The sequence below is a fragment of the Corvus hawaiiensis genome, chromosome 2 (assembly GCF_020740725.1).
Source record: "Corvus hawaiiensis isolate bCorHaw1 chromosome 2, bCorHaw1.pri.cur, whole genome shotgun sequence".
Lineage (NCBI taxonomy): Eukaryota > Metazoa > Chordata > Aves > Passeriformes > Corvidae > Corvus > Corvus hawaiiensis.
In genome coordinates this window covers 36,624,304-36,685,251 of record NC_063214.1, presented here as the reverse complement: position 1 = coordinate 36,685,251, position 60,948 = coordinate 36,624,304, and the positions used below count along the sequence as shown (strand labels likewise).

Here is a 60,948-nt window from a genome sequence, read left to right as displayed (position 1 = left end):
ACACCCTGTGTGGGTCAAAGAAAAGGCTTGTAAGGCAGAAATCCCCCCAACAGCCCCCTTGCTCTAGCAACACCACCTCCTATATCAGTTCTGCTGCATCGTGCAGGGAAGAGTGCGGATCCAGGCAGTATAAACGAATGGGTTTAGCTGATGAGTTTGCCACCACATGCAATGGAGGGGAGGGAACATATGGCTGAGGCAAGACAGAAAGTGACAGTGGAATGGCAGCTGCATTGCACTGGAATAGAGTGAAATCATACTCTAAGTGGGAAGAAATAAACATTAATACCCAGGACTTTCCTCTTTGTAGAGAGATAACAAGTTTACATGAACTGGTGTGACCAGAGGAATGGTTCCAGCACTGAAAGCTGCCTGTCACCACAGAGACAGGCAGATCCTGGGGAACAGAGTTCTTGGGAAAAGAAGGCGCATGAAAAAAGTGATGAGGTGATAGGACACAGGAGCTGTTCCAGCAGCTGCTGGTGTGGACTGCCGTCCTCTTAAGCACTGCTGGCAAATCTGCCTGCACCCTGTTACGAGGTTTCACAGTTACTTTGGAATTTTTCCAGTACAACTACTGGAAAATGAAACTGAAATATGAGCTGAGAGAAAAACGCATTTATTTAAATACAGATTAACCACAGGTGCTGGACCATTTTCCCCAGCAAACAATTCCTGCACCATGCAGCTAAAGAAAGCCTGAATTACAATGCATAACTGTCTCTAAGGCATTTCTCAGTCATCACATTTTGCTGCAGCGAATCATTGCACTGAAGTTTTAGCACTGTGAGTAGCTTCTGAAGATGATGTCAACACAGTCATCATGACTGTCTGTATTTCAGTGGAAAACACTTGGGCTAAGCCTTGTGCATGGCTATTTCAATAGAAAAATATTTAAGGGAAAGTGTATTGCCATGGTGAACTACATAGAAAAACTAGGGTGTGGCATGGGAAAAAAGGCAAAACTTACATACAGAGGCAAAGGCAAAAGCTGCATTTTGGAAAATTTTATTCATTTATCCGTATATTTTTTGCATTAGCTGCTCCTTTGGTGAGTGATGCTGCCACAGAACAGACAATGTAGCACAAGGCCTGAGTCTGTACTATCTTCCCTACAGACTGGCTGTGTAGCAGGATGGTTTCTCTAAGAGTATTCCCTGGTGTTAAGGAGACACCCAGGCCAAGAACTGCCTACCAAAGGGGCACCAAGTGGTAATGGAAGCTGGGGATTCCCTGGATGCTCCTGACTTGTATCTTTCCCAAGTTGAATGCAAATCTTTATGGGGATCATCCTTGTAGTGTTTTTGGGAAGACGGGGAGAAAATCCTAGGGAAATAGCTGCGCATACTTCTGCTCACTGTACAGATGGCAAGTGAAATACAGTTTAGCTGAGTGTTAGTTTCTTATTGTGGGCTTTCAGATTCTTTGATGTTATGGTGATTTACTGCTTTAATACTCACACTTCTACGGATTAGTTCTGGGATGGCCAATAGGATGGACAGCAGCCCTTAGCATTTAGGACATTTTTAACTGTTGCTGTTACAGGCTACACCAGCAGCTGAATTCCTGTTGATGGCAGAGGTTGCATCACAGAATCTTTATTGTACTTTGTCACTGACCCAGTGTGTGGGGCTGCAGATCCCCCCATTTATTCTATAAACTGGTCTCTAAAGTCCCTTTGCAAGCATGCTTCATGTACTGTAATGTGCCTGTCTGGTTCAGTGAGAGCTCCTCCACATACAGAACAAGCTATTCTGGAAGAAAGGTCACTTTAAACTAGACTAAAGGCTCTGTTCACATGAGCTGTGGGTCCATGAGGATTTATTTGGTGACAATACTGGCTTAAGTAATTCTGGCTTTTTTCCTGCCACCTCCCTCTCTTCCCACCACTTGTTCTTGTGCCACTCCCTGCACTGTGACAACAGAGCTGTTTGTGTACTACTTTGTGAACAAACAAGGGAAAGAGAAAAGAGGTGTGCTCCTTGCTTTCTTCTGCCAATTCACTTGACCTGTGTGATTCTTTAAACAGCGATGTAAATCATTCCTTGGCAGAGAATAGAAGGGCAGGTGGAAGCAGGAGAAATTAGGTGGATGGGGTAGGATGGGACTGTTTGAGCCATGCTGCTGCTGATCATGAAGCCACAGACTAAGATGATACTTTACTGACACAAAACTGGAAGTTGCCCCTCTGTCATCATGGTAGCAGAACTGTTACAGCAGCATAGTGAATCCTACATCTTGGGTCAAACCCTTTCTACATTGAAGATAAACCATAAACTGACGTGGCATACAGGGAGATGTCAGGACATTGCTGAGCTGCAGCTCACCTCTACCATCAGGATGAGATCTTATTTCTCTGCCATCTTTCACTGCTAGCTTCAGCTTCCTTTCTGGTGGTCATCAGAGAATTTGCATTTGTCTGGTTTTGCCGATTAGCTAAAGACAAAGGATCAAGTTACTTCGTGCTTGATCAATTTTCTTCTGGGTTAGTGAGCTGAACTGGCTCATTGAGAGCGTTTTGAAAAGCAAAGCCCATGGAAGAGAAGTGCTGGAAAACCAGAATTAGGAACATGAAGAAGGTTTGGAAAGGGGGGTGGGTGAGATATCCTTCCTTCAGTATCACTGAGCTGTCAGATCAACTCAGCTGTCTCGTCTTCTGATTCAGATACATCTTCCATTTTTATGCAGGTTGTTAGCTCTAGCAGATGGATAACGTATGTAAGTTTTATCCATATAATCTTGAACTTCTGCAGCAAGATTTAAATGTGTGAGCTGTTCCTTGTTTTCAGAGTATGAGTCAGCCGAAGGTTTGACCCATTAATCTTTCAAAAGTGAGAGGGGCGGCAAAGACTGCAGCCTTTTCTGGCTGTTGCACTCCCATTACACAAAAGGGATGCTACGGTTTTCTGTGTGGATGCTTTTCCAGTTTGTTTCTAATGTTGCTGTTTTCATAAGGCAAAAGCTGTGTTAGCTGTCAGACTTAAAAACTCAACTGGTGTTCTGAAAATCCAGCCATGTTTTCGGACTCTTAATAAAAATACCAGTGGAACGGCCTGTGTAATTGGGGATGGACTGACAGGGCTATTGGCTATACACGGAGCAGAACAGAATCCACCTCAGTTGCCATGGCTCTGTTTTCCCATCGAGCTAATAGAATTTAAAGAATTACTTTTTTCCAGTTAATTCAGTAGTTCTGATCTACAGACACATAGAAAACAGTTAGTAACAATAATAGGAAGCACTTTTTATAGAGCAGATCCTCTATCAGGTAATTTAGCTGTGGGGCTATCTCTGCACATAGGTAAAATAAGTGCTTCCTAAGGCAGCATAGGGTCGGGGCAGCACAAAGGCCAGGGCCCCTCTGTTAATGCAGGAGCTCTAAAGAGCCAGACTCAGATGCTTCACTGAGTAACAGGAGAGGTTGGAAGAAAACACGTATTGCCTGGGCAAAATACCTCTCCATGCTCCCTGTATCAGTGGAAACAAGAAACTTGTTAACCAGGCCTCTACTCCTTGATGTCTTCCCACTAGCTCACTATTCCATATATCCTCCTTTCCCAGCACAGCACAGCCCCTTCGTCTTTAAGATGGCAAAATTAAGGGCTACCCACACAGTCAGAAACCCTGAGCTAATTCTAAGACTCTTTAGAACACCACTATCTCTTACATTCTTTCTTACATATCCTCTGCTGCCTACTCTTGGAGACAAAAGTTCGGAGCTACCTGGAGCAGCAGATTGCCAAAATCACCACTAGAAGAAGACAGAAGGTATGCGGACTACCTGAAGCATATCAAGGAAGAAAGATGCCAGGGGAGATGTCTTGCTGCACCTGCCACAAACAAAAGCAAGCTGGTCAAAGATGTAGCTGCAGCAAACACAAGACTGTAGAGTTGAAAATCTTGAGAGAAATGAGCAAGACAAGTAGTAGAATCACAACACTGGACTTCAGGAGAGCAGGTTTTGGCCTACTTGGGAATCTTACTGGCAGGATCCAATTAGTATGGGGCTCAGGACAGCTGCTTGATCTTCAAGGAGAAGCTCCTCTAAGAAAAAGAAGAGTCTGTTCCAATGTGCAGAAAACCAAGCAAGTGTGGCAGGAGACCAGCATGGATATATAAGGGACTCCCAGCTGAACTCTAACACAAAAAGGAAGTGTGTGGAAAACGGAAGCACAGATGGACTGCCCAAGAGGAACACAGAGATATTGCTTCAGCATGTAGGGCTGGTGGTAGGAAAGCCAAAGCTCATCTGGGAGATGAAACCAGACAGGGAGGGGAAGGTTACCAGGAAAGGCTTCTGTAGGTACAGTGGCAGCAAAAGGAAGGCTGAGGAACATATAGGTCTGCTGCTCCATGGAGCAGGGGGCAGACCCAGTCACAAAGGACACGGAAAAGGCAAAGGACACTAATTGAAGCATGCAAATTTCTGACTAATTACAACTTAAAAGAAAGATTACCATGAGGGTAGTTAAACACTGAACACAGAAGACCACAGTGGCTGCAAAATAGCTTGCATTGAAGGTATTTGTAACTGGACTCAATGAGGCCTTGAGGAACTGGCTTTAACTGGCCCTTTGAACAGGGGTTAGAGATGATGAGCTTTGGAGATTCCTTTCAACCTCCACAATCCCATGATTCTGTGAAGAAGCTTGCCTGGAAGAGAATGAATGAAAGGCGTGAGACCGGTTTACTTTCTACCCATATATATAAAAAGTATTTCAATGTCCCTGAATGATCCAGAAATATTGTGGTATGTATTAAAAAAAAACCAAACCAAACCAAGCCAGACCATCTCTTAAGACCCTATGTCTTTGAGGCGTTCCAGAAATTTTTTGACAGTTATTATTGCAATCCTATGAGAACACATATTTGGCAAAATCTTTGCCAAAATTAAATCCAGTCTCCCAGGTACCCACCATGTGCTTTTAAAATACCATTAAATCACTACTTAAAACTGACTGCAGATTTTTAAAAAATACTTTATTGTTCTCCTGTTTTCCTCTATACACTATATCAAGGGCCCTATTACTTCTTAGTTAATATGCATATGGTATTTATATAGCAGTATTATACTAATTAAACAAATAATGAACCATATTTTTTCATAATACCCCTCTGGGATGTAAGAAGCGCTTCTCCTGTAACACTGTTGAGAAACTGAGGCAAAGAAAAGCATGGAGGCTTTCCAAAGAGCATCTCAGAAGAGCACAAATTGAAGCAAATTCTCCAAACTTTCAAGCTTGTGTTTAACCACACAACTAATTCTTTAAATAGAAGCTTGATGAAATGTACTATGACATTTGGAAACTGGGTTCCCCTGGTACACCAGCCTTTCATATCTTCTAAGAAAGCAAAAAAAAAAGCAAGTGGTTTAGACTAAAAAGTGTCTCGAGAGGGAAGCAGAGCTATCACCTGGAGAAGGAGGTTCCCCAGCATCTGGAAAATAGGAGAAGGCATAGACCTGCCAGGACACAGCAGTCTGTGAGGGACACGAACTGATTGAAACTGATTGATTCTGGAGTGGGTGAGGAACCTTTCTGCACGCTGGCCATGAAGCACAGGCTAGCTGAGGCTTCCACTTCCCTTGTGAGCTGGTGAAACGTGGTGCAGTTGAACGTGCAGCTCAGCTGGACGTCTGGAGCATGTCAGCTGACAGCTGCAGGACGAAGGGGAGCTGTCTTCTCCCCAGTAGCTAAGGGGCACTCACAGGGAGAAGTTAAAAACTCTCTCTGCTGAAAACTTTGTGGCTGCCCTTCTTTTAACAAATCTGCAGCACAGTTGTGATTTAGTCTTTATTACATCAGTCTAAAAAACATCCTGTCATATTTTAGAAACAAGCCTGTATATTTTCCCACAAACATTTCTATCAAAACCTCGATCTTACAGCACAGACCTAGGCAGGTAGTTCACCTGTAAACTACCACCTTTTGCTATATGTTGTGTAATGCTTCATTGGAGCCTACAGTTCTGCAGAAGAGAAACTGTTTATTGCTAAAAACACTGTAATACACGCACCATTTGAAGTATATCTCTTCCTCTTTATCTCTGAAGTTCATGCGAGATTAAATTTTATATACTAGGCACGGTTCACTTCTGTCACTTCCCTCAAAGCTTTTTTGAGACTGGAATGTCTCCCGCAGGGAGAAAAGACTCGTTTCTGCCTCTTCAAGAGTAGCAGATAAGATGCTGTGCCTGTGGGCACATTACTTTTCCTCTTTGTTAGAAGCTTTTTTTTTTTTTTTTTTTTCTCTTCATAATAATTATGACTCAGGGACCTGTGGTTTGTGAATAAGTAAATAAATAAAAAACTGGCAACTGCAGTTATTTAATTTATAGCTGCAGAAGTAGCTTGCCAGGGAGTACAGGAGTAGGAAGCAGAGAAGAGCCTGTTTTTCTTACCCGGAAACTTTATTTCCAGACTGAAGGACTTTCGAGGAGTAAGAGAACTCAAAAAGGCCCCAACAGACCCTTTGGGCACAAGAAAAGACGGACAGAGGGGTCAGTCAGTCCTCCGTGGCGAAAGGGGCTGTTTGTTTCTCCATCACACGCGTGCTCGGGCTACAGGCAGCGCTAGGCAAGTGCCACCACGCTGCCGTGCTGTGAGCACGCGGGCTAGTTCTCGGCAGAGCCCTCCAAGGCGAGAGGGGCTCCCGCCGCCCGCTCAGCCCCCGAGGCGGCGGGAAGGGCGTTTTTCCAGCGGCGGGAAAGGCGCTTTTCCAGCGGCGGGAAGGGCGCTCCTCCGCCGGCGCAGCGGCTCCGGCCGGGGCAGCGGGGCCGCTTTACGGCACAGCCGTTCCAACCTCCTCGTCCGCGCTTTGCGGCTGCGTGGCGGTGGGTGGGGGGCGGGGAAGATGTCTGAGCGGGGAGAAGCCCCGGCGGCGGCGGCGGCACCGGCGGGAGAGATGCCGGCGAAGAAGCAGAAGCTGAGCAGCGACGAGAACAGTAATCCCGGGGATCTGTCCGGAGACGAGAACGTGAGGCCGGGCGAGGGGGAGGCGGCAGGAGGGGTGGGGGGAGGTGGTGTGGCGGGAGCGCGCGCGCGGCGGGCACGGGGCCTCGCGCCGGGGGCGGGCGGGAGCGCTGAGGGGAGGGGGGGCCGCCGCCGCCCGTCCCAGGCGGGCCCCGCCGTGGGGGAACATCGCCGTATTCCGGACGGGAGAAGGGGTGAGGGGGGAGAGGGAGAAGGGGTCTCAGCCCACCCGTCTCGGCTCGGTGGCCGCCCCTCGGGGCCGCTGGAGGGAGGCCCCGGTAGGAGAGACCGAGGAGGGTCTGGGGGAGAGACGCTCGCTCTGCCTCCACGTGGGTGAAGGTGGATTTGAGGCCCAGACTGTGAGCGGGCTCTGTCTCGAGCTCTGCTTCAAAACGTCAGACTTCTCTCTTTTTTTTTTTTTTCTCCTGCAATCCAGCAGAATTTTCCATCTTTCTTGCAGTTTTGCATCGTGTGTCTTCACTGTCACGTTGTAGAGTAACATGCAGCACAAGTTTATGTGTGCAGCCTCTTGGCGAATGAGAAGTAGGAGATGGTGCTCGTAAGCTACCGTCAGCAGAAGGCAGCAGGGATGGCGTCTGTAATCTCTTAAGTTAGTTGAAATTCTAGTGTTCGGAGTAAAGGTAATGTGATTGATGTAGAATAACTTTATACCTGAAAGGTAAACTTAATCTAAGGTATCGAGCAGTCACTTTATGTAGTTACTGGTGTGGAGGGGGTTATTTGTGTGTGCGTTTTATAGGGCGTGGAGGTTTTTTTCTGCACTTATCCAGCTAGTGAGGGATGTGGACTACATCCTCTGCAACTTTTGGAAGTGGTGTTTGTGAGGTGACAGGCAGGTTTGAGATGTTCCACACCACTGCTCTTGTTTTTTTTCATAGCTCAGCAGCGTTTGTGGATCGAAGTGTAATTTGGTGACAGACATTCAGGCTTGCTTTGCTGTCAGCTGTGTTCTACCAGTAACCGTGGAACAGGTTGCCCAGAAAAGTTGTGGATGCCCCATCCTTGGAGGTGTTTTAAGGCTGAATGTGGCTCCTAGGTAATCTGGTCTAGTGAGAGGTGTCCCTGTCCATGGCAGTGGGTTAGACTAGATGATCTTTAAAGTCCATTCCAACCCAAACCACTCTATGATTATATGATTCCCTGATGTGGGTTGCCTCAGCAGTGAAGGGATTCCTTTTTCAAGAGTTTGTTACTGGACTCCACTACTTCTGCAAGATGGGGGATTCTGTTTAAAATTGACATAATAGTGTTGATTTGGAGAAGGGGTGTGTTTTGCTCTACAGGTGTCCCATGTGCAGGTTTGTTGGTTATGTGGTAGTTGCAGATACCTGGTGTAGTAGCACCACACTAGCTGCCTGGTGTTCTCTCGCTGACAATATGTGGCTAGTCCAGAGAAAACTTCAGTCTTGTCAAGTATTAAAATTCTGGCAAGTGCTGTTGGGAGGTGAGAATTGGGCAAACTCTGACATTTTTTAGGGTAAAGGAGAAAAAACAGGAAAACGTAAAAATTGTTAAACTTGGTTATGCATATTAGTGGAGGATTGGCTCTTTTAGGGGTACAAAGTGAAGGAAATGACTCCAGATTTGGGCAGTACACTTATGGGTTTGTGTGGTATCTCTCCTCCTTTTTCTCCTCTGAATGTCCTGTTTTTCAGAGTTGTTGGGCAGACAAAGACTAGTACACCTCTACAGGCTTCTGATAACACAGACATGAAACTGGGACAAAGAATAAATGCTTGGTGGGAATTGGTGTATTAATGTTTATAGTTGACCTCATTCCATATTCCTCGTGGACTTCCTAGTGCAGCTTGAATCTCCTCCAGTGACAGGCTGTTGTCTGCCTCTGTCTGCCTTAGTTCAGCTCTAGAAATTGCTTGGCCTGGGATGAGTTGTTTTCCCCCCACTACTCTGATGGAAAGTGAACAGACTGTCTTGCCAGAAAGAATGGGAAAAGTTGATTTTTAGCAAGCTGAACATACTCACATGGAAGCACAGGGTTGGCAGGTACAATGCAGGTAAAGGTGAAGTGCTCTCTGACGGGTGATGCAGGGACATGTCCTTTTAAACAGTGCACTGCAGTAAGACCACACATGAAGTTGTAGTTTCTGCTGATTGTCCAAAGCTGATTTAAAATCTCTGCATGGCTGGAAAAGGGGTGTTTTGGGTATCTCTTTTCTTCAGTTTTCCCCATTCTTATCTTATGCTAATGGTTGGAGGGCCAATTGGATTAGTTAGCTGATCAGAATTTAGCTTTTAGTGGAAAAAAGTAGGTATCTGTGGGAAAGAGCAGGAGAGAGAGGTGAGACTTTGTCTTCTGATGTCGATGCTGACCCACTGCGGAGCTGTGCTGTGACTGGTGCTGCTGAGGGTGTACAGAAGCCTCAGAATGGCTTGGTTCTTGGTAAGGTCAAGCCTCATGTTTTTACACAAACAACTCTTCTTCGGTACTTCAGAAGTACTCACTTCATCTGGATCAGAGATGTTCTCTAAGGGAAGCAGCTACTTTATCTCTAGACATTTTGTTAAGAGCAGCGACCAGTATTCTGAAGAAGCATCACTGGGTCACAGTTCGTATCTCTCCCTCTTGGAGTAATCCTTGTGTGATTCATGTTCTGTTTCTAGAGAGGAATACTATTATGTTGGCATTAGATTTAAATACATGAATCTAAATAACAGCAAGTCCTGGGAGATCTCTTCTTATGGATGAGAAGAAAAAGTGAAAAGGCCAAGTGCTGCAAGATTAGTTGAATTTATACAGCAGTTAATGATGTCTTTGTGACATTCTATATGATTTTGAATGTTTTCAGGATGATGCCGTTAGTATTGAAAGCGGTACTAACACCGAACGCCCTGATACACCGACAAACACTCCTAATGCACCAGGAAGAAAAAGCTGGGGGAAAGGAAAATGGAAGTCAAAGAAGTGCAAATATTCCTTCAAATGTGTAAATAGCCTAAAGGTAGGTATGTGTGGGCTTCAGGGAATGCTGGGCACCACTTGCTGGCAGCAGTGTTAGTGTTGGCCGTGAGACAGTGTCAACCTAGATACTTTTAAATATCTTTAAACAATTATGTTCCCTGCTAATTTGAAGCAAGTACCTTTCTTACTTGGAATACCCAAAGTTTTGAAGAAAAGGGGTAAAGAGAAATAGGAAACAGTCGGTAGTGCTGCAATTAAACCCCATTTTTGTACAGTTTGCGAAGTTATGCTATAATTATGTATTTCATTGAAGTTCTGGATGCTAGTGATAAATATAAGAAGTTAGATGAACAAATTGAACTAAACCAAAATCTGTGACAACTTCATGCAAAGCACAGAACCTGCACAGGTTTTTCTACATGTTGAAAAAAAACCCCAAGCAAATCAACCCAACAATATTAGAGTAGCTTTTACCTAACACACACCAGATCAGGTATTTTCTGTCCTCTGGCAGTATCATAACTACTGTGTGGTGCAATTTGGTTAATTTATTGTGAGTGTTGGGATCATGTGTTAGCACCTGATTTAGATAGTATGTATCTTCCCATATAACACCTGATGGTTTTAAGAGATGTGGATTCATGGTCTTTACTCCCTCTTCTGCTGTTTTTGCATGGGGCTGTTTTCTTCTGCACTAGTGACGGACTATGGTGGACTGAATGAGTTTTCTCATTCATGACTATTTTAGGCTGCCAGGATGTTCTTCTTTTCTCATTCCTCAGCCTCGTGTGGGATGTTTATGTAGCAAAAGCTGTAAATAAGCCCTAGGATTTGATTTTTAGAAGATTTCTAAATAAAAAATGATTGTGTCTGGAGCAAGATGGGAGTTTCGTTACAGTCTGTATTTATTTGGCACGAGGATCTGTGCGGCTCAGTAGTGGATATTTTCTGCAGACTTGCTCTAAGAATGTTTTGTCATTCCCCCATGCTTTACTGTGGAGCTGTGCTGATGTGGCTCTTTCTGAGCTTTGTCTTCAGGCTGCCTTACTGAAACACTGGGGTACTGAGTGCGAGGGCGTAAAAAAGGTTTGCAGCATGGAAACCTAAATGAGCGTTGCCACTGGAGAAACTGTGATATAAAGTTACACTGACAAAAGTATCTGGGAAACAAATTGATCTTACTGTGTTCTTGAAATATAAAAATTACCTCCAGTCCTTTGAGGGTGTAGGAGGAAGGGAAGTTGTTTCATTTCACCAAGGTAGGCAGCAGTTCCTGTGATTCGCATGAATCGCCCCCGCGGATGGTGCTATTTGCGGCTTCAAGTCATACTTCAGACACAGACACGGCCCTTTGGGCACCCAAACTTCTAACAAGTTCTGAGCTTTGTTACTCATACTTGTTTTCTGTCTGCAGACAAAAAGGGTTAGTACTTTCCAAGTGTCTTCTGGGAAGACAAAACATTCCCTCACCTCAGTGTCAATCCAGACCCCACTGTAGAGTGACCCAAAAGACCAAACTATGAAACTAAGCAATCCCTGATTTCCGTGGATTTGAATCAGGGCCTGTGAACAGATTCCTGTGCAAGTGGAATCAAGCTGTGAGGGAGTAAATGTAGCCTTTCAATTACGTGGGGTATTTTTATTTGCTTTTTTCCCCCCATTTCTTTTTGATCTGAAATTAATGCTAATAATATGAGATGTGCATGTTAAGACAAAGACTAGGTAGCAGCCAAATTTGGTTTTCTACTTCATGGTTGAGGAAGCCTCTCCTTTGCCTTTTCCTGTTCTTCCATACTAATTTTGCAGATACTCTGAAGAAAACTCTAATGATTGAGTGTTGTCTGTGGGTTTAGAAAGACGCTTGTGACTCTTTGAGTACCACATCATATATCCCCTAGTTTATGTTTTTAAACTATGCTGTAAGGTGCTGATAATTGAAGTTAATCAAGGGTCAACATGATGTAAAAATATAGAAATGAATATTCTTTAGGGGTGTATAAGTTGTGTGTTTTTCCACTTTTGTACTCTTGGTTTTCCCCTCTTGTTTTGCTTTTTACTTCTTTCCTTGGGGAAACAAAGAAATATGGCCATTACTGTCTGCTTTGAGTGTTAAACCGTTATGACTCAGCCTGAAAAACTCAGTGCTTGCTAAATATGCTTTTCAAACACTACTTTGGAAGTTATTTTGGGTGAAATTTAAGCATCAGGAGAGAAAATACAACTCGGAAAACAACAGGAAATAAAAAGCTGCCTTTTTTCTTTTTGGAGTACTAAGTCACTGTAAGATGTACTGAAAAATCTTTGCTTTCTGTGGGATGAATGGAAATAGGGTTTATAAATGAGCGTATACAGCTAACACATCCTCATATATCCATATATGTTTTGCTTAAAGATCTTTTGTCAGAAAACCATGTATATTTTGCTTTGTTGTGCTCCCTTTAAAGCAATGCAATTATTTTCTCTACCCTTTGCTTCTGCTTACGGTGTGTGTTAAAAGTTGTAAGCAGCCTGGTGTTATCTCAGCTTCTGCTTGCTGTCCCCTGACCTGGGAACCAGTATCCAATGCCACACAGGATTCTAGCTTCTTGATGTGTAATGGAGACTAAATGTAACTAAACCCACTGCCCATAATGGCTTACTTCCCCTTCTGGGTATTGGAAATGCATGTGTGGGCAGTTGGTTCACCACTGGCAGTGTGGGTGACGTATATTAAAAGGCATTCATGCAGGTGATTATTTTTTGTGTTGGCATAGTACTTGTGTCTAAAAACAGGTCTAGTATTACTTTTTGATTGAACCTGGGTTGGTGTTGAGTGAATAAGGCTGGAACTCACCATTGATTGTTTTATTTATTTGCTTTTGTAGCAATAGGTCTGTTTTCTCCTCTGCCTTCTTTCTCTAGTGCATGAAGAACCTGAGTACTTTGGGTTTCATGCCCTTTATTCATACCAGGGACAAGATGGCATTTCACAATTTTACTTTTGGACGGGTATCTGGGTCACTTCTGTCTGTACAAACCAGTGTCAGATTTGTGTCACATACTTGGCATCTGAGCATAACCATTGTACATGGCACTTAGAAAGATGATGTTTTGGAAAACCTCCTTCATTGTTTAGCGCTTGGGACAAGAATTAGAAGAGACAGGTATTTTCAGAATAGCTATGTGCTGTTCCTGATCAGTGAGGATGTTGGGAATTTAAATAGGAGTAGACCTTCTGCAGATACACTGGTATCTTCCTGCAAGAGCCTCTGCCTGGCTGCTTCATCCATCAAACACCAGCAAAACTGCAATATGTATGGTCAGGCTCTTGGAGATTGTAGCACCTGGTGTGAGAAATGTAGTGTGGGTGAAGTAAGTGGACTAAACACATCTGTCTTGCAGAGTAATTTTTTCCAGGGAAATAGGTTTTCATTGAAAAAGCCTGCAAAATACTTTAGGTATGTACTCAAATATAAAAATATAGAAAGAGTATAGCACTCTGTTATATACCTCTACTTATTAACTTGGTCTGGGTCCTACCTAGAAAATCAGAAACTTACTGCAACTTATGCTGAAAAAATATCCTGTCTTGAGGGCAAAAAACATACTGCTTTTCACTTTTTGTATTTTGTTAAATTTATCAGAAACAGGGCATATGACAGAAAACAAGGTTATTCCAGAAAAACAAATGCAAAACCTGCTAATATGCATCTGTAATAAAGCAGTAGGAATCCATGCATTTTACCTGTGTTACTTCATGTGATATGTTAGAAGTTCTCACTATTCACCAGCATGAACTCCTTCAAGCAGAATTTTGAAACCTAGTAATTATCAGTGGAAGAACTTTATTAAGCATTCTGAATTTGATCTCTCAGCCATTCTCTTCAAACAAGACTTAAATACGCTCAAAAATCAAGGCTACCAAGTAAAATTAATAAATTTATTGCTACAAAGTAAAATTAATGAATGTATTGCACACAAAAATCATGGCCTTGTGTATGCAATTTTATGGCTTACAGTTTTCCTCATTCTTCATTTCTAGTTCAACTGTATTGCTTTACAGATACTGAATACCTGCTTTTTCCTTCTGTCCTGGGATTACTAATAACCTTGCTACTTTACTCTTTCCTAATAGCCCGTGCCCCTCATCCCATAAAGCCATTAGTTTGTTCTTTTGTATGGGTAATACTTTGAGTTGAACTTTGAACAATTCTTTTTAATCTGTGCTGAGCTTTGAAAGTTGTTACCTCTCTTAAGAATTGCAGGAGGGCCTTCATCTCTGAAAGATTTTCTGCTTTCTATTTCTAGCTCTTCTAGATGTTTTTGTTAATAACAGATAATGCCTTTCTCAGTAAATAATACTATTTAAAATTTTTCCAGACTTCCTTTACTTTTCTTTTTCTGAGTAGTGTTAGACTCCCTACTTGCACCCCCATCTCAAATTTATTCTTTGGTTTTGGATAGGCCAGAGCTGCCAGGGCTGGTGCTTCTCGGGTTGTCTCTGAAGCGCTGCCATTTGAAGGCTGCTTAACAGCCATCATGAGACACTTCCTTCCTGCCTGCACTGTCCCAGACAGTCCCCTGTGGGGAGGCACTTCAATGAGCATTATTCTTGCTGAAAACATCCTGTCAGGACAGGCCAAAATACTGTTATCAATTATTAGCAAGCACCACCATATTCATCACAATTCATAAACATATCTGCTTTTTTTTTTTTCTCTCAAACTGATGTAAGTTGTGTAAAAATAATACTTGGCATTTCTCTGGTAACTGTTTGTAAAGGCCATCTGAAAACACTTTGTAGACATGAACTTTGTAGCAGTATTGTGACATGCCGGGGAGAGTTGCTTGTGTCTTTGACAAAGTTACAAGACCTAACTGTAATGTAATAGTTAAATGTGGCCCTTCTCCATCCTTTTACCAATATAATTCTTCTCTCTCCTGGTAATTCTTCCCTGGGAAGTTGCAAATCCTTGTGTATAAGTAATTAAGATAGAAAATGCTTATAGGTGTGACCTTAGATGCAGAAGTTACCTTGTTGAAAATTGCAAAACAAAATAGTAGAGCTGCAGCTATAACTTGGGAGTTCTGCCAGCTTCTGGCCGTAACTGAGAGAACAGTTCTTCCCCTTTACTTTTTAAAAGCTTGGTGGAAAAAGAAAGGGGAGGGGTGTGTTTGTCAGAATATTCCTTTAACCTCCATTTACGACAGCTAAGTTAAAATGTGATGTTACAAAACTATTGATTGTTAACTGTTCACTGTCTAAAATTATACTGGCTGTGAATCCATTAGTTTGAGGAGGGAAACTTGTTAATTGAACTGTTGAATTTCACAGCAATAATATGCCTGTGGGTTTTGTTGGGTTTTTTATCTCTAATCTTACTTTACCCCTATAGGAGGACCATGGCCAGCCTCTGTTTGGCGTCCAGTTTAACTGGCACAGTAAAGAAGGTGATCCTCTTGTTTTTGCCACTGTAGGCAGCAACAGAGTGAGTAATCTGCTTTTCAGCATACGCCCTTCTGTGTGGTTCTGCATGCATTCCTGTTTTCAAGCAATCCCTTTACCTGTGTTTGGTATGGGCACACAATACTTAATATAAACAGATGTATTTCTAAGATGTGTAGCATCTGTTATGTGGGAGAGTTGTGTCCTTTGGATTGTTCTACGAAGTCATATATTAGCTATTTGATAATTAACCTGTGTAGTAAAGAAAAAAGTCCTTCAGTAATATGCATATGGGATAAGGAAGAGAGGTGCATAAATGTACCTTCTCAATAAAATTGCTCTTCATAAATGTTATTATTTTCTAAAGGTCATGTACTCATACATACTCATATATACGGGGTGAGAACTGTCTGCAGTGATACCAGCCAGCTTAGTAGCTAAATTGATGGCCTGTGTGGAGTCAATTTATAGACTTCCTCTGAATAAGGATCAATGTCATTTCAGTCTTGAAAATAACTCCTGAAGTGTGTTCTGTGCAACTGTCGTGAATAAATGAGAAGTATTTCATTTCTAGGTTTGTTCTGTCTGGCAAGTCACCAAAAGTATTAAACTAAGTTGAAGCAAGGTTTCAATGAGTCATTAAAAGACCAAGTCATGTTAGAGATGACTATGGTAATTAATTCCAACAAGGGTTTATCTTATTAAGACAATTCAAATAATAGACTTTAGTATCTGGGAAGGACAGCTGACAAGTCCTGGAATGGTGCTTTACTGAAAGTGCTGTGGGCATTCTTTTATCAAACCATTTTCACCTGTTGGAGACAAATAGATGATGAAAACTAAACTGTAGATGCACTCTACCTCTCCCCATCAGGCAGTCAATAGATGGGTGCATGTGATTTCTTTTGATATGTCACAACTAAGCAGCAGTCTCTCCCACTTACTTATTTTTGGTTTTTTGCCTCCAGGTTACTTTATATGAGTGTCATTCCCAAGGAGAAATCCGTCTGTTGCAGTCTTATGTGGATGCTGATGTATCCTTTTAAGTTAAATACCCACGTGTTTTCTTCCTCTTTATGAAAAATCAAGAGGCTTTGTAGGAAAAAGCATACAAATGTTTTGTCTGTGATTTCATACTTTGCTCATGTGGTGCATTCTTTATGTTAGGTCCAAGTCTTGCCTCTTTCCCACATCCTAGAATCCCTCCTGTTAAAAAAATGTTAAAAATGCAGACTCATTGACCAGACTGTATTAAAGTATTTGAAAACTAGTTCTCCATCAGTTTAATCTTCCCAACACTACTATTTGTGTGTTTCCCTGTTTAACAGTTGTCTCAGTTTCCCTGTGAACTGGAACTGTGTTTAAAGCCTAAGAACTGCGTTTCATGCTCTGAAGCATTAATAACTTGTGTTGATCCTTTGCAATACACAAGTCATTAACTTGTGAACTCAGTCGTGATTCATTATTCCCAATCAAATGGGATGCCATGAAAGAGAAGGTGTCCTTGTATGTTATGGAACAGAAGTGAGGTAATTAACATCTACAGAAAAGGTGATGTTGCTGGTATTTGCAGGTGGATAACTGAATATGTGTCTTTTTCTTATGGGGTCCAGCAGAGACTCCTGGGCACCTGGATAAAATAGCAACAAGTTTGCTTAGAATAAAATGTTTAAAAAAGAGAAATCTCCTGTTTGTTCTGTGATCCTTAACTTAAGGCATTGCAGGCAGATGAAAATTTCTATACCTGTGCGTGGACATATGATAGCAATACAAGCCATCCTCTTCTGGCTGTGGCAGGATCCAGGGGTATTATTAGGATAATTAATCCTATTACAATGCAGTGCATAAAGGTGAGTGTTCAGAACTTTGAGATGCAGCTTGTGTTTCAGTAAGGCATGACACTTTTTTCTTCTAAGTACAAGTAAACATGAGGGGAAATGGTAACTTGGTCTCTGAATTCTATCCCAGCACTACGTGGGCCATGGAAATGCAATCAATGAACTGAAATTCCATCCAAGAGATCCAAATCTTCTTTTATCTGTAAGCAAAGGTGAGGAAAAACCTCTTTTGTTTTTGTATAAATGAGGATACTTTGGATTGGAGTTTGGTCTTGAATATGGCCGAAAACCTTAATGAATTGTTTTTATGAATGGCACTGAAAAAGTTCACCTTGAAAGTTGAGAGCAAATCATGCTTTTTCATGGCTATATATTTTATACTTATTAAATCCATGGCCTACAGCCATAACTCCACCTGTGGTGCAGAGAGACTGTGAATAGTGCTACTTATTAGGAGAGAGAACAATCAGGAGCCTTGGGTTTGCTCTTTGCTTTCAGACAGTTGAATTAAATATTTTTCAGTTGTTGAATCACGTTGCCATCTAGTGGGGGTGTCTTAATGTTGCAGGCAGCATTCACCATCATGTTCTTTGGGAAAAACTTTGATTGTCTGTTGCTTGGAAACTTTAATTGGACTTTGTGTAAAAAACATATTAGTGAAGGGAGTTTTTGGTATGGTGTCTTACGGGCTTGTGCCGAAAGTTTTAACAGTCACAACTTCCTAATCTTGACTGTGTGTTAAGTAAGGGCATGATCTGCCCCAAGGAGCCAGCCTTCAGGAATGCTTGAGTTGGAAATACTCACTGAAAGAGACTTTTGACTTTAGTATATTTGGACTTACTGATGAAGCTACATGAGAACAGGAATTGGGATGCTTGCATCTGTCAAGTTGGTGCTGTGGGCCTGTAAACATCCAGTTTCTGTATATTTTTTAGGTTCTCTTTGTAATACTGTTTTGACATTAGCCACAGTACTGCAAGTTTTAATGTACAATCTCTGGACCAGGTACTATCACTGAGAAGACATGAGGCAGGAGAATAGCTGAGATGTTAGAACTACTTGGCTGAGAGATTAATAAAAAAGAGGAAAATATTTGGGACTGCATGGCCACCTGTGTCCCTTCTGGGATTTTGTGTGTTGCTGTAATTAAGTGCAGCGTACTTGTGGAATCCAAAAGGGAAATACACTAGAGGTTCCCATTTCCAAATGGGAGATACACTAGAGGTTCTTCATTAGAAATTAGTAAAACTTTCTTTAAACATGTGGATTAGTCTCATTGACTTTGGAATACATATTGTTTATAGAAACGGTTTTTCCTTTCCCTACTATCTGTGGTTCATAAAGAATAAATCTCAAGGTTAAAAGATGGAAAATCACAACTTTTCTGAATGTTGATGTTAGAATGGCAGAAAGGAATTCTAGCATTTTTTGATACATAAAATTGGTTTTAAGACTGACGAAAAGCATATTTGTCTGAGATCAGACTTTTCTTTGCTTTTTGGATCATCTAAAGATCCGAGCATGTTTTTGCTAGAAACTGTCCCTAGGGGAGAGGGTGGGCACACTTTTTCACTTACAGAATTACTTTTAACAGTTAGTTATAATAGCAATTTTAGTTAATGCAGTTCTATTGTTTCTAACGAGAAGAAGAATTAAGTGCTTTTTTGATGTTTACATAAACACCTGTTACTGAAAGTGGTTAAGCTGAAATATATTATTCAAATGTCCATATAAAAAGCAGCATGTAATTTTATTTGTTCTTTATAGATCATGCATTGAGACTGTGGAACATCCAGACAGACACGCTGGTTGCAATATTTGGAGGAGTAGAAGGGCACAGGGATGAGGTGTTAAGTGCAGTAAGTGGAAGACTGTGGGGCAGTCATGTAGATACACAAAGGGTAGTAAGCAACTTTATATCCTCTTGTGCACTGTTTTTGATGTTACAGCTACTTAAAAATAACCAACTGGAAGTGCATAAATACTGTTTTAAGGGGATAGACAACTTTAAATGTCAGGTGGTTTGATTGATGTGGCCACCTCTTACAGACAGGATCTGTGTGTTTCAATAGCTGGTTTTCTCAGGGTGCAGCCTAGAAGTGAGCATGGCTAGAAGGAGTGAAAACATTTCATGATGGTCCCACTTCTGAAGTTCTTGAGGTCTTACCAAGTCAAAGCAGCATAAGCAAATAAACCTTGAGAGACATGGTAGTGAAGGAAAGAAGTTATTTGAGTTTAGTTAAATTGTTTTTCAGTGGCTGTGAACAGACACTGGTACCCAGCAAATATCAGCTAGAATAGTTAAGTTTTAATATGCTGTTCTTAAGAACTCTTTCCATTCCTGTTGTGTGACCTGTTGTGAAAGGTGAAGGGTACATCTGTAGGAAACCTGACACTGTATTATTCACCCATGTCATAGCCCTGGAATTCTGCCAAAGTTGCTCCTAGGGAACTTACTGAAGGAGGAGAACCAGCTGTAGATTCACTGTCTGTCAGTGCTGTTGAATATGTCTCACTTTCTTGAGAGAGACTAAATATAATTATTAAGATGCTGTGCTGCTTTGCAGTGAGCTGGATTACATTCTTAGTGTTTTTCTATTTAAAATATGCAGTTTTATTGCATTCTCTACACATAAAATGCTGTTTTGATGGAAACGATGGAATAACATCTGAGTTGATACGATGCATCTTAGGATGAGAGTGCTCAAAATTATTTTATATACATAGGATTATGATCTTCTTGGTGAAAAAATCATGTCCTGTGGGATGGATCACTCTCTAAAACTCTGGAGAATTAATTCCAAGAGAATGATTAATGCTATCAAAGAGTCTTATGAGTACAACCCAAATAAAACCAACAGGTACGTAGTCTTCATCTCTTTGTCTGTCTTTGCAACACATGAATACTCCTATCAACTGTCCAGGTTAATTCCTTTCCAAGTTGGGAGTTCTTGGGGATAGTGAGTGACCTGGATGTTGTGCTGGGTACTGAATCTCACTAGATTATGGGTCTTATTGATGTTTGCTTCACTGGAATTCTGTTGAATTCTGATTCAAAGTCCCGAGATTTTTATTTTTAAGTATCTTAATTATTTCTTATTTGCTTGACTAGAAAATGTCTAGAATTATTATCTTAAAGCTTGTATTTCATGCATTTCAAGATGTCAATATCTTTTCTTCATCTCATCTCAAAATTTCTAGAAGGAAATCAAATCTGTGTAATTAAATGTGTCAAATAATCTGATATTGAGTAGTTAATTATTCTGTATTATTTGACTTTGGGGTGGGGACAAAACTGATTACATAGTAGTAACTTTAATTTTCATCATTCTCTGATTTGACCTCAGATATGAGTAAATTACCAAGTAAACATAGCAACTAGATACATGATAGATAAATCCTCCTTTATGAAGTTCTTCAACTTTTTGATCTTAACTTCCAGTTAAACCATTGAGAGAATTGAAGAGTCTAAAACACAGTGAACATGTTCAGCAATGAGACTAGCTGTGAAAATACTCTCGCTTTTTTTGGTAATGTTACCAAATATTAAATGATGCTTTTTTAGCGTGCTTTTTTTAAAATGATGATTTTTTTTTTTTTTTAAGTGTGCATTTCTATTTAACAGTTTAGATGTTGCAGAAGCAGCATCAGGAAGACTGAGCTTTAATTAGTTCTTGAAGTATTTGGTGACAGGAGTTGTATTCAGCATCTGAAGGAGTGGTTTTGCTCAGCACTGTCTCTGCACAGTGTTATATGTGGGAAACTTAGTAATTTCATTAGGAATGAGGATGAAAACAGGGACTGTTCCTATTACTATTAAAAAGAAAAAAAACCCTGCATACAAAATCTACTTTGTTATAAAACTTAAAAAGGTTGGGCTTGTTCTTTTAAGATCGAAATATGTTAAAACTGGTTATTAAAAATGAGACTTGTGCTTCTGTGTTTGTTTCTCTGAATCTCACTTGGCAATTTTCTCCATAGGCCTTTTGTTTCCCAGAAAATTCACTTTCCTGACTTTTCTACAAGAGACATACATAGAAATTATGTTGACTGTGTACGGTGGCTGGGAGATCTAATTCTTTCCAAGGTAATGCTGCAGTTTTTTCAACTACATTACATTTATTTGCTGGTCCTGAGGATCCTAAACAATAAAGGTTTTATTAGCATTTGGGTCATAGGTTAAATTACTGTCTTGTGTCAAATGATTTTGTGGAGTGTATTGTGAATTTTCTCAACTGTCAGGATGTGTGGGTAGGCAGCTTATACTTAGAAAGTAAAATTCTTACTACAGCTGTACCTCTGCTAAAAGTACAGAGTTTCTGGCTAACCAGAATCTGCACAGAACATACAGAAAGGGAATCTATAGATACTGATGAGGGATCCAGTCTCTAAAGAGTGAGATGAGAGTTACCATAGTGGAGTAATTTTGATTAATGTGTTGTGTCCACTAGCAACATTGGCTTGCAGATATTAACTAGGCAGTCCAACTGCCTTGATGCCAGCAATTGGTGAGTGCACAGTCCTCTTAGTCAAAGGCATTGGGTAAACAATCCTCAAACCAAGATGAGTTTAAGCTGCTTATGAAACTGTGCTTGAGCACATCTGGTTGACTTCATCTGAGGCGGGTGAGGGAGGGCTCCTGCAGTCCCATTACCTGGCAAAGCTGTGAGGGCATCAGGTTGCCAGTGATGGACAGTGATTATTGTTGGTGATATGGCTGTGATCTAAGGACAGAGATGAGATTTTCAGTTCTACTTTTTGTAATCTCATTGGGGAAGCTGTGAGATTAAATGTTTGCTTATGTTTAGACTGATTCTGCAGTATAAATTACAGGTGATGTTTGCCATTGTTTCATTCCAGTCTTGTGAAAATGCCATTGTTTGCTGGAAGCCTGGCAAGATGGAAGATGATATAGATAAAATCAAGCCCAGCGAGTCAAACGTGACCATTCTTGGGAGATTTGATTATAGCCAGTGTGACATATGGTACATGAGATTTTCAATGGATTTCTGGCAAAAGGTATGTGTCAGATTCGACTTTGCTGTATTTGAAGGTGGTGTGTAGCTTTTAATTGATTCCATATTTATGGGCATAGGAAAAATCTTGGTTCATGTGATGTCTGAGAAACAGAATGGTTTGCTCTAAGGGGCTTTATATGAACCTGCAGGAGCTCCAGATTTTTAGTGTGGGTTCTGCCTGGTAGAAAAAAATTCCTGCAAATAAATACTTGTTTTCCACCAAAAATATGTTTACTGATGTCTTCCTCCCATCTCTGCAGAGATTGATAAAATGGAAGAAAGGAGGCCAATTCTACAGCCTTTCTGACTCTTTCAACAAACTCATTAAGTCATTCATGTTTAAACGTTTACACACAATTTATCAGCTCTAGAGCCTTTATAAAATCCTGACTTTATTCTTTGATGGAGTATTCTAAAACTTCTCTATCCTCTGCTTTCTTTTTAAGATGCTTGCTCTGGGCAATCAGGTTGGCAAACTTTATGTTTGGGATTTAGAAATAGAGGATCCGCATAAAGCTAAGTGAGTACTTTGTTTTTGCTAAGATAGGGAGTTGGGGTACTTTTCTTTTTCCTTTCCTGATAACTAGAGAAATTCTTTAACAGTACTACCTAATTTCCATTATGATTACTAGGGAAATAAATATTGTGAGCCCCTGAAGGTTAACTTTATTGTATCTCACTGATTTATAATTTATATTATAGTAACGCCAAGAGTCCCCAGTTGGAGTGCTGGCTACCATGTGTAGATACAGTAAAAGACAATTTATTTCTCACAGAGCTTACAAACTAATTGGGTGGAAATTTTGCAAAGCCATTAGAAGATGATGTGCTAGGTGGGTGTATCACGTGACAAAGGTGATATAGGCGACAGGACCAGAGTGAAAAATGAGAGTGTAAAGGAGAGCTATGAGCACTGTATGGCTTTGCAGTTCCTCATCTGTGTTACCAGGCAATTTTACAGCATATCTCTTAGATATATGTAGATACATATGTATGTAAACATACAAATGCAAGAAACCTCTAAACCCAAAAAAAGGCCCCAAACAAACCCACTCCCAAAAAACATTGTATATAAAATGGATATACACTGTATATATAAATATTTTATGCTTATATTTTTATATACCCTATATGTTGTACATATCTCTATATGTTTATTTACATAATCCATGTAAATACATGTGTATGAGTACATTAATGTATGAAGTTTCTGAAAGTGCTGCAGTCTTTAATCACCCGATTTTGATATTTTATTCCTAACTCTGGGAAATACACTGATTATGAAGTCCTAAATAATGTGATTCAATAAGCTTTCAATCCTTGCTTCACTAAAAATTGGGTGGATGAGAAACAACTGTGGGTGAACAGGAAACTCTGCTTTCCCAAGTCCACATTTAGAATACAAAATACACCAGGAAGGCCATAATCCTGTTGCCTTCAATTCCTCCTTGGTCACATCAATAAGGGATTGCTGAAACAGTGCTCCAGTATGTAGTAGGAAGATTTAACATTGCAGCTGAATAATTTTCTTTTCTTTCTAGGTGTACGACTCTTACTCATCCTAAATGTGTTGCTGCCATCCGACAGACCAGTTTTAGCAGGGATAGCAGTATCCTTATAGCGGTGTGTGATGATGCCAGTATCTGGCGCTGGGACAGATTACGATAAAGTACTTTTTCTTGATTCATAGTAGAAAATATATTTTCAAATTATAATATAGTCTGTTAACTTGCTAGTACAGTAGATGCATTTAGTGTAGACTTTCTTGAAGGTTCGGCAGGCTTGAGCTGGACTTAGTGATGTTTACATTCTGTGTATTGTTCTGCTTGAAATTGCTGCTTTTAATAAAAAGAAATATTTTTGTAAAGTTTTCTGAATTGTCCATATTAATTATTTCCCACAAGGAGTTTTTACTTATGGCCTAGGAAATTTCTTTGAGTAGAGCTATCACGTGAATGTACAACATCTTGCTAGAAATTTGGTGTATTTATGCTTCCAGTTGTATTTTGTGCCGTCTGTAACTGAAAACCGATGAAGCTATTATTCAGGGGCAACACAAAGGAAATGCTATTCTTAAGAATATAATATACATAATCGTTAAACAATTTCTAAAAATATTTTTAACTCATTCCTTAAATTAGTTGCAGATTGAAATTGATTTCATTTTTAGTAATCTCAAATTGGAATTTGCTTTTCAACGTATCTGTTAATGACTATGGGGGAAAAAACATTACTGGCTTTGTTTTGTGGATCACATTGTTCAGTTTTTTGAATTCTGACTGTCAAGTTGCTGTGTTTATCTAAAAGTTAGTTATTAGAAATATATTTTAATTGCCTCTATTGTCAGTATTCCCAAATAGCCTCCTCAATGCTTTTACTTGCCTTAGGAATAATGGATTCTAAAACCAATGTTATTTCATATAGGTTTAAAATGTGTACAGTTAATAAAAATGAAAGGGGAAAAATGGATAAGATGGCAGAAATTATTAGCAGTGATAATCTGTGTTCAAAACCTTTGTGTGTGTCTTGTCAGCAGATAGCAGAAATGCTCATGTCTGTGTTACAAAAGTGGTCCAGGACATTGCTCAGTAGCTGTGTGTACTTGAGTGAGGAAGAAGGTACATAACATTTATTGAGATTGAACCACTTACATACTTTTTTTCCCCTACAGTGCCCTTATCCTCCAACATAACATGTTATTTGAGAAGAATGTATTTAGTTATGATGTAAATACAAGTACACTGTCATTGTCAATATAATGGTGCCTTTCTGATCAGTAGATTAAGTAGTCCTGTCTGCTCTGACTTCTTAAGTGCATATCTGACTTCTTAGCTTTCAGGTTATTGGTTTCTTCTGTTTATTACAGTTGGGGAAGCTTGTAACTTCTCTGGTTAGATAAACTACCTGTTCAGTTGGAAGTAATATAACTAAACCAGTTCTGATTTACGTCCATGGGAACCTGAGAAAAACGAAGGCCAGAACTGACAAGTAGTTTACAAATTTTAGTCTGTAATATATGATTGTTTTCTTTTTTTTTTTCCCTCTTTTAAATCCTTGTCCTTACTACTGGGCAGGTGCAGTAGTACCACAGGTCTGTCCAAAACTAGTGTGTAATTGAGCTGGAGTTGGGACCTTGTTTTTCTTGCACAAGCCAAATGGCCAGTATGGTCTTTCTTGTGCCCATGAGTGTCTGGTCAGGGGGCCACGATCAAGAAGCCAAGTGTAAAACCACGGAGTTGGGCAGAGCCATGTAGAAGCCTGAGTGCTGGAGGGAGGAAACTGAAATTTCCTGCAGAGTTGAACACAGATCAGCTGAAGAGGGAGACAGGTAAGACTGGCACTTCGGGAAAGTATTTAACCTCCTGCATCTACAGAACTGCTGGCAGAGTATGAGCCAGTGTTTATGCAACAGCAGTGGCCCATAGACCTCATAGTTTATTGTATGGAAAATACGTGGGGTTGGCAGAGTCTGAAAAATTATGGGGCTGGGGTGTGGTTGGGAGAGCACTCCAGAAAGGCGGTGGGAGTGCTCAGGCTTCCTGCAGCCTCAAGGAAAGAACTTTGATTGAATTAGCTGTACTAAGAACACTTGGGTTGGAGGCTGGTGCCATTTAGCCTTTGCAAATGCTTTACAGTAGCATGTCATTGGTCTGGGTCTTCTGTGTTTTCCCATGGTTGGAGTTGAGAGTGAAGTGGGATACAAAAGCAGTAGGGATTTCTCAGCCATGGTTGTTGTTTTGGTACATAAGTGGTACATTTGGACAAATGAGCTGCTCTGTTTGAGAGGAAGGAAAGGAAGGGTGGTGCTTGACTGGAAAGAGGCCTAACACAGTTAGGGTCAGCAGTTAGGTTCTGTTTTATGAATGTGCTGAAGACTGTCCTCCTAAAATGCAGACAGATGTTCTAGCAGCTTTGCCCTGAGAAACCTGGATGGAGCTGAAATCAGATTAAAAGTGTTAATGAAGGGAAGAACTTGCATAAGTAGAGCCGTAACAAGCCATGGGGAGAAAAAATTCTCCTTTACAACAGTCAGCCCCATCTGCTTTGTAGAATTAATAGTATCTTGAAGATACACAACAGGGGGAAAAAGTCCCTTTGTCAACAGGCAGACTGATAAAGCTCAAGTGGATATAAAAATTGTGTATTTATTTCATTAGGGTGTTTTCTTCCTACAGCTGCCTAGTTCTAGACTTAAAAAAAATGAGAAAGAATAAAATTATTGTGTGTCTTCTAGAAGATACAGAGCTAGTAGAGGTATAATCATTGCAAAAGAATTTAAAGAAGAGTTTAGTATTTTCCAAAACCTTTTCACTGTTTAATATATACTTTCGTGAAACACAGCTTGAGAGATCCAGTGCCTAAGTTCTTCAACAATAGAAGTGTGGTTTAATCCTAGTATTAGAGAAGCCTACCAAAAACATCCTGAAAGAACATGTGTTCTTCCCCATGGTCTTCATGCCATCTTTAGGTCTGTTCTTTGACAAATTCTGTAATTGACTCCTTCTGTTCCCCGTCTCAAGACAGGTGAGGGAGAGGTAAAGTCAGGCTGATGAGTAAGAGCAGTACAGTCAGGTAACTGTTTCAGAGGCTGCAAGTGCTCTTACAGAGGTCTGTTTTTTATGAACTCTGTGTGAAGAGCATAATAAAATTTGAAGATTGCTGATTTGCTCAGTTATTGCACACTGAGTATCTCCTTGAAGAGATCCTTCTTTTATCCCTCCACAAAAAAAAAAAAAAAAAACCCCAAAAAAAAGCTGAAGAGTAGAGGTACCTGGAGGCCCTTGTCTTATTCTAACAACTTTCAGAATCTTAGAAATTGCATAAATGGTAGACTTGGACTAAAGTTCTAACTTTTAGGCAGAGACTTTGCGCAGAGGCAGCAAGAAGCTTTGTACCAGAGCTGGAAGTAGAAATAGAAAACAGGTTCCTGATTATTAAATTAGTGGTTCACTTAAAAGGTCTCTGTTCTCAGAGTATGGTCCTGTTTCCTGGGATGATGCTCCATCTGGTGGTGAATGAATAAAGAACGTTACCACAATGCAAAAGCCTCTTCTTGAGGCTTTTAATGTTAAGCCAAAGAATATTATGCAAATACGGACTGAATTTGCCCTTCCTAGTATAGGTAGGAGTGCTTGTTTTCTTTGGTGCATTTCATGCTCATGTTTCACTACTGATTGTATTGGGGAGCTCTGGTTCCATGGCTAAAAACCAAGGAATTTACTTCCTCTACAAGTGCTACAGACAAATTTAGGTTCATCTGAGAATGCTTTGCTGTCACCATGAGCTGTGTCAGAAGAATATTTACAATAAAGAAATAAAGCAACTTTATAAAAACAAATTAAAAAATCCCCTGCATAATTAGAATTTTGACTGCTTGCTGTGAATTTTTTATCTGTTTCTGTATAAGCCAGCAGCAACACATGCACTTTGTTGCTTGCTGTATTTTTAATTTTTTTCTCTGGGCATGGTGATGAGGTGAGGGCAGACCTAAAAACAGGTAGGGCCCTTGTGAAAAGAATCTCCACTGTAACTAACAATTCCTGTTGGCTTGGAAAGGAAAACTATTGGGAAAATGTCCCAAAATGGAGGGAAATATATCTACCCCGTCATGGTTATGAGTGGCATGGAAGGGTATGATTAGCCTCAAAGCCTAATGATCAGTAGACAGGGTTTTTTCTTGTTTTGGTTTCTTTGGGTTGGTTTGTTTGTTTGTTGTGTTGTTTGTTTTTTTTTTTTTAACAGGTTTTCTTTAAAACCTGACCTCGCTAGTAGCTAGAAACTGGGAAGGGGGAAAATACTCTAAATGTAGAAGGATCATTACAAAATAATTACATTACATCGAGGTTGTTATTATTACAGGCATTACATCTCTGGACGTACCTGGGGAAATGGATTTTAGTATTTTGTGGGGAGGGAGGAATTTTATATATATATACACATATATATATATATACACATATATATATGTTAAAGGCATAATAGATGAATGTATGTATTGGATCTTTGTTTCTCCTCAGATTTACTACTGAACTGCTTCTACATAATCCTTTTCTCCCATGGTGTTGAGGTAAAACGTATTGTTGGGGAACAGGTTAGAAAACCCCGTAGTTTCTTACATTAAATTTCCTTAGACAAACGGAATGCCTGTTTCCTCAAGCATTCTAACTAGTGATCATATGATAGGATCTCACAGAGCTAGTGAAAATCAGCAGTGAAAATACTGATACTCAGGGGGGATAGAGTCTTCCCTCCATGGAAAGAAAAGTAATTTACAATGATGCTCTCAAGCACATGCCACATTCAGTCAGCTCAGAGACAACACCTGCTGAACCCACAGTGGCTACAGCACTGGGAGGAGTTCTTAATCCACACTACTGAATTAGTCAAACCCCATACAATTACATATTTTCATTTACAGCCTTAATGACGAGCTGGGGGAAGAGCAGCCACAACGTTAATACTGGACTTACTGATCCCACCCACTAGTCCGGCGTGTCTGGCTTCCTAAAGCCCAAACAACAATCTCACCAGCATCTGGAATAACTGGAATGCAGGTTTGGTCAGAACAAAAGTAGCCTGTTGTAACCAGAGAAGATTGAGCAGCAGAGAGACAGCCTCTGCCCAAACAGGACCCTGGGGTTTAAATACCTTTAGTTATATGACTCGCTCTTCACCAAACCATGTCAGATAGTGAGGGCCATAGAAAGGTGCAACAAGGAATAGTGACATGAGGGTTATTTCACAGAGGGCAGCTCTGGCCAGTCAGATGAGGAAGCTATAGATAGTACCTCTTTTTTTACAAATAAATCACTCTTTTGTTAATTAAATTGTGCTGCTACAGTGAGGCTGTTAGGTCATGCAGACACATATTCCCTAACCCTGACACCTTGCAAAGGCCTATGAAGTGTAAATTACTTACTTCCTCACTAGGCAGATGCTTCCTTAGAAGTGTGAGAAGCTGAGTAATGACCACTCCCAGCCTCCATTTGGTCCTTGTGTCTCTTCTGATGCACTCCTATCGCCAACTATGCGAGGCATCTGCCATCTGTGTGACAAAATACCATATCCTACAGCAGAATTTGACAGGTCACACAGAATCATCCTAATGACTCATTCTGATGAGGGAGTTCAGCATGGCCCTCTGTTAACTTCCCTCATTGCTGCTTCTCCACAAAACATATGTCTTCAAGAAAATTAAGCCTTTAGTCAAGCAGGAGACTTAAGTTTTTCAGGGCTTGGGTCTGTTCCGTGGCTTCTAGGAAATAACCCTGAGCTTTGTTCCATAAATTACCTGGGGGAGAATTAATTTTACTCTTCAAAAGCTATTCTTACATGGCTTTCCTGGTTTCATCAGTGTGTTTTCCTCCTCTTCTGGGCCCCAGGTTGAGCTCCTACCTTTTATTCCTTGAGTCCCTCTGCTTTTATGCAAGGGAAGAGTTCATTTTAAGCTGAGGCAGAAATGACACGGTGTCATTGAGCAGGGTCAAAGGACTGAGTTTCCATTCTCAGGACAAGTGTCAACCTTAGGTATTTGATAAAGGACTCCTTAAAGGCTTCATTCCCCAGTCAATGAAACCAATATAAACTTATTTTCATGACAGTGGTCTGGGAACAGGTCTTAGTCATTGGTTACAGAAAGTAACTTACAAAAGCAAGTTCTATTGTTCAAAATAGTATTTCTTGATTGTCTTGGTTTGAAAGACAGGTGTCTGCCAAGGACGGCAGGAGCCGCCCCCAATGTAACGCCCTTCCCTCCCAATTATTATCATTTTGAAATTAAGGGGCTCTCAGGCAAGGATATGAGCAATAGGAATAACAGTTCTTTACTATTTTTTATATATATATAGGGGGGTGTGTGTGTGTGTGTGTGCATAACAAGGCAAACAACAATAACTCTGGCAGTAACAGCAATCACAAACCCAGTGCCAGCCTTCTCGGCTGTCAGGCCCTTTCCCCTCGGGTGCAGTTCCGCTCACAGCCGGCAGGGGCGCTGGCGGCTCCCGGTGAGCAGGGCAGGTGCGATGGTTCCCCCGCGGCTGCAGGGGGCGCTCCGGAGCGAGCTCGGGGAGCACGCGGCTCTGGTGCCCTGGGATCCCGGGGAGGGATGGGACAAAGGCTTCACAAACCCCTGGGCAGCCGATCCCAGTGTCCAGCCGGACCCTCGGGAACAGTAGGCTGGAACAGCAGGGAGGAGCACAAATTCCGGGTGGCAGAAGAGATGTATCGAACTCTGGAGCTGCAGCAGAAACCCCCGGAGGTCTCAGCAGGCAGGGCGTGCGGGGCTACAGTGTAGCAAAGGCTTGAAGCAACAGCGGGGGCAGAGTGGCCCTGGCCCGGCTCCCAGCGGGCTTGGGATCCCGAGGTTTTTCCTGAGGCACCCAAAGGTGAAAATCAGGTGAAAAGGTCCCTCTTTTAGTGAGGTAGGGTGTTAGGGTCCCGGTGCAACAGCCACTCCTGTGAGCATGCTCCACTCACGGTAGAAGGAAGGCAGCAGAAAGCAGAAGCCTGCAGCGCTGACAAACTGTCCACAACGACGGCAGCCCTCCTCTCCCTCCAAACTCCGGGAGAAGAAGAGAGCTAGGGGCTGGACCCAACCCCTTCTTCCCAGTTCAAATCTTGCAGCATCCCCCACCCTACATGAGAAAACCCAAGTGAAAGAGAGTAGCTAGTTGGACCCTTCCGCCTGTGGCCAGGTCTTTTGTCTCTCTTAAGTACTCAGTAATTTGTTCCCCTAGCAATATGTATGGGGAAAATTCTTAAAAAGGATATAAAAGGAGAACTCCTAAAACCCCAACACTGATCAAACTAATCTAGTGAAGAGAAGGGCCAGCTGAAACTCACCTATGAGATATCTGGGCACGTGTGGCTGAAGCCATCTCACTAGCAGAAACTGCACTCGTCATGAGAACCACTCAGACCACCCCAAAATCCTATGAATTTATGAGCAAATGTGACAGCCTTTGGGGGCAGTAACCTAGACAGCATTAGCAGACACCCCACGTCTGTTTCTAAGAGAAACAAGATTTTACTCTCTTATTACTGGGAATAATTCTTCCAGCAGAGCCAAAGTTCTCAAAGATTCCTCTTCATTACAATTTCATACAGGAAAATAGTTAAAGACAGCTACTCCAAGATTAAGCTCAATAGTGTCTTACTGCCAAAGAAGGAAATACTGCTGTACCATTTATATGAGCTGGGGACAGGAATAGTGGTTGTCCACAAAGAGAAAGAACTTACAGTGCAAGTACCAGCAGGAAAACCATCAGCATATTCACATCTGCCTGATCACCCTTCAAATGAGGTAAAGAAAGAAAAACTGTATTTGTTTTGTGTACAACTCCCTAAAGCACCACACAAGTATGACACAGTGCTGCCATTTTTCATCTTGTAATTTTTTCCACTTTAAATGCAGTTTCAAAAAAGTATTTCTACATGGAACACTGATTTCTTGTTGCAGCCAAGCAGGTCTGTTAAATAAGCCAACATGCAGACAAGTTGTTTCCATTGGTTTTAATTTTAAATACTGTTCAAGAGTAATATAAAAGTTACTAGTTTGTCTATTTAGACTAATCGTTGTTTGAGTTTTCCCCCCTCCCCCCAGAAATCTTCAGCAGAGTTACTTGATGCATCTTTCTGGTAACGCTTTAGAAAGAACTCCAAATGACAGAATTTAAGCTTATGTTTTCCAAAAGAGAGGGTTCTGTGTCAGACGTCTCTGGAAGTTCTCATACCTAGAAAAAATAACAAAAAACCAACTAAAAAATAACAGCTACTGCATATAAAATTGTCTTTTTTAAAAAGGGTACAAATAATTTAGTCTATGCAGAGAACATGATAAACTACATCTACTTCACATCAGGACATTAGTAAATCCAAAATCCATTTGCGTAATCAAGAATATTTGCAGTTAGACTTGTGTATTTCAACAAGATTGACAAGATAATGACAGCAGTATCCCAGAGGAGTATTCAAGCGTAGTAAAATTGTAAGTGAACTTAGACTGGATCTGAGGAGAAATTTCCTCACTGAAAGGGTTGTCAAGTACTGGAAGTGGTGGAGTCACCTTCCTTAGTGGTGTTTAAAAGATGTGTGGACATGTTTTATTGGCCCTGGGCTAGGGGTGCACTTGGCAGCAGGAGGTGAATGGTTGGGCTCCGTCATAAAGGTCTATGAATTTATAAGTGGCTGTTTTATGCATGACATTTTTTGGGCTAGGAAATCAAAGTCTGGGCAGGTAAAAGTGTGAATCTGAGGCTGAATGGTAACGTTTTAATAAAATCAAATGAGGAAATATAATTCTCTAACACATAATGCAAACATGTATGCACACACGCTGTCCTAATTTCACTTTCCATACTCGAAGCAAACCATAAACAAACTGAGCATCAGAATTCACTGTTGACATACAGTGACGAAATAGGCACAATATACAATTTCTGTGCCTTTCTAAAAGAAAAAGAAAAAAATAAGACTATAGGCTTCGAGCCACAAAAGTTAAAAACCCACTTTTAATCCTCACAAACCCAAAATGTAAGGAATCAAAAGGTACTGTTCTCCTACACCTCAGTTCACAGCCCAACTCAAATGAGAAAAGAGTCTGAAGGGTTTTAAACCCACTCAGCCTCACCCAGGCACTGACAAGTTACATCAGAGACTTTACCCACACATGTTCATGGAGTTTGTAGTTACCTTCAAAACATAAGGGATCTGCATCAAATTACACTCCCAAACAAAACATACGGCTCACATCAACTGCTTGCATATTCATGAGATCTGTACTAATGATAAAACTATTCAGCCAGCCTAAAATACCGATTTGAAAAGGGCTTAAGTTAATACTGCAGAGGCTAAATAAATAAGGCCAAACTGATAGGAAAGACATTTTCAGATACCCTAAAGGATTGCCTGCAGTTCACAATTTATCTCCAGACTACACCCGAGACAGTTATTAAACCAGTCCCTGGAAAACAACTCTCAGAGGGACTTGTGCATTTACTCTCAAGGATCTTGGGTGACAGAACCAGGTCAGTTACGAACATGATTTCATCACCTCTCACATACTCATAAGTAAGGCAACTATGCTGGAACTATGTCTAGGAAGAGACCAAGTAAAACAAATAAGCACAAATTGACAAGTACCAGTGTGTTCTGTCCTCCCACAACTCCAGAGCATTTGCATTATCAGCAGCACAGTTCAAATGCACATATGTCAAAGGCAACTTTTTTAGAACCGAAAAAGGTTAATTGGTTGCATAGCACTTTTCTAACAAAAAAAAAAAAAGCTGACAAATAAATACAAAAACAGTGGGCAGGACCTCTCTATACTAGAAATAAACAACAACAATTTTACACACTTGCATCATCTCACTGAATTGCATGACAGTAGTTCAGTGCTTAGAAATGAGGGTCTAATGCCTAGAAAAAAAGAACATTTGTTACTAGAGATCATTGCCATTACCATTTCAGAACTACATTTGCAGGAATGAAAGCTTCAGAAGGATTTGGGGTCATCTGTGCCTGAGTAACAGCAAATGAGGAAGCAAAGTTATAGAAGTTATCCAACATCTTCTGAGTGAACTGAAAAAAAAGAAGAGACATTTTAAGGAAGTTCTTTCTTCAATTTGAATTTTTGTGTGAAAGTTTAACAGATATACAGCTTCTCTATGAAGTAATTTTAGCATTGTCATCTAAAACACAGTGGGAAAGTGGATATAGTCTAGAGACATATGTTTTAAATTGATCAAAACATCCTATGTTTCACTCTTGCCCTCAGATCTATCCAGCATCCAGAAATCATTTTAAGAGTCTTCACTTGCCCTCTCCCTGCTCAATTTCATCCAGCTGGACAAAAAGCTGGACAAACAGCTTTGGTAAGAACATTTTCTGTTTGTGACAAAGTGAAAAGAGCTGTGCCTCTCCTCAAAATTAAATCATCGGACAAATTCCAGACTGGGCCAAAGCTGCCATTCCAGCTCCCAGAAAAACACTTTTTGTTAAACCATTGGAAAAGTCTGCAGTCTGTCTAGTTACAACTCATCAGACTCCAGTGACAGGGCAATTTCCTTCAGCATTCCCCACACAAGGGCTGCTGTCCTGGCATCTTTTACCACAAGATATTGTGGGGAAAACACCTAAAGAATGCACAGGGCACTCCTAAACTGTAGGACTAGGAAAGCAAAAGAGTGAAAGGCCAAAAAATAGCAAGCCCTATGTGCAGAGGATGCGGTTGTAGGACATTCCCAGCCAGTCTAAAAATACACAAGTCTACGGGTACCTCCTTATTTCCCCTATTCTTTTTTTTTTTTTTTAACATTATGCCTTGTTTGGATGGGAGAACAAGCAATTTTCATATAGAAAATTTAATAGACAGTGAAATGATGCAGGAAAACGGAGCCTGAGTTAATATATGTACAGTCTTGTGCTCCCCTCTGACAAAAGGAGCAGAAGAAATAATATCCCCGAACCCTACTCTCAATCTCACCCCACTCACATGCAGAACTCTACAGTTTTGTCCTACCTTTAACTTTATATACATAAAAAAGACATATTCAATAATAAATCTTCATAAAACCTTACTAAAAATGTAATACGAGAGCAACTCCTTAACTTAAGGTAGCAACAGATGACCGTGCCATTAAAAAAATACTTTTATTGCTATAATGTAGCAGTTCCAAAGAGCTGATGTCAAATATTAAATGAAAGCCATTAGTTATTCACAAATATACTCCCAGTCATATATGCCCTTCCTCTGCAAACCCTCAAAGGTCTCCTTCAACTTTGACCTCACACATTTTCTCTGTAGGAGTAAGTACTACTTCAGCCTTTGGGTCAACTGCATTCCTTGAAGGCAATTACAATTTCAGTTAAGTTAGATGCTCAGAGTTAGATGTTGTTCTTTTTTAATAGAAAAAATCACTTAACTGAAAATAATGTTTGTAAAAATGTTATGCAATCATGAGGTGTTTTCTTTTTTTTCTTTAAATAGTACTGCCAGAAAAATCCACGAACCACCTTGCAAATGACCTGACGTGGCACGTTATTCCTCATAACTTAACTACTCCTGTGGTAAAAATTGGTGGAATCAGAAGTATTATTTAGGTGTCCTTTGCCCCTAACAACTCCAGAAAAGGTCAATTAACTGTACTATACAAAAATAGCTGTTGGTCAACTCCTAGTCATGCTAGTCATGGTAACTTTCTCCAAGAGACATTACCTATCTGGAGCTACAATGTGTATAAACTGCCAAAGAACATCAGCTACAGTATCAGGATTACTGTACAATTACCAGTCTCCCTCAGCAAGCACCTGGAAGGAAAGTGAGAACGTAAAAAAAGCCTGAAGAAAAGCCTCACCAGCTGCTGAAATGTTTAAAGAAAATGCCAGAGCCATCAGTGTTAGGGAAATCAAGACCCACCATGCAGGTCTAGCTTGCCTTGGACTGCTGTTAGACTGCCAATTAACTGCCAGAGCTGGTTGAGGACTTCCAGAGGTTCAAACCAATGGACAGGCTGGGTTAAAAAATGGCACATATTGTAGCCCAAGGCCTGATGCACAGGGAAGGCACTGGGGGAAAAAAAAAACTTTCTGTGGGAAAGGGCATAATTCTATAATTCTGCAGAGCTACATTAGAAGGATTTCTATAGGGAAAGTGGAACAGCTGGATATCTATCTGCATCCATGCCCACATTTGCCTTAACTTGTGAGTAATTTTTGACCATCCCTGCAAGTCTACGTACTGACGTTTCAGCACCTACCAATCACCAAAGATCCACTCTCTCTTACATGTATTTAGTCGTAGCTGCTCCTATAAGGACGTATCATAAATAATTTTACAGTAGAGTGACACTGACACAACTGAATTTCTTGGCCTCATGCCACTGAGCATGCAAATTCCAGTCTTTTACAGGAGACAGTTTTTCAGTGTAAGAAAAAGCAATTTCACAGTATTAAAGCATCCAACCAAATGATTTGACAATTATTAGGTTGGTTACAATCCTACTGCCACCCACAGCAGCTTCCCCTACCCACTCCCCAATTAGTCCTTCAGAGGCTCAGTTCTTGAGACTTTCATAGTACAGAGAATTTCTGAAAACAGAATGTCCAGGCTACCTCTGTGAATGAATCTACTGATGACACAGCAGCACTTGCAACAGGAGTCTGCTGGGCCAGGTTCTCCAGCAGTTCCACCGAGATTCCAATCTGAGCTACTGATGGCGTCTGTGGGAGGTTCATGGCACCAAAGGGATGTTGACTTCCCTTCCCTGAAAGCACCATGAACAGCGCTCATTAGGTTTGGCACATATGTAAAGGCTGCGTAACTTAAACCACCATGTTTCTCCTGCAGAAGGTATTCCCCAGCTCCCACCAGAGGGGTCTCCCTATCTCAGAAATACAGAAAAACAGGCACAAGTACACACAAGCACAACAGATGGAACGGTGTGATTGGTACATTTAAAAAGCACAACAGATCACAAGGAAATGTCTAAAAAACAGAAAAGACTTTAAAGCTCCCTGTGAAGTAAATGGATTCAAGAGGAAATATGACCAGTTAGTGAAAGACAGCAGAACCTTTCTCTACAGGAAGCAAGCTTTTAATTCACATTTTGGCAATTGCAGATAAACTGGAAACATGCAGCACTGCTGAAGTTGTTTGATTCACTCATTAAAACCAGGTTCTATTGAAGCTGTTTGTGCTCTGAAAAAGTAGAGTACACTAGTTTAAGATCCCTCTGACTCAGCCCCAGGTCTCCTCTGAACTGCTAAAACCTACCAAAAGCAGCAAAGGTCAAAGAAATAGTCATGGAACAGAAAGGCCTTTGACTTTGCAAGTGCCACAGAGAAAACAAGGAACCCCCCAAATTGCATGCCACTCACACAGGCATCATCCCAGCCCTCTGCCCTCACTTCTGACCTTTCTCAACCCATACTTTCAGACCCAGCTTCAGCCAAGGTCTCTGCAACAAGGACAGACATTCAGAGTCACTTAAATCATGTACTCTTCTGTCAGCACCTCTAAATGAAAATGCAGGAAAAGGTCTGCGGGACCACCATGCTATCAGTACACAAACACTAATACCGCACCTGTGTTTGTGGGAACACAATAATCAAGTACCCTCTTAACACAGAGGCAATGTTTCAGCAGCACTCTGACCTCTTACTAGCATGAGAAAGCAAACCTAATCAAGAGCTGTCCTGTAGACCAGTCAGCACTATCTTGAGCTGCAAGAAAGGCTAATGGAGATCAAAAGCACCATCTGACTTAGTTCCACTAAGATCTAAAGCACCATCTGACTTAGTCAAAAACTCAGCCAGCAAAAACAGTTTGACAAGTTGAACCGAGATCAAGACTGAAGACCTCAGGAACTTGACCATTCCTCTGCAGAGACACAAGGCACAAAGAAGCAAACAGCCAACCCATATTGAAAGGACATTTACAAACTCAGCACCCTTTTCAATTGAAGTGCTTACTTCTCACTCCAGAGCCTACAACTGCAATATAGTACCACCTTATGAGTCAAGTACTCCTATTGAAATGTTACTTTACACAAGGTAAGAAGAGAGTTCATCTCCTGACATGCTATTTAGTACTTCTTCTGAGAAATGTCATTGTTGTTTGATCTCAGCATTTGCTGTTGATAGATCCTTGCTTGATACAAGCTATCAGAAACCAAGTATCGAGGTCATTATTAAAGTATCCCAATAGCAACAAAGCTGGTACAAGTTTTGCATCTTGTAGCATCTTCACCTGAGAAGCAGACGTTACAATAAAAATGTAACATCCTCAAGCAACAGTAGGTTGCATCTGTTACAATGTATGATTACTTTAGACAGTCATGATCCAAACAATAAAACACATCCATTCCATTCACTTTGCATGAACTCCCATGGAACCATGGGCCTGGAAAGATGTCTGCCTAAAAGGGTGAAATAAAAGCATCCACTGCCATCCTTACACCAGGAGAAATATACTCCACATTATCCATGATTGGCTCTTGCAATTAGCATTCCAAACCTTACAAGTGCAGAGAACGTTAATCAGTACTGAAATACAAGCTCTGGTTTTTGCACTCAGACCCTACACTCTACAACACATTGCATCACAGCAGAGCAACTGCTATCAGAAAAGTATTTTTCCACCCATTTCTTTCCCTTCATTGAACCCTTAATTCAGTGATTAAGCCTTCATTACCTTTGAACCCAATCACAACAAAACCCTTATGCATGTGTAGGCCTCAAATGCAGACATCATATTAGAGCATAAACAGCATCACAGCACAAAAGTCTGTCATGGAAAAGGCTATCCTGTAACTCTGATCCCACTTGTGAACATACTTCCAGTAAGGGTGCAAAATAGAAGTCCAAACTTTGTTTTCTATTTCTACCACTCCTTCAGGCACAACTGAACACCAAAAACCCTTACAATTCCAAGGCAGGGAGCATTTCTAAGCCCCTTCTTTATGCATAAACAAATGAAACTCTGCTACAACCACTGCTTCCCAGGGAGCTGACAGGGACACACCTTTGGTCCTCTCAACAAGGTATTAAACCCAAAATGCAGAGTTCAAGTATCACTAACGTCTCTCAAAGATTCCAGCTCTCTGTTACATAGTCCTCTCCATCTCAAAATTGTTTATGGCCATGGAAACTTAAGATTGTCAGAGATAAGCTGCAGACAACGATGGGAACGGCAGAGCTCTCTGCTGCTCAAATCAAACACAGCAGCACCTCAAGGCACTGCAAATGTGTTCAACTATGTCACTGAGTTCTTCCTCGAGAGCAGCCCTTACTTGGAAATTATGGCTAATCATGCAAAAAGCATCTGAAAATGCATTTTCTTCCAAAGCTGTGTCTCAGAGCATACATCAGCAAATCTTTCAAGCATGAGAAACGTATGCCAAAAGCACTGGTGATATGCTTTACTGTTGCACTAACCACACAGCTTTGGGATATGCAAAATAACATCCCCCCAAACTCTCCCTGTGGTTGCTCCCTCTTCTGAAGAAAGCCCAAATTTTTGAGGAATGTGTATGATCAGAATTCATTTTGCTCTTCAGCTTGAGAGCCCTTATCTCATACCATACTGCCACATCCAGGACTGACTCAAAAGAAAGCATGCCTGCCATGCTAGGAATGAAAACATTACAGCACAACAACCTCAACGCTTAATTAAACAGAGATTCAAGTTAAAGATGCAGACTACTCCCAAGCCTAAAAAAGATGTGTACTGCTTTATCATTGTATCACTTTAAGCTGCTTGACTGATGTATCTCTCCCTTTCATATGACAAAGGTGTGCCTTTGGAATGTGTCACCATTTTTATAATGCACATAGCAACCCCCTCACATATTTAGGAAAACACACACACAGACACCCCCCCCTACTCAACATACCGAAAGTACTAAAACATTTGGAAACCTGCATTCCAATGAGGACATCCACTATTGAACAATTCTATAGCGCAACTGCCGCTGGCTGGGTAGTGCCAGCTGTCAGAAATCACTGCCAGGCTCTACTCCCTGCAAAACCTGCCTGTGCTACAAAGAATACAATTGCTTAGCAGAAGAAGCAGAAAGAAAATGCTGCTGGCATGTCTAGACAAATGCCTAAAAACATGCTAAGGAAGTTACAGGATCCTTTTTCCTCAGGTTCTCTATACAGAAGCACCAAAACACGTCCAGTCTGCTTAAAGGAACTTCCAGATCAACACCACACACAAGAGAAGACGACAAGAAATTTCACAAGGAACAGTAACACGCAGACAGACTTCCACGAAGCTGACAGGCTGCTTCTAGTACATGTGCTCAGAACTATCTGAAAACACTGAGTTTTTTGTTTCTTGAGCTTCTTTGAAAAAAAGTAGCTTTTTGTTCAAAGCAGCCTTCACACATGGATCCCTTATGCATTCAGGAACACATCTGTTTCACTGATTTCTATGTTCTACCAGTCTTACCAGATTTCAGACCAGAAATTTTGAAGATGGCACTTGGCTTCTCATTAGTGACAAACCCCAGCAGCTGCCACACTGCCATCCCACTCTGGTCTGGGTAACAAAAATAGACAGATCCTCCCATTCCATCTGGAAATGGTATAGTTCCCAGCATGAAGACCACTACATGGTTGATGTTTTCATAGTCTGGTAGATCAAATACAAATTTGTCTTCAGCCACTTGTTGGGGTGCAGCTTGTACCTAAAGAGAACAAAACCTTTATTAGTATTAACACGTTTTCCATCTTCATCTGTAACTGTGAATTTCCTTTCACAGAAATACACCTAAAGAGGTACATAACAAAAGGTGAGGAACATACTAGCCTAAAGAGCAAATAGCCAGATAAAAGCCAAACACAGCAGAAGAACAACTGAAAAAAATACTACCAGAAAGACACAACAGTCTTGTTCTACCTGCACTGAACACATATCCCACCCGGGACTACAGGATCAGAATACCTTCGCTCCCCATGTGCGTAGGAGGAAAATAGGGTGCAGAAGAGGTTGCCAAGTCACTAAGAAGTGGCTGTTGACCACCTGGCTGGCACAACCCCAGGATCATGGACACCTGTTCACATAGGAAATACAATAGACCTTGAGAAAGGCAGCAGAAGGATGGCTGAATGCCAGAGCAAAAGATACCCTCTTCTTTACCCGAGATGCCACATCCTTGCAGCCAAGGCACAATCTAGCCTTAAAAAGCTTCTTTTAAGCTCCCAGCTTGTCTCTGAGGAGACAACATTGACAGGGGGATGGCAAGCGCCTGCCGGCAAGGACGCTCTACAAGGCAGCTGCCTGTGGGGACGCGGGGCAGGGGCCAGCCGAGCGCCGGGCAGGCGCGGCCCCCTGTCTGGGGCCCGGCGTGGGGGGGCGAAGGGCCCTGAGCCAGCTCCACCCCGGCCCCGAGCGGGTTGAGGGCCCCGCCCGGGCCCGGGTAGCGCTCACCAGCCTGCCCGCCACCAGGCAGCCGAACATGGCGGCGGCCAGCGAACCCCCTCAGACGCCTCGCTACTCCCGAGCCTCCATGAGCGCCGTCCCCGGAAAGTCAACACGCCCCCGCTCACCCCGGTGCCGCCGAGTCACTTCCGCGGCGCTGCCACCACGGACTACAACTCCCGCGGTGCAACGCGCAGCCGCGCTCAGGCAGTGTGGGTGGGCCGCGCCGGAGCATGATGGGAGCCGTAGTTCTTTCGCTTCACCGCGGTAATATCTAGACTTGGCATGAAATCAAGCAGGTGACACAGGAAGAAAATGAACAGGGAGATAAAGAGAAGCAAATCATCTGTTAAATCTCCATAAATTACGATAAAGGTTCTCCTCCGCTCAAGACACAAAGCTTGTTTTTCAATCTCTGTTTACAGGGCAGTTCTTTCAAGTTACTGCAATGTAAGCTGCACCTGTCTTCTTTTGGCTGAGGGAAGTTCTTATGCTTCACTGCTTGTGGTCTCTTGGGTGTCAGAGCACAGGCTGGCTCACTTTGACTGGGAACAGTGTTCTGCACTTCCAGTAGAAGCCATTCTTTTAAATCTTGTTCTGTTGTGTCTTTTGGTGTTTACACAGGTATTTTAATTCATGCTTCAATCTTAATCATACCTGTGTTAGTATTTCTGTCAGAAATCTGTATGAAACCTCTCCCCTTTACTGTGCCAGTGTGCTGCCATGGACTCTGAAACCTGTGATTAGACCCATCACTGTAGGAAATGTCAGGGTCTTTTCCTGCACCCAGGATCCCCTTTGGTGAACAGCTTCTCCTGTCCTCAGCCATCCCAGGCCCTGGGCACTGCACTTGTGGCTTATGGCAGAGGTCTATCACTGGGGAAGCTCCCAGGGTTGCTTTTGTTGCCCACTTTGTGGTAGATAAGTTTTAGCAAAGGATCATGCTGCCTTTCCAAATGCTAAAACCTTAAACAAAATGAAGACCCCAGTGCCTGCTACCAGATGGAGTAACCAACCCGTCCCTTGCAGTGTGAAGATGTGAGGGAATTACGAGAGCAATTAAAAATTGTTATGCTAGCCCACGGTTATTTGTACAGGCAAGATGGAATATGTACTTCTGTCTGATTCACCTCTTGGATTTAGTAAGAAGCCCAGGTGTAAGAAGTCTTGAGGCAATAGTGCAGAACTGCTGAGTCCCAGGCCTCATTTTGGATTAGAACATTTGCAAGTGAGTTCTCTGCTTGGCAGGTGCTTTTCCAGCTGGCCCTGATGAACTGGAAAGAAAGAAAGTGTTTTAAAGCTTGAGATATTGCAAATTAGTGCAGGGTGGCCAAGCTGTGCAGTGCAGCTACTGAGACACAACAAGAAATCTGCTAATTAGGGAAGAGCTCAGATTGCCAACTTGGTGCAAACCTCTGAGATTACACCATGTCTAAAATGCTCAGAGCAACCCCATCTTGCAGGCCTGATCTCAGCAGGGCTCTCATGCACTCTTGCTTAGGCATGTTGGCTTTTTTTTTTTTTTAATTTAAACCTAATTATTTACTATTTATCTAATACTTGTTGAGCTTTCTGTGAAGAGCTATTGCTACTCCCCCTGCCAAAAGCTAATCTCAGCCTGTTTATGAAGTTGCTCTAGAACTTACTTGTGAGACAGATGCCCACTCCAACCCTACTAAGATCCATGCCTTAATGCCATTTAGGTAAAAGAAGGTCATACAGAGCCGGCATGTTCCATGCGTGCAGTAAGGGCAAATACTTCCTATTCAATAGTAACAGATAGTGGCACAACACAGAAAACAGTTATATGTAGAGAACCTCTGAGAAGAAGATTCTGTTCCTGGGTGAGGCAAAGGCAGGAGTAAGAGGAAGAAACCTCAGGCAGGCTGAGTCCAGACTGACACAAAACTTCACCCATAGGGTGGTGGGTGGTGTGCCAAAATATGTGCTGGAATCCCACCTGAACACACAGACCAGCATTATCTACACGTGTCTGAACACGGGTGCAGCGAGGTGTGGATGCTGGATGAGCAAGAACTGTGAAAAGTAATTTTTTTCTGAATAAAGGGTATTTTTCTTGTACTTCTTTTCGCATTAGTCACAGTTGCAAAAGCAGCAATAGCTTGTAAAATATTCATGTGGTAGGGTGGGGTGTGTGGGGGGGTGGTTTGTAGTTCTCCTTTCCTCTTTCTCTGGACACCTTTTTCTCTTTGTTTGCGAGTGTATTTTTCTGCTGTCTGTCTGGTCTCCAGGCCATTAAGGATTTCATGAACTTATGTCATTTGCATGTTTTCCAACCTGAGGAGTTGCAGCCTATGTAGTCATTTATTGTGCAGAAGTTGTTCCGTATTTTTTGATCACTCTTGTAATTTCTTCTTCTGTTTCCCCCAGATTCACTGCAGGGGAGCAGTCAGCCCTGCAGCCAGTTCTAGCTGTCAGCAGTCAGGAAGGCACTGGACAGATCTGCCCACAGGTGCACGTCTCTCCCATTTCAGGAAGGTGGTAAAGCTCTCATTTCTGGCCATGTGAGATCAGATGGTATCAAAGAATGAACTCTTGACCTGTTCTCCTGACTTAACAACCCTGGGATGTTTCAAGATTTGATTCTTCTGTGTACCAGAGGAATCTCAGAGCTCATCTTCTTGAGCGCTTGGATGAAGCTGCTGTTTGGTACCAGGAAGAGGGTTGAGGTCATTTGGGATAGCAGAAACGTGTGATAGGAAGGACAGGGTTATGTATTGTGAAGAAGGAGCTGCCTCAAGGGACAGAAGAGGAACAAGGCTAAATGGAGCATGCAGGAATGTGATGTCAAGTGGTTCAGGGTCAATGACTCTAAGGTCACTTTAGAAAGAGGTTTTAGTTGTCTTTGTGCTGAGCAGTGGCCTGTATTTGTTGTGTAGCTGCTTTACTGTGCTGTTGACCCATAAGTGTTAATTTTCTCCCTTTTGAAGCCACTGAGCATTTTGTTTACAGACATAGTGATCAGTAAAAAGTTACCAGATAAATCTACAGAGACTGAATATTTACTTGGAGACTGGAAAAACGAGCCAAAGTGCCCAACTTAACTGCAGACTAGTTATGCTCTTTTGAGTATGTTCAAATAATTGCATAAAGCAATCAAAATCTGGAGACAGTGAACACAGGTGCTATTGGTGGCACTGTTTTATATGAAAAGATTTAAATTTGCATTATTATTTTCCATTATTATGACCTCTGCTTAGCTGCCTCTCAACTTTTCCAAACTTTAACCATTAGGACTAAAGCTCTTTTCAGTAAGTGCTTCCATTAGTTTATGTTTTTGTATATGTAAAAGTTTCAGCCAGAATGTTTCTGTTGTTTCCAAGACACGGGCCAAAAAAAGCATTGTTTTGCTCACGGTAAAAAATCAAAATTTGGATGACCCCATTCTTTCAGAAGCCCTAATTTCCTCATGTTGTGAGAGGAGAGACTTGCAATTTGCTGGCAGGTATTCTTGAGTCAGAAAAGGTGCTGTGGAAATAAGCTCACCTGTATCTAAATATGAAATATTTGGAGAATCCCAGTTTGTATGTGCTCAGAAGAAATGTATGTAGCACCGCAGATTCCATCCATGCTAAACAAGTCTCACCAGGGCTGCAGAAGTTCGTCTGTAGCTGCCTCTAGGTTGAGCACCAAGGCAAGAAGAGAGTACTGAACCCTTCTTACCCAACTTAACCTGAGGGAAGTACTTAAATTAAAAACAGTTTCCTTCTGTTCTTTCTAGACAGTGGCTCCTCTAAGACAGAAACTGTCCTCTGGAAGAGCATCTTTGTTGCCAGTAATTAGAGAAGACATCTTGGCAGTACAGCCATTTAACTGAGGAGCCTCAGTTACATGGGAATTTAAGTGGGAGGAATCCAGTCATTTCTCCAGCTCACAGTGCTGGTGTTTAGGTTTGATAGGAGGTACAAGGGAGGAAAGGAGGAGTACTGGAGATGGGGGAAGGCATAAGGGCATTAGGTTGCAGCAGGGGGCAGGAAGGAGGAAGAATATAGTTTACTTTTTAGTAGTACTGCTTTTTTGATATTTGGGAAATGGTTCTAAAACCCCCATGTCAGCTGAAAGAGATGATCCCTGGTTTGGTCACAAAAAAGTGCCTGGCTTATTGACCTTGCACGACCTGTTCTTTGCCAGTGGTAGAGAGGAAATTGGTGTCTGTACTGTGAATTTTATTTCACTTATCAACAATCTTGAAGCCTTTGTCAGTGTTATCTGACAGCACCTGACTATGGTTCTGTGAGAGCTTTAGCAATGACAGGATATTTGTAGAATATAGGAGATCATGTAATCTGTTCCTCAGATGACTTTTTGGGACTTGAGTTCAATGGATGTCTTACTAGTCTTTGCTGCATTTAAGATCTCTGAATCTTTATGGGGAGAATTATTTTGTACATGCTGAGACTGAATTTACATTTTTTAGGTGAATGACACTTTATCGCCAGCAGATGGTGATAAAATACCAGGGCTTGGCATTTTAAAAACCACTGTTCGTGTCAGTAGTTCAGACTGGCTCTGGTGGTATCTCTGCTGAAAAACTGCTCTGTTCAGTTTAAACCCTAATCGGGATGAAACAGTTCATAAACCAGTTCACAAATATATTAATGATCTGTCATTAACTGGCAGGCAGTGAGCTATACTTTCAGGATCAAAACTAGTAATGGAACAGATAAACCAAATAATCCCAAGGACCATCAGTCTCCCCCATGCCACACACACAGAGATACACATCCCCACACCTCCTGCTCCAAGACTTGGGGCACAAGCAAGCCAACCTTTTTTTTGTATGCTATCCCAGTACTTGGCTTCCTAGCTGCATTTAGAGTGTAAACTTCACAGCAAAATAATTTTTCGTAGATGACTATGTAAGGATTTTTAAAAAGACATTTCTATCTGGTTATACAAAATCCTTTTAAGTTGCACAACCTCATTAGAGACCTACCCTGTTTGAGTGTCTCTACAAGCATGTCTTAAACACTTCAAATGGACAAGTCTGGCTTCCCTAAAGTTATCAGTTTAATTCTGTTTCATCTAAAGTTGGTCTCCCTCCCTGTATGCATGAATAAAAAGAAACTAGCATACAACTACTTAAGGAAAAAGTTTCAATTGATTTATAGCATAAGCAAGACACTTATTTTCTGGAATTTATTGATGAATGTTAACAAGAGGTATTGTCCAAACATAGCTTTCTAGGTCTAGCTGCGCTAGCTCTGTAGGTTTGTGTCTTCTGTTTAACAGTACACGTTCATCACTCCTCCTGTTAAAGTGTTCTGCTTCTTCAGGTTGCTTGCTAAATGTTTCCCAAACTGTTTTAGTCATAATGATCTGGATTAGTTTAAACAGATTTAATATTATATCTTCTCACTGGGCATAGTGTGACTGAAGGGTAAAAGCAACACAGGACAATGTGACAGTCCAGCTTCAGGTGGTGGTGTCCTGTCACTTGTTGATCTACAGCGCATATGGAGGCTCCTCACCCTTAGTTCTTGCTTGAACTGTCCTGTCATCTGCAGCTCATTAGCTGCTGTTTCTCAGCTTTTGATGATGGCCAATCCATGATGTTCCCTGTAAAAAAGTATTCACAAGAGCCAGAAGATCCTTGATGCATCAGAGGATCTCAGGCATCTAAGATGGGCAAGGCATGGCTCACTCCCAGTGAAGAAAACTGCTTCTCTAGGAGCAGGGGCTTTCTACCTCATGTGCCGTTGGTGTTGCTATTCTGTGGGCAAAATTGCCCTGTTTTTCTGAAAGAAATGAATAGGAAATTCTACACCATGATGACTGAGTTCACTGCAGGTGTTGGGAGAAGGTGAAAGGAATATGCAGCTACTTGAGGGTGAGGTGTGAACTGATCTTGAGGGTTGTTCACAGGACTGCAGGTGGTTGACTTTGCCTGTCTTGGTCGGTTACAACTTGACATTGAGACATCATAGCTGACCATTTCTGAACTCATTCTGCCCCAGGTGAGGAGATAAACTCCTTGTGTTTCACTTTACAGCATGCAGTCAGGTAGACCATGACAGCTACATGTTTGAAGTAACACATACCAACTTGCTGGCTTGCTGTGTATGGAACGGACTAAGCTTTGTCATTGTGCTGTAAGTAGTTAATTACACGGGTTGTTAACTCCTGCTCTTAGAAACTGTAGTAACTCTTCATCATATCTGACTATATTTTCCTTCCTTTTTCAGAATGGAGAACCTCTCTGCATGGTCATTTGGCTGTGCTTTGAGTCCTCAGCTTTGCTGACATTCCTTCCATTACTGTTTTTCCAATCTTCACTCATGACTGCATACAGCTGCTGTCTTGGTGGGGCTAACCTGGATGTCCAGAAGGTCTCATTACATTTCAAAACTGTCCAAGTGCTTTTTGTTCAGTTTCATCTCACTAGATACAGTAGGGGTGAGATTAGTGTCAGCTTAAGCTGAGGTGCACTTGGATTCTGGGTCTGTGCTTGCTGTTTGTGTGGGCTGGAATACTTCCATGAAGGACAGGTGTAACTAAAAGCAGCACCTACTCTCATTATCATGCTAATAAATCAGCTTTATACAATACATGTACTCCTATCTTTGCATGCAGAAATGTGGCATGAGGGATGTGTTTTATTCAACCTGGAAGAACTTTTTTTCAGAAGAGAACTTGCTTTTTGAGTTGGTTACTGAAGACCTACTAGTGAAAATACGGAATATAACCCTGTAGCCCTTCCTTGTGAAAGGAATGTGAACTTCTAATGAAGTTCCATCATGGTTGCAGGATTTTCATGTTTAAAGACTTGAACCATAGTAACTAATCTCTGCCTATCTGGTAATTAAAAATATGCATTAGAAATGTTGTTCACCTTGGCTTCCAGGATTTGGAAAAACATGCTGCATGATCAATCCTGAGACACCCTGAAATTCTTCAATTCCTGGTAAGTTCAAAGGCTATTATGGTACCCAGCAACTCTTGGATGGAAGTCTGGAAAAACACCGAGGAAAAAAGAAATGATTTTTCCTTTGTGAAACCTTATCTGTATTTCAGACAAGCCAAGCTGGACAGGCTAATGCTTCCTACACAGTGATGGAGAAAGGGCATAGTGCTGAAGGATGGGTAGGAAGTATTACACATCTGTAGGCATTGACTTCAATGAAATATAGTAGTTTCCATCAGGGGAGGTTATTCTCTATGTTTTCCCAAGCTTCCTTCTGAAAACTAGTGCTTGTGCTTCTGGAGAGCTTTGTAAATTAAAAATCTGCACTATCACAGTGCTCATTAAACTGGTTGGTTGGTATTTGTGTACTGGACACAGAAAGAAGCAGCCTGAGTTCAGAATTGCTTTCAGTTTTGCAGCCAAATTGTGCATCCCTCTCATGAAGACACTTTGACAACTTTCTAGTTCTTTTTTCTTGTATTCCAGCCAATCCTGCTGAGCAGTCCCTCAGAGCTCACTATAACTTAGCTGTTTTAAACTGTGGGTCTGAATTTCGGATGCAACCAATGTTATTTAAGACTTTGCATGCATCAGTCCACTGGAGGAGATGGACTGTCTCACCCAGCCAGCATTTATTAGCTCCCTTGGGAACAAGTGATGCTTTTTCTCTCTCATCTGGCAAATCTCTGTCCTGTCAAAGGTGCTATAGTTGATCTTTGTCATTAAATTCAATAATGTCCAAATTTACAGAACTACCTTTTTCAGGCTAATGCAGATAAATGAGGTTCATGGTAAAATATTGACTTTTACTTGGCACCTATGCACCTCAGCACTTTATGCTTTTGATTAACATACAAGCAAGGCTGTAAAATCAAATAAATGAATGCAAGGAGTAATGTTTTATTCTCTTTAAATGATATATGAGACACAGCTATTTATAGCAAGGGGTTGGGAGAAAAATGTAAAGCTAAGCCAATTCTAGGAATGCTGATACAGGAGATTCAGTGAAAAATTGATATTTGTATGAGGAAACTTCTGTAGGGAAAGTCAGAACACCATGTAGTGGTGTAGAGCTCATTTGTTTGTGCCTTGATCATGGTCTCTACCCAATGCAGCCAAACACTATGTAAGAAGCATTTTTTAAAAATAAGGCACACATTTTTAATGCTCAGTTACTGGAATTCCTTGCTAGGGACTGCGATAGATCATTTATATGGAAGTCTTTAAAGCAAGATCTTATACTTCTCTGCAGGCAATGCTGCAGCTGAGCCGTGAATGCTGGACTTACTAAAGGAACTTCTCCAGCAGATGATCATTATGCAGGAGTCCAGACTGGACAGTCATGCTGGTCTCTGTGTGGATGTGACACACTCAAATTAGAGAAGGCTTACTGTGAAAATGCTGTGATGAGTTCAAGCTACTAAGAATCACCACCTATTTTAATAATTTAAGAGAGATTGTCCTCAGAGAGATGGTTCCCTTGAAAAAGTGTTTATCTACTGCAAGGGAAGCTGCTCAGATCTCACTGAACCCACAGCCAGGGGAGTTTTCAAATGATCTCACTTGAGCACAGCAAAAATACTGACTAATTTCAGACTTATTCCCTCACTATGCAAAATACAAACAGGCAGATCCTGAAAGGATGTAAATTGCAAAAGCTCTATCAAGGGAAAGTCTTTAACAGATGAGAAGGTTGCTGCATCTCTGAGAATGCTGCACATAAACCATCTTTCTCCACAAATAATGACAATACAGAAATGTGAAAAGTGTGACCAATGTAAACACAGACCATTCATCTGCTTTCCTTGCTGTCAGAATCACTGTGGATTTAGACAGGAACCACAGAACCTCCTTCAGCTTTCATTTGAAGAGGGAAGGGTTTTTAGCACAGATGCACTGGAAAATGGTTGAATGGGGAACATGAGCAGAGCAGTTTTCCTGCTAGAGCAACCTGGAACTAGGTCACTATGGGGTACTCTGATTTCAGAGTGAAAGTTGTTTCATTGCAGATACTTAGCTTGCTCCCAGGACAGAATCAATTTTCAGGAATAGGAACTTTTATTTCAGAATAAGGAGTCCACAAGGGAAGATACTGCAGAATAGCAGTCATCCACCTGTGTATTTTGGCTGGCCTGTATTTACAGAACATCAGAAAACTCTGAAACAAAATGCTGTAGTGGCACTGCTTCTTTCCACCTTTAGTTATGTGGCTGCCCTGTGCTCCAGAAAAGCTTTCCTGGAGCATTTTCTCATACTGCCAATCTCTGAAATGACGAGTCCCTAGTTAAAATTCCTCTCAGACATCAAACTATAGGAAAAAGAGAAAAAGTACTCAGAAGGACTAGGTCTCCCCCAGAACCCATTTTTCAGATGAGTAGCTTTGTAATGTCTTACCAAGAGATTTCTCTTTGTCACAGTGGTGCTTCTGGAGATTTTGCTACCTGTTGGATTCCCAGCTGTTACAAAAGGGAGGTGACTTTGCTTCAGCAGGAAAGTTACGATATCTTGAAGTGTCACAGGAGTCAGCATCATTTTCTCTTCTGAAGTTAGGAATGAGATATTATTACCCAAATGGATCCTGGGAGGTGTGAATACATTACCAGGTCTGTCAGAGGCATCTGTGAATCCCACAGCAAATGCAAGGGATCCATCCTGACTACCAAATGTAGACATCTGCTGAGTCACTGGATTCAGTACTCTGGGCTGCCTTTACAGCTAATGGAAGGAGCTGTGTGCTTTCATCTGAGCTATTCCAGGTATTTGCCACAGGATGCAATACCCCACAGAGATAAAGTGCCCATTTCTTTCCACCTGTTTCAAAGCTAACCCAGGATGACTAGCTCAGGTATAGAGATCTAAACTGTAGAGATGTGCAGTTAAGTGAATTAGGCTGAAGCCCTGTTGTCTTTTAATATATTTTATATAACAAATCTGTGTCTTTTAATTGTAATCCTCAAAGAGGGATAAAAGTGTGTGAACACTGATCATGTGCTCTCCTAAAGAAATGGGCTTCTGATCAGGACATTGAGAGGCTCTGAGAAGGATTATGTCCTCTTCTATCATGAAAAATGTTTAACAAATCCTGAGAAGTTTTGGAAATTTATCTATGGGAAAAAAAAAGAGAAAGTCTGACAGTCCTTCCCACAGTTTCTTTGTTTCAAGGTCATCATGAATTAATTTTGGAGAACCATGGAATCAGTTGTGTATGTCCAATAAATTATGGAAGGTAATTAAGCTATTCATTTTAACTTCAGTGCTTCACTTTAGTGGCCTTGTGGATCTGTGACACTGGGTGTTTTTTTGCAATAAAAAACTTGGATAGGCCCTTTAGTTTGATAAAGGCATTGGTGGAATGCTGTCTTGTGATTTTCTTCTGTGAAGAGTTACTGTAATTAGTTCTGTGAACAGATAAATCTGGGTTGTTACCTTTATTTTACAAATGGAAAAGCAAGACACAAAAGGCCTTCCATTGGCAGCAGTGAGCTTTGTATCAGGCTGCAAATGTTCCACTCAAGATGTCACAAAGTTTGTGGCACATTTGGGAAAAGAATGCAGAAAATATAAATGTCATTGAGTGCATACAGAGGGTGACACAGATCATGAGGATGAATTAAGATGGCAGATGGCACTCAAGCTTGTGTAGGCCTTGCCTTCTAGTTTAGGTCACCAGTGTTCACTACACAGGTGTACTAAGGACTAAAATTTTGAGACATGCATTCATTTCAACTGGTGCACTTTTGCTTGTGTTCCTTGCTGTAGTAACACCCACAAACACAATTGCAGCCCAGTTTCATAGAGCACAGGGACATGAACCAGGCAGTCTTCTCACCCTCTGGGTTCCCAGTGTCTGCCTGTTGCACAGCCAGTGGTTTTCTGAATGCCCTGAATGCAACTGCAAAAGGATTTGACATCTAGGGACTGTTCTGCAGGGCATTTGTAGTGTCAAAAAGTGTATAAGGGTGATGTAAGCAGAAGGAGACGCTAGTATAGAAATGATGCTGGCAGTGGTCACGTGGATGTTGGGATTCATGGGAGTTGCTTTCCTGGTCTGCTAGAGACAGGCTGTGTCCTGAGGTCCAGTTGGCAGTGAGTACCTGGTTGGTGGCAACACACAAATGCACACACAAGCACACACTCACAGTGCAAGCATTCCATCTGCCTGGTAGCTTTCCCTCAGACCCTGACTTTCTCCAGTTGCTGGCATCCAGACCTAAGAGCCCCTCAGTCTTGTAGCTAGCAGACATCAGCCAGGGGCAGTAAAATTAAAGTTCACTAGTGGATCATGCACACAGAGGGAACAGGGAGCATGCTCACACAGCTTGCTAAGGAGAGAGTTTAGCTCTGACATTGCAGTGGTTAAGTGTGGGGATTGGATGAAAATGCTGACCAGCAACATACAGGTGGCCTTTTCTGTCTGCTCTTTCCTCTGTACACACTTGCTGCTCCCAGATCCAACTTGTTCTTTCCCTTTCCCCACCTTTGATCTTTCCTCTAAACATCCCATAGTATGTTTTGTATATTTCCACAGTTCATTTAAAATGTCCTGTAATAAATTTTACACAGTCTTCAAACATTCTCTGCTGTATCCCCATGTCTTCCATAATAAGTCTTACAAAGCTTAAGGCAACAACCCCTTTCAGTTTGTTCAGTTTTCCAGGGAGAGGGTTTTCTTTGGCTGACACATCTTGGAGGGTTTTACATTCAGGTACAGCCAGATTTGCCCAAATGCTGGTATAGTCTTTCTGGAAATCTTTTTCTCCAGTCCTTTCAGCTCCTTTCTGCAGTTGATGTCTGAAGTTGAGCAGGCCTAAACAGTACTGTTCACCTTCTACATGTGATTTTTCATTTCATAGGCCATTATTATCATGTCATTCTTTTGGATTTTTTTACAAGCAGAAGTCCTAGTCTACTCAATTTCTCTGTGTACAAAAACTATTCTACATCTTTCTCATTGTCTCTGTGCATTTCCTTATTTGTCTCTCATCTAGCTGAGATGCGATGAAGGCGGAGTCCTGGCAGTGGAATTTAGCACTGTTCAAATAAAGGAAAGCAAAAGAGCCTTACACTTCCCAGGAATGGGCTTCTTCTGCCCTAGTTTGGTCTGAAAAAGTTCACTTTAAACTAAAATAAAAATAAGGACAAAGGACCGAAGTGAATAACATCATCTTCATCATGACCCCATTAAGGTTAATAAAATGTTAAAATGAGGCAGTGTTCACCCACTGTTCTATCTTTACTTCATTGCTTTTTCCTACTAGCAGTGCATCAATAACTTGCAGTATATTCTAACTGATTGAATAAAAAGTTATATTTAATTGGGAAATCAATGAGCAGGAATAGGGCACTGAGGTCATATAGATTGTATCATCCTGACCAATCTAACTCTGCCCTTTGAGCTGGTCTTTCATCATTATATTTCACTTGCCAATTCCTCAACGGTCTTAATTATGGGCATAGCAATTTGTCTTCAAATATCACACTACAGTGAAATCTATGCATCAATAAATACAGCTCAAAAGCGGTTTTCCACACTGCTGGAGACTTAATTGCTTCTATGGTTAAAGCAAATGCTGTAATTCTTTACATTTGTGGTGCTTTTCAACATCTTCAAGTGACTGGAAGCCATTCAGGATGGCTAAATTAAAGGAAAACATGTATTTAAATATGAAGATTGGTTCTGAGTAATTTTTGGCACTTTATCTGTACAGAACATTCTTCCCTGTGCTGCAGTTGGAGCACAGCTAAGAAATAGCAGAGGACACTTCAGAAAGAATAGCTGGTGTCATTGGAAGGATCTGCTGGCTGTTCAGTTTCTGACTGCCTCTTTTAAACCCTAGCTATATACAGGGGAAGTGGTGAATACCACATTTACAAATTTTGCCAAGGAAAACCAGCTTTTTATTTTCAGTAAAGTGCAATTTTAGTGCTGTCCTTGTGTTTGCCCTCTGCAAAGCAAGAATGTGGGAATACCACTTGGAAAGCACAGGGTGCAAGTGAGGCTTAAAAAGTCATTGTGTGAGCAAGAGTAATGGAGAAGTCCACAACTGCGGAATATATTGGCTAGGATGAGTGGCATCCTTGCAGGATTTCATTGAGTTATTGCAGCCAACCCTACATGTGATACAAAGCATCTGTGTTTTTATTGTGCTGTTCTCTTTGCATACAATATGTCTTGTGCTCCCTGATTCCTCAACCAGTATTGGTTTCTGCAGTGGCAGCTTGCCTGATTTCTGAATGGCTGTCAATATCTTTTTGCTTTTGTAATAGGTAGCCTAAGTTCTCCTGGAAGAGATTCTCACATCTCTTCTGCCTGATGTTACCTTACCAAGGGTGGATGGGACAGGGCAAGACCTGGGGCCATTCATACCATGTTTCAAGTATGCTCTGCATGCTGGCATCTCCCAAGTTCCTCCACCAGGAACACCTGCTCAATTGCTTAAGAAAAGGTATTTCATGGGAAGCAGTGTGCATGGGTGATTAATTTAACCCAGCGCCCATGAGACGTTCCAGTCCGCATTGTACTGTGGATGCAAATAAGGATCAGTTTTGGGGCAAAGAACTCAGCAGGGTGCTCAAGGATGAAGAACAAGTTCTGGGCATTCTTGTTACCTCAACTCCTTGCCTGCAGACAAAGATGGTAATGATCCCTTCTCTAGTGGTTTAAGGCTGCCATTTCAGAAACAGACGAGGAAATACTGTTTAGAATTCTTGGTTTCTGACCTACTCAACAGTATTTTCAGCAGTAGTTTCTTAATGTTATGTGTGTAGCTAAATACGAATTGGTCCCATTTTGTGCTACATTCCAGTATCTGTGTTTGGCATTTACATGAGTCAAAGTCAAATCCTAGGTCTTTACAGAATCGAAAAAACATTCCTTAGCAGGCAGAACATGTTGTTTTGCTTTTTCTTTCTCTAAAACTTCAGTCATGCAGCTGAGGAACCTCTCCGGACCAAAAGTTTTGTGGAAACAGGTCAGTGGTTGTGAAAAGTTTCAACTTTGATGCTTCACCTTTTTCTGCAAAACAACTCTGTTGAGGCATTTCTGACAAGCTGTAAATTGTATCTCTGAAATATCTGGAGAAATGTGTTATCTTTTGAGGATTATTTTCTGTGCAAGATGTAGCATGATCTGAGCTGGTGCTACAAGGGCATCTGGAGCACCTGATTCTGAAAAACACATGTAGAAATAATCCTTCTTAAAAATATTTCTTCAAATAAAGATGCTATTTAATGTCCCAGATATAGCCGAGCAGAACTATTGAATAACTGTGTCATTGGATGCATAAATATCCAAAAGATAAGTTAATTATATATACTTTAGACATAATGGAAATAAAGGTACTATAATTGAACATTATCACAGGTTTTGATGTTCTTGGCTTGGAGAGCAAATATCTCAGCTTCTACTTGGAAGGTTGTCTTGGAAACCTATCAGCCCACACAGGGGTACTGACAAGACATAGACTTTAGGAAAACCACAGCACAGTCTCTGTGCCTCAGAACCTATCAGTCCCCAAAGTCTGTCACAAAAATTGACAGCCTCAGGAGGGGTTTGGACTTCTGTCTTGGCTGTGTATTTCAACTTTGGAAAGCCTTTTCCTGTAATTTTCATACATAGAACAAATGTGCTGGACTTACCTCACATTATGCTCATGTCTATTTCTAAAAAAAATTTAGAACTAACTTCTTGCTATAGGGGCATTCATATTGTTGAATTTCATCCCTACCATATTCACAGTGCTTTGTCCAGATGTCACGACCAGTACCTGCACTCTCATGGGTAGGTTTGAAAACTCTGAGGGTTAAGTGTTGCCTCCAAAAGACCTCAAAGTAACCTGAAGTCTATCTCCAAATTGATGCATACTATTTAATCACCGTACTTGCCATGGGAAGTGGTGGAGTCCACAGAAGATTAGGCTGCTGGTCAGAACATGCGGGAATAATCATAGAATCACAGAATGGTTTGGGTTGGAAGGGACCTTAAAGACCATGTAGTTCCTACCCACCCTGCCATAGGCAAGGATGTCTTCCACTACCCCAGCTTGCTCAAAGCCACACCCAACCTGGCCTAGATGTACATAATGGTAAATACTGACTTTTATCTAGAATTTCAGGTGCCTTCCAAAGTTGTTCTTTCTTTTTCCATTTTCTGAGTATTTATGCCAGTGTTTCCCAACTTCACTATCCAGAAGGCAGCAATGCTGAGAGCAACACACTGTGTGCAGTCTCCCATTTTGAGCTCTGTATTCCTGGGGATGTCAAGAAGCAGGGGATCCCACAGTTACTGAAGGATCTTGTGGTGAGCCTAATGTCTCTGATTCCAGGAATGGGGATTGCTTTTTACATGAGTAATGTATTTGTTTGCACCTAGTTTATGGATGGAGAGATTGAGGTTAAATGAAAAACCTTTTGCTTCTAGACAGTGATAATTCTAAAAAGAAAATGCAAATCATTTGTTTTGGACCTGTGTCCTCACCTCAAGTCCTCATCTCAACATCCAGAGCTCTGGCTGATACACAAAAGAAAATAGGTACTTCTTTGTCTTTAAACTCCTGTAGTTGGTCCCCCCCCTCCCCCCCCGCCTCTGCACCTGGAAAGTACTTATTGAAATGCTACATCAGCAGATACTTGTCTTGGTCTTCTCTGGAAGAGGAAAACGTGCATACCCTATTTTTCTTCTGTGTTTGGTCACAGGATCTTGTGTTCTGTGATCTGTTTTATGAAGTTTTTCAAAGCAGTCAGGTTTGTAGGCTTTGTGCAGCTATTGGAGGTATTATCTAGTTTGTTTTGTTTGGCTGATGGGGATTTGGCTGGATTATCTCCCCTCATCACATAAACCCTAACTGTACATTTTCTATGCATGACTGATATGGTGATATATCATCCTACAAAAGCTGGAAAAGAGTGCTTTGTGACTTTGCCCTGAGCAAACTGACCTTTCTAAAAATGAAGCTTTGCCTCTGTGAATGCTGCATGAGTGTTTCCTTTGTAAGATAATACTTTCCAAGAGTTACAAGCTCTATAGTTGTGTATTGCAACATTTTCTCTTTGCAAAGAATATGATCTCCTTGAGGAAATAACAGTGGTTAAGTGTTCATTTCTTTTGCAGAGTGTAGATCTGATTATTCTCCAGTCAATTCAGTGTTTTTCTTGAGGTTTTATCTGCTACTCACAGGCAGTGAAATAGAGGAAAGTTGTGAAAGATATCACTGTATACAGCTAATGGAGAAATTATTTAAGGAAGAGGTCACCTTTGTATGCAGACATTGTATCCAGATGTGGTGGGAATTACACAGATTTATATGGGCTTCTACATTTAATTAAAGATACTGCTAAAATGTAATGGTGTACACACATGCAAATGAAGGGAAGTCATGGGTTTTTTTACTTTTTTCATGGCAAAGATTAAGTAGGGCTGCTGCTTCACCAGAACATTTTTTGAGACCATTGTCAAGTTCTGGTGCAATTCCATTACGTCCATATTGTCCACCAATAGTCAATTGTCAATAATAGTCAAAATACTACTCATGCAGTAACGCTAGCGATGTCAGCAATGTATATATTTGACACCAGTGTATAGTAAAGGAGAAATTAGAGTAGCAGAAAACAGCGATGGCAGCACAGAGAGAAAAGAGTCTTTAAATATGATTAAATAGATTATGAGTTAATTCTGAGCTTCCTGAGCTGGTGCATATACAAAGACCACTTACTTTTAGGGAAGTGTGTCCTTTTCACACGACTGAATGAAATCAGAGTGGCAGATCAAATAATTTTTCATGCTGAATCCAAGAAGAAATAACTTTAAGAAAATGGAATGGAATGGAAAATGCATGGAAAATAAAGTCCATTCACAATATGCAAAAGAGAAGATTCCCCATATGGCAGGCTCATGCTCTGAGAATGCTTATGTTCTTCCTGGAATGGCTATGTGAAAGTAAAAAGGAGTAGCATGACTTTAAATCATCAGGAATGTGCAAAGAAAATAATCAGCTGGGAAACTGAGCAACGAGTTGGTGGTGGAAAGTAGTAAAAACCTTTGAAGAGCTCCAGTCCCTCTCCAGTTACAAAGGAAGTTGTGTAGTTTAATCATCAGCAGATGTTTCCCATAAAATCCCATTCTCAGTTATGCACTCAACCATCTGAAACAGTGCCAGGTCTCTCATATGTCTTGATTACATGGAAATTTTCTATGATTAGCCAAATTCATGCCAACATATCCGCACTTGTGCCATTTGGAAATCTGGAACTGCAGCAATTGCTGTTAAAAAAGAGATTAATGAAGGTAAAGTTTGTGTTCAATGCCAGTTTCCTCCAAGAGGTTTTGAAAGGTATTGCTGTTGCTGAAACATTTTCACTAATGTACAGTTTTGCTCATTGCCTGGGTCTCATAGTCCATATCCCTTAACTCAGGGACATCAATTGTGAAAATCTTTGGCAAAAGCAGAGAAAGAGAGCTTCCAGAGAAGGAAAGCTACTGTAGTTCTTTTAAAAGTATGAGCGCTTCATCATGTATCGATGGTGGCTGAAGCTAAGGCAAGATCGAGGCTCTCTTGCCTGCTACCTATGTTCTCCCTCTGCACCAGCTTGTGTGGGTGATATGTTTGGGTGTGATCTGGATGAGCCAGTCTAGAATTTGTATTTGTTCACATGTGTGTAAAAGAAATAGTTGAAAGGGAGGAAAGCTCAGTCCTCACCATTTCCTTTAGTGGACAGAAAAAGCAAAGCCCAAGCTAAACCTCTTTAATATTGCAGTACTGGTAGAGGAGTGCAAGGAAGTGGTTCCAGTACACTGGTCCACACTGAACTTCTGGGAAAATACTGTGGGTTTTAGCAGTAGTTACTCTAGAAAGATGTGGAAAACCTCTGTTGTTTATCCTGATTAGACAGGAACCTGCTTCCTTCAGGAGAGGCCTCAGTCTGGATAGATGGTTGACTCTTCTCCAGTGCTGTGACCTCACTCCTGGTCTGTGACCAATTCCACCTTCTGCACACGGGATTGCAGAGTGGAGAGGGGCAACTCTGCAACTCAAATGTTCGTCACAGTCCTGGGGGTCATGCTCTGTCCATGGCCAGAAAAAACAGTGGTAACCATGAATCACAGTCAAGCTTGACAAGGCAGTATCCAGGTTTTCCCTGAAATGGCTAAGATGGCATCCAGAAAAAGAACAAGTACTGAAGAAAAATTAGGCTTCGGAGCTGTTTGATTTTAAGTTGCATGACAGAATAAAACTGTGTCCTGAAAGAAACTTGGATGCAGTTAGAATATATCCTGAACTTGGAAAACAGTTGGCCTAAAGGCAAGAAATTAGAAGAAAAGACATGGAATAATGTTTGAGGAAAATAAGCCTCTCCTCAGTTCTATGTGAAGGCTTTATGAGGCATTGGCTTTGTGTTAAATTTACAGGCCCTTTTTATCCTGCAAAGGTGATCTCTCCCCTGTGAAACAATTCGCTATTAAGAATCAGTTTCATATTCATCCTCCTGATTCATGCCACACGCTCACTGCAGAAGGCAAGTTAAGCCCCTTTTGGAGAGTGCCCTATATAATTTTATAGTAGTCATCTGCTGAAAGAGCATAACTCAGTGTAATTTTTATTGCAAAGCTCGCCTAGTGTGTAGCACTGGGTATGCTTGCAAAGCTGTCTGTAGGAGCGCTGCCATGGTGGTTGTTCAGCAGTATTAGCTAAACTCCTGCTTTTGGGAGGTGGCCTGGTGAGGCTGTGTTGTGTTCAGAGAGCAGGGATGCTCAAAAGATGTCTCCAGAGGCAGGCAGATCTTCACTGAGGTGTTCTTGCACCACATTTTAGTGTGCAGTCCATCTGGCTGCACCAGTCACTCTCAGAGAGGACAGACTGAAAGGAATGCTGACTTGTATATTCCAGATGAACTCATTTCTGGAAGTTACATTTTGATCCCAAAGACTGAACCGTCTGCTGTATTTTATATATTTGAAGGATAGTATGCTTTATTTTCTTTAGCCGCAAGCTATTGCCGCAATGTCTTCAGATCCTTTTTGACTTTTTGTGCGTGTTCTTTCTTATTTGTTCCAGTTAGCAATAAGTCTCCCAGATAAGAAACACTGCCATTTAACTCCCAGCAGACTAGGCTTTTCTGCTCTGAAACACTGGAACTTATTAACTTGGAAGATACATAAGCTAACATTCATTCTAGCACGTCTCATATTACTTGGCTGGTACTTCTTTAATAGAAAATGAACCCCATATTCCATCCTCATATTTTTCTGGGCCCCAGTAGGTCCTAATTTCTTTCTGTTTATTAATTGTATTTAGCTAATTGACACTGATATTAATTGTATTGAAAAAGGAGAGTGCTTTATGCAGCAACACTGGTGCACATGCACTTTTTGATACTGCAGAGAAACAGTTCCTTTGACGGACACAGTCTCTAATTCTGTTTTTAATTTTTAAAGAGGATCTCTTGTACAGTTCTCCCAAATAACTTGGGAGATTCATCTCTACTCAATAGATTTCTACACCCAAGCTAATAACCCTTTGTAGTTACTGAAAGGCTTGAGTAGCCCATGCTTCTCATGAACAAACATGGACTCTGCTTAGACTGGAATGAATTTCTGTGTGATTATCAAAAGAGTCTGCAATGTGCTTGCACTGTCTGTGTTTGATCAGGTAAACCTTACCTTAGTTTCTTGGTAGTTTGCTTAGTATTGCAAAATGTTACAGAATGAATGGTGTCACTGATGGGACAGCATATCTGTACCTCCTGGATGCTGAGTCCAGAATGGGCTTAGAAATGGATGGGTTATCATCCTACTTTGTCTTCAGGCTAAATAGCCCTCAACTCTTTTTCTCTCTTCTCCAAGGTGGGTTCTTTTTATTTCTACTCTCTGCACTTTTTTCAAAGGTCCAATGAAGTGCAGGGTGAAAACTGGAG

The 60,948-nt window shown here is 41.3% G+C and overlaps 2 protein-coding genes across 5 annotated transcripts; one reads left to right on the top strand and one right to left on the bottom strand.

The window, feature by feature from the left end:
- Nucleotides 1–6,720: 6,720 nt before the first annotated feature.
- On the top strand, nt 6,721–24,063 carry EED (embryonic ectoderm development). Of its 3 annotated transcripts, none has more exons than XM_048294785.1 (12): nt 6,721–6,974; nt 9,799–9,951; nt 15,287–15,379; nt 16,305–16,370; nt 17,061–17,186; nt 17,305–17,386; nt 18,942–19,075; nt 19,902–20,035; nt 21,156–21,261; nt 22,035–22,193; nt 22,639–22,712; nt 23,734–24,063. In XM_048294785.1, exons 1-12 carry the CDS (start codon nt 6,852–6,854, stop codon nt 23,858–23,860), a joined length of 1,377 nt encoding a protein of 458 aa, XP_048150742.1. In that variant the 5' UTR covers nt 6,721–6,851; the 3' UTR covers nt 23,861–24,063. The 3 variants fall into 3 exon arrangements, with proteins under 3 accessions (XP_048150742.1, XP_048150743.1, XP_048150744.1); XM_048294786.1 differs by having other exon boundaries at nt 6,827–6,974; nt 18,942–19,033; XM_048294787.1 differs by lacking the exon at nt 6,721–6,974 and adding an exon at nt 7,199–9,392.
- Nucleotides 24,064–31,687: 7,624 nt separating this feature from the next.
- HIKESHI (heat shock protein nuclear import factor hikeshi) lies at nt 31,688–41,250 on the bottom strand. 2 transcript variants are annotated; one of them, XM_048294726.1, is made up of 6 exons: nt 41,124–41,250; nt 40,638–40,746; nt 40,143–40,380; nt 36,302–36,453; nt 33,651–33,769; nt 31,688–31,923 (listed from the first exon to the last, which is right to left on the bottom strand). In XM_048294726.1, the coding sequence occupies exons 3-6, from the start codon at nt 40,291–40,293 to the stop codon at nt 31,869–31,871; spliced, it is 477 nt and encodes a 158-aa protein (XP_048150683.1). In that variant the 5' UTR covers nt 40,294–40,380; nt 40,638–40,746; nt 41,124–41,250; the 3' UTR covers nt 31,688–31,868. The 2 variants fall into 2 exon arrangements, with proteins under 2 accessions (XP_048150683.1, XP_048150682.1); XM_048294725.1 differs by lacking the exon at nt 40,638–40,746 and having other exon boundaries at nt 41,124–41,238.
- Nucleotides 41,251–60,948: the final 19,698 nt, after the last annotated feature.

What these genes read in the sequence shown, in the direction of transcription:
- EED (XM_048294785.1), top strand. Translation starts at nt 6,852, where the DNA reads ATGTCTGAGCGGGGAGAAGCCCCGGCGGCGGCGGCGGCACCGGCGGGA. An exon ending in TCTTTTATCTGTAAGCAAAG is followed by an intron (nt 17,387 to 18,941) that starts GTGAGGAAAAAC and finishes TGTTCTTTATAG; the next exon opens with ATCATGCATTGAGACTGTGG. An exon ending in AACCCAAATAAAACCAACAG is followed by an intron (nt 20,036 to 21,155) that starts GTACGTAGTCTT and finishes TTTTCTCCATAG; the next exon opens with GCCTTTTGTTTCCCAGAAAA.
- HIKESHI (XM_048294725.1), bottom strand. Translation starts at nt 41,153, where the DNA reads ATGTTCGGCTGCCTGGTGGCGGGCAGGCTG. An exon ending in AATTTCTGGTCTGAAATCTG is followed by an intron (nt 36,454 to 40,142) that starts GTAAGACTGGTA and finishes TGGTGCTTTCAG; the next exon opens with GGAAGGGAAGTCAACATCCC. An exon ending in GCAAATGTAGTTCTGAAATG is followed by an intron (nt 31,924 to 33,650) that starts GTAATGGCAATG and finishes TATTTTTTCTAG; the next exon opens with GTATGAGAACTTCCAGAGAC.